A 72,089-nucleotide genomic window follows, 5' to 3' on the forward strand; every position below is an offset into this window, starting at 1 on the left:
GCCCATTGCCAGGAAGAAGCACTGTACAGTAGAGCTTGGAATAAACCCAAATAAAATTTCATCAAGAAGTCACACATAAAAAAAAAAAATTATGTCATTACTCTCTCCAAAATTATCAATTATCACATATTGATTCATAGTATAAATGCAATTTTCTACATTCAAATAAAAGTCTAGGGTGCAAGTTTACCATTTTACCAACTGGTCTCTTTTGGACTGGTATAATAAACCAGACCTCACAGAAATGTGATTCTTTTCAGTTGAAATTTCTGAAAAATTGAGCTTTTTATTTTTTAATTTGAATGCAAGAGCAATTTTACCTAGTGTAATAAAATCTAAAGGAAACATAAGACCACTCCAGTGCTGAGCTATTGAACCTGTTCCATACACAAACTATTAAATTAATTAAAGGCATCTGAAGAAATCAGTATAAGGAAAAACCCACTCTATTTTAAAAATATTTTCAAATATAGTAACTTCTAAATCCACTGAATCACGTCATCTCTTCATTGCTTTCTCTAAGTCTCGTATTTTAACTGCTTATGTTTTTGTATGAGCTCAGATCATTTTTCTTTAAGACAATGACTGATGCTGATTTCTGACCTCACTGACATCGGAATAGCTCAGTTTTCTTCAAGTTACTTTTGATCCACAGAGCTCATCCTTTAATATATTCTAGAAAGCACTCACAAAACTGCACTGATGGAATGACTGTTTTCATAATCATGTTCTTTTTTTTTTTAAAGTAACATTAGGGTTTTTCTTAACCTGTACTCTCCTATACTTCAGCTCAGATCATGCATTTAGGGCCATTTTATAAACGTCTGATCAGTGACAGATTGGTACTGGCACATATCAATACTGCCTGAAAAGGACATGGTAGCAGAAGCTTCAACAATGATTCTGCATTCTGCTCATTGTCAGGAGCTCAGCATCGCTCTGAACACCAGTCATAATCCCAGTCAGTAACAAACCCACCATAAAGATGGAGATCAAACAAGGAGCAACATCCCTCCTTGAGAAAAAGGGCATTCTTCTCTGGATAGGCAACACCAGCAACACTGAATGACAAAAATTAACTCAGCAGGGATGAAGCACCGGATGATTGTGTCACAGGAAGGAGAGTCAGAGAGCTGCGTCAGCGTCTTTATGTAGGTGTCGTAGGTGTTGTTACAGAGAGAGAAGTGAGGTCAGAGATGGCTGTGTCGTAGCTGAGGATGACTAAGATGAGTAGGGGAGGAGCTCCCCATTGCAGATGGCTCAGCAGAGAATAAGGACAGCAAGTTTTGATGTTTCTGTGGGGTGCTGCATCTTCTGCGGAAGAAAGAACCTAGCAACTCCTGGCAGAAGTCTCTAGGAAATGAATGGAGGGAGGTGTCTTTGGTGTGTGGGAGGTTATGTGAGGAGCTGTGAGGGAACAAGGAGAAAGGAGTCTGAGGCAAGCAACGTGAGTCACAGCACCCACCATGAAGAACGTGAAAAGGCAGTAAGCAAGCCTAAGACTACACATGAATATTCACAGAGAGGAGGTGGGAGAAAGAAGCTGAATGACTAAACTACAAGTGTTTAAGATTTGCCAAATGCAGTGTGGTGTGCCTCAGCCTGAGAATTTTATTTTTTCTCATGAGTTTCAACACCCAGTATCTTAATCTGCCAGCTACTTCACAGCTGCACGACACTCTCAGAAGGGCTGCCTGGAGCATGCCCATGGAAGCATTTCCCCATTTTACTCAGTGCAGAGCTCCTTTTGAGTGTTCTCCAACATTATTCCCATCTGGTGTGTCTGAGAACAGGCTTACTTACAACAGACATGCAGTGGTTGGATGGCAAAATGGTCATGTGAGAAAATACATCCCTTTTGGTAACATGGTCAGTGGACTGTGATTACTGTGTGTGTCTCCTCTCACCTGGCAAGAGGCCCTTAGTGGGCCAAACAGTTTTGAGGATCAAAAGTGGTTTTTATTGAAGTTTTGGGGCCTTTTACTGTCCTGCTGCTTATTAATCATCTTAACCAGATGGATGGAAGGTGAAAGCTGTTACAATCTGAATGTTACTGTTGAAGAGGGTTTTGTGAAATGAGCTGGGGCACTCAGCCAAGCTCCAAGTGAAAATGTGTCAGCAGTGCAATTGACACCTGAGCTGTTAATCTTAGTTGCCAGTGATTGCAGTGTATTTTGCATCATGGTGTTCTTTCTGCTGTAAAGAACTTTCTGCTGCACAGAAGATCTGTGTACAGAAATACACAGTTTTCACTGGCTTTATTCAAAATCAGAATTTAAATAATAAACATCTCTATAGGAATTTCATTTGTTGCAATATGTAGAACAGAAACTCAAAGTACCATTTGTTTTTACCAGCAAGTAGAGAGAGCCATGCCTCCATATTGGGTAACTTTGCTGAAGCATGCAATCATTATTCTTAAATCACTTATTTTAAAACTGGTACAAAAATCTTTAACAGAATTAGGTTTAATGCTACAGTCCCAGAATCAGCTGAATGCTTTTCTTTGTACAGGAGTCAGATGTACTCCACTGAGTTTACTGTGTGAATTGTTACTTAGAGCAGGAATGTGTCACAAGTAATTCGGCAGATACCATCCAGCACCTAAACCATGATGTATTGAAGAATCAGGCCAAATCTTTCTGGACAGACTAATTTTGTACAATTATTTTGAAATTTTCAGAAAGAAAAAAATAATATGTTTGGGACCAAAACCTGATGAGTTGTTAGAACACAAAATTCTGTTCATTATGCTAACATATTTCTGAGGGATTGTATCTCATATGTTCTATGTTGACATAATTTTAGCCAATTTTAAAGTATATTAGCTTGTCCAGTATTAATTTAAGGATTATCTCAAAACTATTAGGTGTTCATATTTATTTCATCTTATTTGTCAAGATTGGTTGAACTTACAAGCCTAATCAGTAAATTAAAATCACATATCTGTAACAAATGTAACTGGTATACAATGGAAATATTATAATCAAGGCAGCCAGCAGTATATCACTCCTTTATTGATATCTTTCTATTAATAGCTCTGTTAACAGCTCCAGCTGTCAGAGGCATTGAGGTTTCCATAAAGTGAATCCATTTGCAGATTTAGCAGCATTTATCTCAAATGCCATTCAGTTGGGTCAAGGCTACAGGCAGTGGGTCCCATACCTATTCTCCCCTTTTCATTCTGACTCTGCTTTGTGCATCCTTGACTGCCCTCATACAAGGGCTTCCCTCACATGGAAGCCAGAGTGTTGGAGAGAGCTGGTATGCACTCAAATCTTACTGTGACACAAATTTGGGATGCAGCCAAAGTGACCTCAGAGCTGGGACTCATTTACAATTTCTCAGTACAGGCACAGTCATTGTTAGTTTTCCCTTTGATTCTTTGGTTTAATCTTATTTTTCTCATTCTTCCACAGGTTTCCTGCTTCATTAAGACATTTTCCCAAATTGTTTCTGGCATATTCATTGTCCCTTGTGATAATCTACTCTAACACTTTATTTTTTCAACTGTTTGGACTTGATTGCATGTTGCCATTTGATACAAGAGGAGATATAGATGGGTTCTTTCTCCTATATGTGTGAGTTTAATAGTTGTTCATTCATGTGGATTCCTCTGAGAGTCACTCTGCTTTTTCAAGGGTAAATCACACTCTGCATAACGATCATAGCTGTCTATTTGGAGAATTTCTGCATGATTGAAAAATATGTGCATTTCTGAGTTCTCAGTCCTGCCATTCAGCTCCTCACCCTTCTTGGTCTCCCCTCAAATAGTCCTTCCTCTCCTGGAGCCATCCCCTTTTTTCACCTTACATTGTAGAACTTTGAAAATTCTTCTCAGAAGAGGAAATTTGAGAGTTGAGAATGTATTACTCTGTACCTTGTACAAAATACACACTGGTTCATTCACCAGGGGAACTAATTTGGAATGAGTTTTGTACCAGGATGGATCTTAGAATAGCATTCTTTTTCCAGTAGAAATCTCACAAGTGCATTTTACAGTAAAATCTTAGCCACTCTGTTTAGGTTCACCACAAATTTTAGTTAGGTTCCTTTTCATTTTCAGTGAAAACTGTGTCAATGTGATTTTCACATTCTCCAAGAAATGTTTTGCAGGAATGTGCAAGGTAGAAGTTAGGCAATATAATACCCAGTGTAATTTGCAAGGCACAAACACTGCAATTACACACACACACATCCCATACAAACATACCCACATTCACAGAGAGACAATAATTATGACTCCATAAACTCTGGGCTGAGAATAGTTAACATAGAAGGAAATGAGACATAAAAAGTTCTCTGGTAGTATTCCAGTACTGCAAAGATAGCTACTGCTGTCTCCCCTCTGAATTCCCAAAAGATACCTGCATTTTTCCAGATTATTTTAGTAAGTAGCACTAGCACACGCCTTGCTGGATTGCTGTTAGGCATTGGCTTTGTCACAGAGGTTATTCTCCCATATCAGGACTTGTTGAGGAAGTCTCTTGCCTGGTTTCATCAGAACTCCCTCCACAACTCCAGCTCTTCAAGGAAGACACTATTTGCAGATGTGTGGTCACAGGCCCTCAGACCCCACTGAAAGAAATTATACACAGTAGTAAACCACTAGTGACAGTGATATTGTGATAGCTAACTCATAGTGCAATGTGAAGACATAAGGAATACAAGATGGATGTCAGGTAGATAAGACCCTGCCATCTTCAGAGTATTTCAAGATTGAGAAAATATGAAGACACTCCTGAACACTCAAATAAAGATATTATGTTTGCTAACAAAAAAAAAAATACAGATAAAAATAAATTGTAATTTTCAGTCCATTCAAACAACAGACTCAGTCTTAGTCTAATACCTGTAAAATAGGTTTTGCATATCAAGGCCATATTGGACAAGGAATTAGGCAACCTGGTTTACTGGAAGGTGTCCCTGCCAATGGGAAGTTGGAACTGGGTGATCTTTAAGGCCCCTTCCAACCCAAACCATTCTATAGTCTATGAGTTTACAAATGTGAGAGGTTTTAAAAATTAAAAAAATAAGAAAACAGGAAAATTTTGTGGAATTTCTAAAGACTTTTGAAAAACATTACTGGATGACTCAGGTCAGAGAAAAATCTCTCCCAAGGATTAAGAGAAAGATGTTTTCATTAAAAGAAAGAATAAATAAAAAGAAATATGAAAATTAACTGCCAGGACATGGAAAAAAAAATAAAAAGGGTGAATGAGATCTTGAATTTTTCATTCCTTTCCTCCTTCCTCCAATAACATTTTACATACAGAGCAGGGAAATTGCCTGGCTAGAGCAAAATGGTTTCCAATAAGACCCTTGGGACCACCCTTAGGTCTCTCCAGACCTCATTGCTGACAATGTTTTACCATCCTGGTGTTCAAGTAGCCTAATGGGGAAATATGTTTGGTCACTGCAGCTCTGTACCATTTCTTGGTGGCAAGTTATTGAGTTAAATCTCCCTCATCCTTTAATTTAAACTCTTATTGTTTGCAGTTCTCACTGTTCTAAATGTTCTAAATGTTCTCAGTGTTTGCAGCTTTGGCACTGCTTGTACCAATTGCACCACAAGGACAATAAAGTCATGTTTTCTGAAATTACAAGGCACTTTTATTTTTGCCTATCAGCCAAAGTCCTGCTGTAGTATCCACAAACCACACAGAGCAAATATCTACCTGATGGCAAACCCTTCACTCCTGCAAACCCAGGTGCTGAAATAATCTGTGCCTTTCAATCCACAACATTCAGAATTTGTGACAGCACCAGGTAAAATGCCTGCTATAGACCTATACCTCTTCTACAGCCAAAAATATCTTCAGATCACAGCAAAAAACCAAAAATTCCCACTCTTCCTCAAAACAAGTGTAAAATACATTCTTCATGCTGAGTCCTGGCAGCAAAAACAACGTTCAGGATATCTTGATAGCTTCTATTCCCCTGCTTGCAGATTTTTGGCATACTTTTCTTCCCTTATTCTCACAGCTGTTGTGTAGAAAACAAACAGTAGTCATTTGAAAATGGCGTTATTCAGCTACCTCAAGGCTAAAGTCTGCCAGCTACTTCTAAGTTTCTCAAAGGTACACTTCAGTCTCATTCCACCTCTCCCTAGACTGCAGGAAGAAATTATTTCCTAGAAAAGCATCCTCAGTACAAAGTTCTTCACCTACAGTTATAGATGGCAAGAAGGGTTTCCCAGATAAAGTATAAAAAAATTATGACAACAATTATGTTCACATACTTAACCACACAAAGCAAATAATTTTGTTCTCACTGGATTCCTAGAAAGTCTGCTATCCTATTATTAGGAAGTTTTCTTGTGCATCCAGTGTTCACATTAGTAAGTCTATCTATCAAGAACAAAAGGGAATAAACCTTTTATCCCACACTGTGGAAAACAGAAATTAAGTCCTTGCATTTCCTTTCACACAGTGAAAAACACTAGTCATGCAAAGCCATCAAGAATTCCCTGAGGACATGTAGACCTCAGAACCTTTTTAATAATGCTGCACATGATCATCTGAACAGGCCCTTGATTACTATTGTGGGCTGCAAGCTTCCATGTGGAGAATTAGTCTCTTAATGGTGGAGATGTTACTACCAGGTAAAAGAGTTGAGAATGCACAGAGCTAACTAATGATTGTTGATTGTTTAGGGATATTAAATGTAAATAAATAAATAAATAAATAAATAAATAAATAAACTTGCTGCAGAAATTAACCACGAGCATGTGGGAGAACATTATGCAACTTTCTAAACAGTATTTCCATCCTGTTTTTGGCTAATTTCCCCTAATTTCTAATAGACCATATACCTTGGAAGCAATTCCACAGGATTGAGGGTGAGAAGTATATAATATATCTACTCCTAATTCTGAAATCATACTTTGAAAGAATTTGTAATATGAGGAAGCAGTGGCCTAAAGTGAACAAGAGCCAAGTACTTCTCTAAAACAACTGATTCATGACAGTTTGTTCAAAATTTTTACTTTTAAAAATCTCAGTAAGATAGAAATCTTTGTGCTGTCAATTTCGAGAACAGAATTTGAATTATATTTGAATGAATTAATCTACATCATTTCCAGATAATACCCACAGTGCATCTGATTTTTTACTTCTTTGGAACTTGTATAGACTTCTAGAATTAGATTTGGTGGTCTAAACACAAGTATCTGGTGGCACTTGAGATATCCAAGGTAGTCCTGCCTAGCCTTCTGCATGGTCTGCCAGATAAGATTGAGATGGGAAGTACCTAGGCCCTGTAGCTTCCATCCCCAAATGGAATATATCCTATGTTAGGACCTTGCCAGACTGCCAGGTTTAAAAAAAGAAGGTACAGAACACAAAAAAGTCATCTATTTTTATTTAGTCTTCTATTTGTAATTTCAATATAAATAGCTACATAAGAAAATAGAGTGGACAAGAAACACGTTCAGAGTCTGTATTGTATTTAATTTTTATGAAAAAGCACTAATACTCATCCTGCTTACCATTAAATAAAGAGCTGATAAGAGCAGAAGTTATTATGCCAGTAGGGTATCATCAAGCCTAAAGGCTATTTCTGGTGCTACTAAAGTGTCAAGAACCACCTTTGCCTCGAAAGGCCACCTGCTTTCAGTTTTAGATTGTTTTAATCCTTCTGGAACATGCCAGCATGGTACTCCATGGGAATAAAACATTTGCTTCATTTCTGCCTAAAGGTGAGATTGAAACCATTTGTTTTTAAACCTCATGCTGTCATTTATAATTAATGGTATGACCCTGACTACAGAGCTTGAAAGGAGTATATAAATTTTCAACTGCAGTTCTTGTTTTTTCATTTGGCAACTAGCCAGTTTCTTAAGCTTTTATCTTTGAATACAAAAGGTTATTTCTAGAGATTGAGTGCCTCATTTATTTTCAGTACTTTTCTTATTTTCATCTGCTAGGAACAGCAGTGGATAGACTTTGCTATTTCAACCTGTTTGTTAAGTCAGTGTCCCCCAAATCAGACTAGGGAGATCCGTTTTCTTTCAAGAAGAATACATACCAGCATTTTTTCTGCCATCTTAGATTTTTTCTTTTAAATAGTTGGTCTGGCAAAGAATTGCCGTTTTCCCAGAAACGTAAAGGGCCATTTCTTTCGTGGTAGATGTACTAGCACACCAAAACAATAGCCTTGTCACTCTGAAAGTCACAGATCTAAAGGAAATTAAGGCTCTGTACATACCGTAAATATGAGCTATGCAATTAAAGTAACACTTGGTGGTTGGAAGGAATTGCCCTGTAATTAGATTATTGTAATGTGTGTTTGAACATGCTGAACTGAGCTGAAAAAAAATACACATAGGGCACAAGCCTATGCTCCTGGAAATCACTGGAAGTTTAGCTACCCGCTTCCCTGGAAGGCAGAATTGATCCTTATTTTTTAAGTTTTGTTTACAAACATTATATTGTCCACAATATATATTGCATATATATTTCAACATCAGCATTCTCTCCAATGGAACAGGATTCCTCAATATTCCCAGATGGTAAGCTATTAACACAAGAAACTATTTTTTCCTGTATGGCTCATTCCTCTCTCTCCATAAATATAGATGTCACAAAGGGGAAAGACACGGATTTGTGTTTTAGAGCTGCATTGTTGTTCCCTGTGCCCAGCTGGTAGATCTGTGATTTAAAAGAACAGGAATGAGTTCAAATCACAATTACCTGACTGAAGCAACAGCATGTACAGTCAGGATCACATTGCCCTGAGCACAGCCTTTTCCCCCAACTCACAATGGCACCACCAGCTACAACCACTAGGATACAAGACAAAAGTTATGGGCAAAATTAGTATCTTGTATTAGTTTTCTTTTGGAGGACTCCATTAAAATTTTAAGGTACAATTAATTTCTAAGGAATATAATAAAATTACTGAAGACACCAGAAATTATTTTATTTTCCACATGGAAAAAACACACAGGAGATGAGTGTTTTGAACTAGACACCTGTATTAAACCCTTAGAACTGTAAATTAAGGCAAAATGCTGAGGCCTTTGTGAAAGACCTGTTTGTCTTTAGACTCATCTTGCGTGTAAAAAGGTGAAACAGACTGCAGAGAGGAAGGAAAAGTTTTGCGTTTTCATCTCTAAGCATGCTAATCACTGCATTTGTACAAGACGCCACACAGATCACAATGCGATAGCAGAAATTCTTCCACAGAGAGATTTTGCCATGTTGGCTTTGCTTCCTAAAGGCCTTCCAAACCAGCAATTTCCCTTTTTGTTCTGGAAACAGAGAACAATGGGATAACAGTTTCCTTCCGTAAAGAAGGATGTAATTGCTGTCGTGTCTTCACCAGCAAGGAAGGTCTTGTACCTGTTTCAATCAGAATTCAGTTGAGAATCATGAGCCTTGACAGATGTATTCCAGGAAATATACGACACAAGTAGAAGCTTTTAAAATTAATTTCATGAGAGGGGAAAAACTATATCCTCATTTATTAAAATAAAGATACAGTGAGGGTCATTTTAAATGTCATGCTCAGGTCTTTTCAAATGCTCTTAATTTGACAGAAATAAATTAATGTAAATCTCTAATTTTCACATAGCCCAAGGGCCTTCCAATTCACTACTTAACTTGGGAAAAAAACCCAAAAATTGCTATTATTAACTTGGTTGCCTTAGGGGAAAAAAAAGTAAAAGGGAGGTAATTAGTTATTATACATGTGTACATGTCATTAGATGTTTAGTGTGATATGTAAACTCTGCTAATTCCATTGGAGAACAAAACAGTATTCAAAGATAAACATGTAGGGCCAGAAGTCACACTTTTTTTTTTGTTTCTCTCTTAGAGACCAAAGTTTCAATGTGTTTTGAAAGTAAAGACTCCATATATTTCTCTAGAGTTTTATTCATATTACCCCAAAATATCACTTTTATTCAGTAGAGTCATATTTTCACAGGTTTATTAGCTATTTGATAAGGGACTCATATCTTCCTATGATTAGTATGACAAAAAGATAGAAAAAAAAATCAAATATGTTGTCCTATGAAACAGAAAACAAATTAGGTGGAATTTATTTTATCTCTCTTCTGTGGAAACCCAACAACTAAGTAGTGGAAGTCAAGCATGAATATGATCCAAACAATAGCATTGTTCAGTTACTTACACAGTCAGTTAAATCCAAAAGTTGAGAGAGGGTTCTTTTCAATTCTATAGTGGGGCAAAAAATCACGTAAGGGTGAAACTCTCATTTGAAGAAAAAGAAAGAAAATATAACGTGTTACCAACATCTATTTGCATTTCAAAACACTAGGATTTAGATGTCTGTTTATTAAACCAGTGTCGCACATTCATTTTGAGAAGTCCTTACAACACATTCATTATTTTAACTCACAGAAATCACTTAATGATTTCCTGGGTCTGTACAAGTTGTTGTAGAGAGGAACATCTAATCAATGAAACTACTTCATTTTGCCAAGTATTTGGTAGTCAACCTTGAAAACAAAGTGTTTAGTTTGATGCTCTCTTTGTAAGATGTCTTCTGATGGGTTCATTCTCAAATCAGGGCATACTTTGGTGTTCAAGGTTAACTTTCTCTTCACTTTCAGTTCATTGGCTTTGCTAGTTGTCAGTGCTCATAAAATCCTTTCTTTTCAACACAGGAAAGGGAGTTATACACAGCGTTATCCTAACAGAAGTCCTGTCTGACTTTCCAAGGACTGATGCTCTTGCTTTTTAGCAATGGGAGCCTTTTGCAGGCTTAAACATTCCAGATTCAAGCTCAGGGTCATTCTATTCAGAATATCCCCAGCTTTCTCGTTCTCTTCTCGGGATGATATTTTCTTGCTTTGTCTGAAGTTGTGAAGGGGGAACAAACAGGCAAGAGAGAAAGTTGTATCTTAAGGAGAAGGGCTAGAATGGCAGAATGAGGGAAGACAAAGAGATACGGGAGAAGAGATGGAGAAACAAAGCAAATAGCCTAAATTTAAAGTAATAAGAGTGTTTCTCATTGGGCTAGCTATATATTGACTTACCACTGTCAACTAAACAAGCAGCTGGCAAAATATCTCTATATATCCTCCTAAAAAATAATTAAACCTCTTGAATTTACTTCTGACACAGCCTAGTTATATTTCCTCTTTTTCTTTTATTTTCTCCTTTTTTTTTTTTTTTTTTTTTTTTTTTTTTCTAATTAGGCTGGAGGATGGGGTTTAAGAAAGCAGATTGTAATCACTCCACAGATTAATTTTCTTAAGATCAAGTCTTTTCTTAGCAGAATGAAATATAGTGATGAGATCTCATCACAGTCTCTATCCCTATCACAGGGAATAATCTCATTATATTCTGTACCCAATTTCCTTTCATGACAGCTTATGCTGCTTGGTATAATTCTGTGGAAGGACCAGACCTATGTCTATATTAGATTTGTAAGTGTCCTATAGAAGAAATAGCTACAGATTTATAGCATCTTGAAGTAGGTATTATGATTTTAAAGATTAAAAAATGTATCACATTTATTTGTAGTTTCCTATATATCACAGTAATGCAACTCCTATCACTTCATGTAAGTCCATTTTGATTAACATCAATACAAATTAAATGAAAATCAGACCAACACTCGTAGATATGTGGGACTTCAGCTGTATCGGTCATTTTACTGCCATGCTCAAACATGTTTTCACACACAGCACGTTGTACATTTATCTTTGAAGATCTCTGCACTTTATGAAGACTAATGGATGATACTTCACAACAAGTATATCAAGTAAGGATTACTGCTACTGTTATTTTTCATCTATTGAAGGTTACAGCAGATTTGGGTTTATTGATTGATGTGATATACGGCTCTTTGTGTTGAGCTCAGAAACACACTGGGTGCCTTTGTTGCCAGTTGATGTGGTTTAAGGGACAGCAAGAAGGCGTTCTGTATTTTCATTTCTCTTTTCTATATTTAAACAAGAAACATTGGTGACATTCTCCTTTACTATGCACATGAGAATACCATAGAAATACTAAGAATGGTTTTTTTATGTCTTTCTTTTATACGTAATTTCTATCAAACCTCCCATGATATCTGCTGTGGGGGTGCTGGAATAGTATCATAAGTTTCTTAGTTGTAGGTTTGATGTGATTTGGACTTTAACCCTAGCCAGGTAAAGTTACTGTCTTGGAATGTGCTTATCAGAGGTTGATAAGAGTTGCCAAGACAACTCTAATCCTCTGCCCTGGGTTTCGATCATCCTATTGTGTTTTCCCCCATCCCATTGTACTTCTCCCCCACATGTCCACCATCCCCCAGACCCCAGACCTTCAGGAGAGGTGTCTGACAGGGATTGGTGGGTCTCCCAGGGCCACATCCCAAATCCACCTGATTTGTTAATGTTGTGTATTGCATTTTGACCTTACCCACCTGGCTTTGTGTGATTGGTCTCTGTAACTTGTGTCCACCCCTGAGATTTTGGGGGAACAAAAACCCCCTGTAACCGAGGCCCGGGGTCACTCCCCAGAGGCACAGGCCTGGAACCAGGGACTGCCCCTGAGTTACCCGAATAAAACCTTTTCTCCCTGAGCCTCCGGAGTGTCCCCTCTTTCAAACCACGGCCGAGACAGCTAAGGCAAAGGGGCTGCGGAGCCAAAGACCCACGCAGAGGTACTGTTGGGCGTATCACAGCTAGCAGGGTGGCCCAGCTGATGCTGAGCTGACCTGAGAGACAGATACGCGAAGCAACAATCTGCATTCTTCCTCTGTTTTTCTGTTACTTCCCACACAGTATCCACAGCATCTGAACATGTCTTAGCAGCAGCACATGGCCATACCCCTCTCTGGCTACCAAAAATATCATTCACATAAGAGTTACAGTCCTTGTCAGCCTGAAAACATGAAAAAACAGACATTTTTTAGCCCAACTCCTCTATGGATTTTGTAGAGGTTTGACAATGAGGCATAAGTTTAGTAATATATCTGTATTAAATGGGCACTGACAGAAGTGCAAGACCAAGGCTTACAGTAATGGTAGTTGTGGAAACATCATCTGTCAGCTGTGAGCACAATTCCCAGTTTCCTCTTAAGCACAATGATTTCAGCTGGCCCGATGCACATGTCAAAGCCAGCAGCTTTTGAAAACGTGACACTATTTCCTTCACAGCTCTTTCCTTTGCAAATGAATAGGTTCAGCATGTCATAAAAAGCTATTGCTTCCACCAGGGAAGGGATGACAAGTCAGCTCAGGTTATATCAAAGCTTTAGCACAAGTGTTAGCCTGACCCTCTGCTCAGAGTCATCTTAAGGCATCAGCCAACTACCGAGGCCACACACTATGACTGATAATGCAACACATGCAAGGTATGATTGGACTTCATGTGGCAATTTCTTGCAATGGAGAGTGGCTATGGAGAGTGACTTCTCGTATCTGCATGGAGTTTGTAACAAATCCAGCACACTATGCATTTGAAAATGCAAAACCAGCACAGAAATGAATAGGAGAGATCTCTCCATTCAGGATCAAGTTTCTTCTTTAAGCTCAGTGTTGTATTGACCACAGCTGGCAGTAAAGCTCCACACAGCCACTTGTTTGCTCCTCCTTTTTCCCCGTGGGATGAGGAAGAGAACTGGAAAAACAAAAGCAGGAAAACTTCTGGGCTGAGATGAAGAAATAAATGGATAAAAGAGGGGTAGAAAAAAGTGATGCAAAGGAATTGCTCACTGTCTTCTTCAAACAGATCAATCCTCAGCCAGCTCTGAGCAGTGACTACAACACCAACCACTCTCCTGTCTCCTATTTTATGGCTGAGCACAAGGTTTTTTAGCACAGAGTATCCCTTTGGTCAATTCAGGTCAGCTGTCCTGGCTATCTTCCCAGTTTGTGCACATCCCCAGCTCCCTGCCGGGGCAGAATGGGAAAAAGCCGAGTTTTGATGCCATTCAAGTACTGCTCAGCAACAGCTAAAATGCTGGTGTGTTAGTAGTTTGGGATTTACTCACAAATCCCAGACACAGCACCATTTAGGCTGCTGTGAGGAAAACTAGCTCCACCTCAGACGGACCCTGCACATTAGACTATTGACAAAAAAAATCATGTGTGCAATAAATTATGGATAACAAAGAAAGATAATAATCTGAAATGTTGTCATTCTTGCCCAAGGTAATACAGGCCACCTACCTAATCACCATCTGCACTAGATCTCAAACTAGTAATAATTGTTCTGTAATAATACTAGCACCCAGCTAAACTGTTGATCCTCTCTTAATTTTCTGCCATGTTTGCCTTGAACTTTCATTGTCTTTTGAGAAAAAACCTGGAAAGCTCTTCATCCTTGTTTCAGTGGATATATCAGTCGCACTATTACAATGATGCTAGAAAAAATTGAATGCTAAGGGGAATGTGTAGTAAGCCAAACCCCATTTACTTCAGTAAAATTTTTCTCACTCTAATGCACTGCTGTCAGTCAGACACGACCCTGGCCTTACATAGTTAGCTTTTCTGGAGTTTTATAAGATAACAAATTGCTCACTGGTAATCAGGAATCCAATTTTTTTTTTTTTTTTATAAGAAAAGAGGGAATAAATATACTACTTCTGGTAACAAATACATAGGAGCAACGCTTAGCTTCTGATAGTTTAATCACATATATTAAAATAACATCCCAGTTTAGAGAATGAAACTTTAAATATTTTGACCATATTACAGATGTTCATTAGCATCTACATGCAGCAGTTAGGGACATTGGAGTAATTTACTAGGTGGTAAACAATGTTCCAACAACATCTCAAATGTTGGTCCAACATTATTTCTCAGTATCTCAAAATAATTTATCTGTATGATCCCATTGCCAATATCTGGACTTCTTAGGTTAAGGACTTCCTGAACACAATAATGCACTTCTATCTTATAGAGAGGGTATTTGTAAGTCAAGCTTGATGCATCATAAGAAAGAAGCACTGAAAATTTGACTTATCTTTCCAGGGTATTAGTTTGTCTTCAGATAAATAGGAAACTAAATTCCATAGAATTGTAAAGTTGGTAAATTCTACCACTAAAGTAACTGAATATTTCCTGAATCCATTTAAGTTTGAATATGATTCATTAATTCTTTTCCCAAGTCCTTCCATTTGCCATTTCCCTAGTTTTGTGGGAGTTAGAGGAGAAAAAACAAATGCTGCATTTGCAGTTCTATTAACCTTTCTATGTATTCCCTCAAAAGAAGCGCCCTTTATGAATTCACCAAAGGCTCCATGACCCCAGGGAAGGATGTACCTTATTTATGGAAGCCTAGAGAATTCATTAGATAATGTCATTTTCATGAGGTCTAACTCAAATATTCCTTTTCACAAGAGGAATTCAGAGACCAGCCAAGCAGCAGAAGACTTCTAAAAGTTTGTTTTTTCAAGGGCAAGAGACAATCTCAGGGAGCAGTCACTAGCATAATTTATGCCAAGAACTTCATTGTTCACACAGTCAACAGCAATGGAAAGCCACGAGGCTTGAGACAAGGAACTGCTTGTTTGAAAATGGAAGTTGGCTTCTGGATAGCCACCACCATCTTCACAAAATTTAATATGACATTCCAGGAAAGGGTGTTTTTTTAGTGCTTAGTGCTCCCCATACCTAGACAATGTGTCTGATGACAGTGACTTTTGTTTGACCATAGGATTGTTTCTACCACCCTAATTCAAGCCTTTACAAGGTAATAGAGACAGTTTTCTTAACAGTTCTGCATAATAGTGCTGTTATTATATGTTATAATTTGTACAATGCAGCTACAGTCCAAACAATGGTGCTCTGGACATGTAGATGAGTTCTCAAAATACCATAAAAAAGCTTGGTATTTTGACTTTTAGACCATTTGCAAGACTAAGATGATTCTTAGGCATTATATATTGGTGAGGATCCATGTCTGAATCATTTGAGTAAGATTCTTGAAAAAAACAAGTAGTCTAGTGTACTTTCTAACACTCCTGTTGACTACTATGGACTTTTTATGGCCATAAAAAATTCACCTCGGGAATCCTTATGGAAAGAACTTCTTTTTTGCTTTTTTTAAAGGGACATGGTTCCTTCACAGTTTTTACAATATGTAAGGAATCTAATCTTAGAAAGGAGTGATGGATTTTGAGTGCAATTTTCCAAATAGAATAGTTCCCAGGATATTCTATTGCAAGATTCATAATAAATAATTTTTTTCCAAAATTGCGGTTGCTGGAATGGAGACCTATAGAATGGCATAAGAATCTCAGCCTTCATTTAAAATAAGTGACTTCCTAGAAATCACTAGTACTGAAAAATTGTGAAACTGGAACCATTTTACTTCTCAAGACTTACAGAAACAGAAGAAAAATACAAAGAATAAGGTATTCACTTGTTTAAATTTTAAGCTATTTAATTCTCCCTATTACTTTTTTTCAAGAGTAACTCATCATTTTGAACTTGCATAATTAGTAACCCTTATTTTCAAAACTAGAGTTTTGAATATCAGAATTTATTTAGGTATCACATTTATAACCACATTTATACATATTCAGTATCAACTTTTTTTTTTTTTTTTCAGCTGGGTTACCTTGGCAAAATTCCTCCTTTTGCTATTAATTTACATGGAAGATTTCAGTCTGAGAACTAGTCTGAGAACACTGAAACCTTAGGACACTCCTGTGCTGTTTTGTCACTTTATTCATTTTTAACCTCTGAATCCTCCATCCAAGTACTTACCTATGGGAAGAGTCACAGATCAAAGGGTCATTGTACTTTGAGAAAATTGACACCCTTTGATCATTTGGCAGTTGTTTTTCTCAGGCAGTGAGGGCCATTCTCCCCCTCTCCTACATTCCTCCTCACACACATGCAGTTTATTCCAAGCAGATGTTAGCTAGTGCATCTGCCACTTTGATTCTCAAATGACTTTCTGAACCATATCTGCTCTGTATAAGCTAGCCACCTTTGAGGCTTTGTTCATGTTCACTTCTTCCTACTGTATGTTTTCATCCTTGTCCATTTCCTATATCCCACACGTCTCCATCTCGTCCTTTTGCTTTCCTTCTTTATCTTCCTGTCGTCTGTATCTTTTCTAAACTGCTGTCTTTTTTTCCACTCCCTATTTATTTTTATTTAAGAAAATGCTGAGCAAGAAAGCAGCTTAACATTTGGTAATTGTAGATAAGGACAGAGAGATTAGGTGATTTGCCCAAGGCCGCACAAAAATTCTGCAGCAGAAAGGTGAATTGATTTTAGGTCTCTATGACTCAACACACTCATAAAAGAAGTCTTATTTGAAGGATATATTTTAAACATCAAATCAAAATTTGAGTCCAAATGAAAACAGCTCCAATTACAGGGCTGCTTTTATCTGCAGTTTCATCTTAGCACACGGACTGTGTCTAGACTTCCCAGGTGGGGCATGCCTGTCTGACTCACAGGGCTGCCTTTTCTTTCCTGCGGTCTCATTTACAGCAGGGCTGAGGTACACACCCAGCCCCACCAGCTGAGGGCTGCAATAGAGATGTACACATATAGGGTGAGTGTCAAAGCTCATGTTGTCCAAGAACGGTCTCTGAAAGTACAAAGTTCTCAAGGATTTGGTCCCTGTTAATCTAGTTATTGAAACACAACATTTTTTTTCCTTTTTTTAACACAGAAATTAATTTTTTGAAATATAATCATTCGTTGGCGTTAGAGGCAAACCACCAGTTTACCCAAGGCTTCATAGGTATGGCTTCCAGGTAGAGAGTAGGTGTTTGCTTGTATCAAATTTCTTAATGGAGTGATAAACAAAGCTGTTTACTTATACGCTTCAAACCAGAGTATAATGTTGCTTTCTGCTCTACTCCAAGCTGTAATGTCATTATCCTTGGCACAGAGCTACTAGATAATTTTGTCAGCCTCTCTGCAAAAATTATCTCTGCAATAGTATTGAATTCTAAGGGCTAAGCCAGTGCTTTGGCCTGCCACAGGGTAACTCTGTTTGGCAGCCACCAGAGAACTTCCCTTAGAAAAACAAAAACAACACAAGTTTATGATTCACTTTCAGACTTTGTTCACCTAAATTACTTCTTTGTGCACTATGGAAGGAAAGCAAGAGACTCCAGAAACTCACACACACAGCATGGCCTTGTTTATGCCTTTTAATTATATAATATATGCACACATAAATATGTAAGGAAGGGCAAGGTGATCTTTCAGAGAGGCTTTTCAACTGTCTTTTACACTGAAGAAGCACAGCCTGCTGTAAATGAAGATTTAGTATCTGAATTTAGTTTTAAGCTGTGCAACAGAGGGAAAGTGTGCAGTATTTTGAATTTTCTTTTTTTATTTTTAATCCTGAAACCTGATCCAAACTGAAAGAATAACTACAAATGTGAGTTGTTCAGGGGAAAGAATAAGGGAATTCAAGACATTATTTTTTTCTCAGAGCTGTCTTGTACAATGAAACTGTACAGCTTACCAATGTTTAAAAAAATAGTTTAAGCATCTGTTTATCTTCAAATTCTTACCTAATATGTAAAGAAATCCTCAGGGTGGCATGAAGGAGTCCTAGAAATCTGTATATCCTTTTTAAATTCAGATCAATCTTGTGTTGTATTCATTCTCCCTCTGTCATGTCTATGTTCTCTTCCCTACTGTATGAGGTTTTAATGAGCAATATCCACGCACTCAAAGAAACTAGGTACAGGAAAAGATAATTGACAATGTAGAGAAGACTGAAATCTAGACTAGGAAATCAGAAACTTTGAACTCTACCAAATTGCAAATCCATTATGACACTTCCAGTGAAATCAATGAAATATTGATTGGAAAAAGAAAAATAGACTTTTCCTGGCAATGTTCCAGCTAGAGATGGGTGAAATTCACACAGTTGTTTATATTATGGTAGCATCCAAAAGTTTCAAATCACAAAGGAAATTGTTTCCTATTGTCAAACACTGATTATCTGAGATGAAGTAAAGTCCTATAACATGTTAAGGATGCATTAAGAACTCTTCAGGATCTTTTACAGAAATAAAATATAAGTGAAAAGAAGATGTAATTGAAGATCAGTATAAATAAATAGTAGAAGTACTAGTACACAGTTTTCATGGAAGACTTTACAGAAGCTGAGGGCACAAAAAGCAGCAGGAAACATGAGAGGCAAGGAAAAGGGCTCTGATTGGACCTTGAATAGACATCATTCCATTAATGGAGCAAGTGACAGCTAGCTTCACCCCTCATCAGAAGAAAAAAAAATTAATTAATGAAGGGAGGATAGGAGCAGAGGGTGGAACAGAGACATAACAGGCTACCAAATATACTGAATGTACTCATGTGGACAAACCCTATTGAAATGCACTCAAGAATGCAGAAGAAATGAGGTAAAGTGATTTCTGATCATTTAGAAAAGTCCTGAAGAACTCACAAGAGACAGAAGACACCTCAAAGAAGTGAAGAAAGGGAGGAAAATAATACATTGCTGAGGAGAAGTGAAAGGATTTTGAGGGAAATGGGTCGGTTACATTGCTTTAACATATCTGAAATATCAAAATACATTATTAAACAGCCTATTTGTATGGACTGAAAAATAATCAAGTGATAAACCATTTTTCAGTAATGCACTAGTATAATTTTCTTAACCTGGACAACTGACCTATTGAATAAGTGATTCAGAATTAATTAGAGAAGGCATTATATGTGATTTATCTTGTCTTGAACTTCAAACTACTCTACATGGAGAAAACTGGGGAATTTGGCTTTTACCTCCTCTATATATTCTAATCTTAAGTACTTACAATATTTTTAAAATACTGCTGTAGGCAGGTGTCTGAGTTTCTTCTGTCATCATATTTAGTGTCTAATAAAGTAGTTCTATTGTCTCACCAGAAAAAAAACAAAACTTCAGCTGCTTGAAAGATCTGAAGAACAAGATCATGGACAGGCACAGAGGGTCTTTTTCCAGATACTTTCAAAGGCAGCTCTTTCTCATCACTGGTTAATGAAAACATGGGCACTTAGGAGAATGACTTTTCTAAGTATCTAAATTGCAGATGCTTAAATCGGGAAAGCTGGATTCAATCCCTTGATAATGAAATTGAATACACTTCTAGATGTCTTAGTTATTCTCAAAAGTGAGAGTTACAAAGCAGTTAGAGGAATAGAAGTTGAATGATCTAAATTAATTACCAAAATTACTTCAAATTGGTAGATGATATGCAATAAATACAAGTGTACAGATTGCTCTGAGGAAACACAACTTGATTCTGCAAATAAAAAGTAAGAAATATGTATAATTGCCATGCTGCAAGTAGAAAAAAAAAGTGAATCATAAAGTGAATTTATTACTCCTTCAGAAAAAGACAGCCTTTATTCTGATTTTAATGACTATAAGCATTTAATAACTACTTAGACAAACATCTTTCAGGGAGTGTTTGGGTATTTGCTGCTCCATAGGGGGATGCTAAAAGACTTGTTGATATCATTTTGACTAATCCTTTGATACAGTAAAAACACTAGAAGAAATAGAGAATATGAACCAAAAGCCTTATTATTCACATTTGATAGATGGAAAATCAAGCTATATAAAAGGAAAGTAACCTACACGTGGCAATGTAGAATGTCTATGGCAGTGAGCCAGCGATGGGATGCAAATCTGTTAAGCCACAGTCTGGAATTTAACCACAAAACTATTTTTTCTCTAGCCTTTGTATTCAATTTAGACATAATCAAATGTCTGGATGTTTATCCAAAGCCTATCAAGAGTGATCTTTCCCCTCAGACTACATCACTTTGCACAACAGGCCTGGCTCCCCCTCCTGAGGGAAGACCTAGCAAGTCCTGTCTCTTCTCTCACATCCACCATCTCATTTCTAATGCTTGGTGCAGACTCTCACTGCCCTGCCAGGCCTGTCTCCCTCACAGGTTCCTGTGTGATATGGAGAAATCACTTTGCATTTCGGGTGGTGTCAGCCCCAGGGTGCATTTCGGGTCAGTTGGGAGCGTCGAGGGGGCAGCTCAGGGCACTGGCACGGGCAGGCAGAGACCCTGGTGTTCAGAACATGCTCTGCTCATGTTACAAGAAGGCTCTGTGAGATTTAAAATCTGCTTCTGTCAGAAACTTCCCGTTCAGACAAAAGCTAACCCAGTTATGTAAGAAGGTGTTAAATGTACATGGAAAAATGATGCTTTTCCAAGAAGCCAGGCAGTGATTACATTTTCTAAATCTGCAGTCATTTTCCAGTAACAAATAAATAATCAAAGACAGCACACTCTGTGAAAAAATAATAACGTTGAACTAAAGGAAGCAATTGCCATTTCAAATCAATAAAATGTAGTTCCTTGTATTTTCATGTTAAATAAAAACAAACACTTGCCCAAGGAAAGCAACAGCTAAGCTGTTTGTTTTTATATTCACTTGGATCCTCAGATCTCTTCCAGGCAGACTTGTGGATAAACAGGTTTGTTTACGAAAAATCTGCTCATTACTGCATCAGTTCTATCTATGGCGTCTTGGTTTCAGATGAAGCTGCTCTGAACACATTTGTTTGCTTAAAATTAGGGGGTGCACAGCCTAACAAAACCAGAGGGCTACAGTGTCACAAGTGGGGTTCTTCAGTAATTCTTTCAAACCTGTAAACTCATCTTGAGGCAATTCAACTTTAAAATCAACCCGACAATAAAAGTCAATAAACATTAAATATGTAAACCCTTTTTGTCTTTCTATTTCCTGTTGTGTTTGACATTATTCCAAATGAAGGTTGCTAACATTGTTTACACAGGGTTCCTGAGAACTGCTGAAGACTACGTCTAAATAACAAATCTACCTCCCACCTATTTTCAAAAAATTCATCTGTTCCAGGGCACACAATTCCTCTGTAATGCTGGCTTTCCTCTGTCTCACCTTTGTGTTTGACAGTGCTTAATTTAACTATTTTAATTCGTTTTTAGGACTGCATCTGAGAATCGAGGACTGAGAACCTGCTGCCTCAATGCTTCCAGGTAAATACTAAAACGTGTTTTGCATAATGATTCTGTATTTTTATTTCCGTCATCTCAATAAGGAAGTTAATTGGGCGGGAGGGGAGAGACTTGGCAGACAATAGTACACAGCCATCTTCACCCAACTGACAACTGTGTTAATAGGCTTTTTAAAAAAATGTGTTACACATCACCAACTTGACATAGAACAGCTGTGTCCAGACAGAGAACACTAAAAAACACCACCTGGTAAATGATATATTCTTTATGGATAACAACTCGTCTTTGGAAGACCAGAGATGTCACGTTTTCTGCTTTGTTAAAGATTGATGGCCACCTCTTGAATGAGAATGTACTTTTAAATTGGAAAGCATCTTATTCAACTACTGAATGCCTTTATCCTCATGTACAGCATAGGCAGAATTAGAAGTCAAATGGTGTTCTTCAGTTACTGGAGTTCTCTGCACTATCAGTACAGTTTGGGGGGATTGTTTTGGGGTATTCTTTTTCAGTGGGCTTCTTTTTGCCCCATCTGATAAGCTAACATTTCCTTTTTGCAAGTGGACTAATGCAAATTATCCTTTCTCTGTGGGGTATTGGTCATCAGTCATAGTGACAAGGGACAAAATGGTCAAAATATTGCTGAAAAGGAATGTGAAATTGATCAGAAACACAAAGAATCTGATGATTTCCAATGAATGTCCCCTCTTCATGACAGGACTCATACAGATTCAGGACAATTTGCTTTTGTAGACTGCAGTGAACGACCTCGATGCAAAAAGAGATTAAGCTGAACCCCCTTTTTATGAAACCAGCAGTCATGTGCTGACACTGAGCAGCAGCTAATCACAGCCAAATGTCCTTTGGTTGTGCAGCCTACACAAAATTCTCTTTTCTTATGCATAATATGGATCCTATTATTATTTTCCTCTTTCCTCTTGCATTCATATTTCCCCAGACTAGGGCAGCACTACCATTATTTCCCCCTTCTGCCATTGTCTGTACTGTTTCTATTGTATTGACTGCCTGGAGTGTCTTTCTTCTTCCGTTCCTTCAACATGGGCTGCAAAGCAGCACACTGCTTGGGCTTTCTTTTCATTATTCATTTGTGAATTTGCATGCTTTGTAGTGCAAACTTTAATTGGAAAGCACTGTCCTTTTTTTAAAATGGCAAGTGTGAAAGAGAATCCCTTTTCAATGCACTAGTCTCCCCTTTTTAGAGCCATGAGTGTTTTTCTAGTGACAGTGCATGGTCCAGTAAGCAGCTCATAAATGTTCCACTATTTATTTCACATTCTGAAAATGGAGGAAGGAAATAATACTCAGAAGAATAATTTTTCTTCCTAGAACTCCAGAATTTGCCACTTTCCCTAGGGCTATTTTTTTCTCTTGGGAATAAATATATTGCACGTTATAGAGCCTAGATCCTTAATAACTCTAATTAGCAATTCTTTTAATTAATTTTCAAGTAAAATCATATTTAGAAATATCCAGCTTGTAAAGGACAAGGCTGATGCTTAACTTAGGTTAGAGTCATACTATTAGCTAGTATAATGTCACAATGAAGTCACCACAGGCCTTGAAAGTATATTTCTATATTTGCATGCGAGAGACCATAAAAATAGAACATATTTAAGATTTAAGTTTGCAAAGACACCCATTCCAGTACTTATACTGACTTTGCATTTTCTAGTGAAATATTGTGGCCTTCTCTTAGGATGTACTGTATTTTTGGGTCTATATTAAAAGGGCCTTTTTGTCTGTCTGCTGATTAAGAGATGTGTAGTGCATAAAGTCTCCAGGTAGCAAACACAGCCTTGCATTTCAAGGCAATCAGAAAGATTGAGATCTAATAAAAAGCAATCCAAAAGTGACCTTATAACTTACCCGTGTTTTACTAGAAAATAGCAAAAAATAGTGTGGGAAATGTGGTTTTATGTAGAAAAGTGGGAAGACTCATAGATGATGGGATAATTCTCCACCTGGAGGCAATAGATTTTTTTGACTATAAACTGAGAACAAACAAAGCAAAACTTTATTTTAACCACATGTTGATGAGGTTAAGTAAAATGACCACCTTTACTGTGCCAGGCATAATCAGATTGTTATTACAAATTAGTAAATTCTAAAGAAACTTTTGAATCTTTGAATCAAAGTATTAGGAATCCTTGTGAAGTATATAGGGGCATCCAGGGAAAGCTGCCTGGAGATGTGACCAGTCAGGAAACTTTTGGTACCAGATATAGAGATACGTGTACAGAATTTCACCTGTGCCATGGTAGATACCTGTGTGTTGGTGTGGTATGGGTTTGGAGGAGATACAACAGTGGTCTTTGCTCCTGTGTTTGCTCCCCAGTGTGTGCTTGAGCCAAGATCAAGACAGATTCTGGCATTCATTTATTAAAAGGCCTCCAGGATCCACCCTGGGGAGGACAAGAGCCTGACCAAGGCTACACCCAAGGTGAACTAAGAATGATCACAAAAATGGCTGACCAGTAACGAGATCTTACATTTTTATAAGTTTTTGTCCATTTGCATATTGGGGCTTAATTGTCCAATTACAGCTTCAGGTTGTGAGGTCTCACCCTTCTTGTTCATCCCTTCACTCCACCATTGTTTATGCTGCTGGGCTGAAAGTTGTCCTTGGTTTTCAGCAGGAAAAGGATTTGTTTGCTGTAACTACTCTGTGAAGAGAGCTCACTAGCACTTAATATGAGGCTCAGAACTACATCCCTAGGCAGCACAGAATCTGAAAACATGAAAGCTAAAACTTAAGGAATCAATTACATGGTTGAATAAATGGTGCAGAATTGCTCATCCTTATTAGCTGCATGGAGGTTGAGGGCTTAGTTTTAGATGTGGGCAGGTGCAGAGGAAGCTGATGACCCAAGGCCAAGTATCTGGTTGTGGGTGAGAGAGTATAAGGCAAGATCATGATCTGAGCCTAGGTGTGGGCACAACCTGTGCAAAGAGATGAAGCTGCCACAGTGCTCAGATACCTTGCCCCAGACACTGCTCCTGGCAGCAGCACATTCTCCAAAAGCCATTCCCAACAACAGCCCCCATTCCACTGCCACTGCTCCTGACCTTGCTGGAATGCAGTCATGAGGCTTGCCCAGACCATGATTGGCAGGGCTATGTCAAACAATAATAGGAAATTTCTCTTCCAGTTTATTAATGATAATCTGAGATCTGTGATATCTAATCTAGTCTGCCAATACACGTGTGTATAATAGTTGAGGTACATCATCTTTCAATTCTAACTATTTCCTTTCCAAATTTTTTTTGTTTGCTTGTTTTTGGGTTTTTGTTGTTGTTGTTGGGGGTTGTTTTGTTTTGCTTTTTGGCTCTTGAGCTTCACTTAGCACAGGCCACTGAAGGTGGTCTGCCAACATTTGCAGTGGTTCATTTTCCTGCTCAGCTCTGCTCCGTAGAGAAAAGGCTGGATGCAGTATGTGTTGCCCATCAGCCGTGGGCCACACCTCTGGACACAGCCACTTCTCACCTATCTGTGCTCACCAGGTGTACTCGGAAGCAAAGATCATTCTTCCTGTGCAAACAAACCTGCAGGAGTAAACACCATATCCTTGGCTCATCGTGCTTGTGAGTCACTGCTTGTTGATGGGTGGTGGTTTCAAGTGTGGGATTGTAGCAAGGAAACTGCTTTGTTTCTGCTTGCTTTCGTTCCATGAAAAGAAAATAACTACCATACTTAGCATTCTCAAAGCTCTGTACAAGCTGATCCTTGCAACATTTCCATGTGGTAGGCAAGTATAACTAAACATATTTCAAAATATATGGAAGCCATGACATAAAAGGGTAAATCATCTACTCAGGACCTAAATGTAAGTAAGGATCTGAATTCAGAAGAAGTATCTTATGTCAGACAAATTGGTAATGGACTAGACAAACTACTTCTTAAGGCCTTTCTCAATCACCCAGTTACAAAAAATGAGACAGTTAAAATAGTAATGGGTGTGGATCCAACTGAAGCTTCAAAAACAATGCCTGCCCTCACATTAAAGGATGTTTGGGTCCAGAGCATAGAGCACAATATAGAGCTCAGCTTTAGGTCTTGCTCTGATTTTATGGTAAGATGCTGAAATTTACAGAGAATGAAATGTGAGGAAACTGCATCAAACAGCTTACAATTTTTTTCATTCTGCTCTTACTTCAATTGTCACACTGGTTAGATAGGACCATGATTGTCCTTTGCCTCTTGCCTCAGAACTCTTTCCCTGTTATTTCCTCCACTGTTAAAAAATTTCTCTCAGCTACTTAACCTTCTCCCTTCTCTAAGAAATCCTTTCTCAACATCACCCACTTTCTTTAAGTCACTTAACTGATCCCACATGTGCCTATTTGCTCCTCTCACCATTTTCCCACTAAGGAAACATTCAGCTTCTTCACTGCCCGAGGCATCTTGTCAGGGTATCTTTCCACTTGCATTCCTACAAATAAGGTCAAATTGTCTAGGGAAAGAAGGGGAAGGGGACTGTCAGTTTTGTCTGAAATTGTTATAAGAGGCAGCTGGGAAATGCAAAGCAGACCATAATGCATCCTAGGACAAACTGGTGTGGCTTTACTTTGGCCAGGAAAAAGGCAAGTGAATTTGACAGAAAAAAAAAAAAAAAAAAAAAAAAAAAAAAAAAAAAAAAAAACTTGGCTATCTTGACCCATTTTAAATTAAAATTGATCATACCTGGTTTTGCAGCATGATTCTGCATAAGGATGTCATTCCATTTTAGAATCAGAGGAGATAATTTTGACCTTACAACTATTTTGTGCAGTTTTGTTTACGTATTTATTGCCAAAGCAGATTCATTTAAATTTAGTATATGCAAGCACAGTTACATTCCTGAGTATTACAATCTTGAGAAATTGTAATACATAGGAAGCATAAGAAAATGTTAAAAGCTATTTAAAGATTTCATAGAATTTCACTGAACATTTTGGAGTTTCTCCCTTTTGTTATATACTTAAGAATGACTACTTCTTCCTTTAGGGGGCCAAAATATGTGATATATTAGTTATCTTTAAAAAAAAGCATGTACATATGTGCTTGCATGCATGATTGTGCATCTGCATGTGTATTTTTCTGTGTGGGGAGATAGATAGGCATGACATTTGTGGAAATCATTCTGTTTTCAAAGCCTACATTGTTGGTATTGAATAATTCATTCTAGAAACCTCTCCTTCACAAAGAGTGAAGTAATTTATCTTTCAGTAAAGATTTTTCAGCTTTCTCATTTAATTATGAAATTGAAACATCTCTCTTTCCAGATATTATCCTGGCAAGGAATATCTGACCACTAGTTCCCAGGCAAGCACCCTAAGCCTGAATCAACAAATGAGTTTGGAAGGAATGATGACTAAGGAAAGGTTGATGTATCTTTGGCAGCTGGATTACTGGTTTGTACCTACCTGACTGTGTCAGCCACTGAATGACATACTTAATTGCCAAAGCAGCAGTTTTCATTTGAACTAAATTTAATTTTCTTGAAACATTGCTTAGAAAAAACAAGATTCTGAGCACTGTCATAATTTACACTGTTTCAAGGAAACAGTACTAATGATCTTCACTTCCATTCTTTTCCATGTCTTCTCTCTGTTCCAGCAATCTACTAATTAGTAGTTCATTCGGCCTAGGTTTACAAGGCCTTTGCAAATGGAAAACCAAACATACTGAAGAAAATATTCTGAGAAGTTATAATACAGAAGAAACTAACTTCACAACTCCATCTGTGAACTGTTTCTTGTTAAAGAAAGAAAATGACATTCTAAATGTGAAAATCTCAGACTTCAGATATACATATCTGAACCTAAATAACAGACATTTGCTCCAGGAAGAGACCCAGGGGTGGACTGTGAATAGTCACTGTGAATAACTCAAACACATCAGTCCAAACATCCAATATACAGCTGGCCTGAGCTGCAGAATGCCTGGTTATTAACATCATAGTGTGGCCAGGGGGAGTGTCCATGGCTCAGGCACCTGTGGCAGCAGAAACAGGCAACACTGAGAGATAGGAGACTGAGACAGAGCAGAAAGTTCCAGAGAGATGATGGTTAGACACACACAGGCCCCAAAACTGGGGGAGCAGGGAGTGGAAAGGGAAGCAATCAGGAATGCCAGTGAGAAGCACAAAACTATGGCAATGAACCAGCTGTGAAAGCATGGAAGGGAGCTGGAAGCAAGCGAGACCGCTTTTATTTAAGTGATGAGAACTCAGAAAAGTTTGAAAAAATAAAAATAAGTGACTGGCCAAGTTTCAAGGCCAGTATCATTTTAAGCCCACTATCAGATGTAGGTTATTCAAATAGTTCAAAGTTTCTTGTTCTGCCCCTCAGGTCACTCCCTGGATCTGCAGGCTGCTCCATTCAGAGAGCTGCTTTTTATTCTCCAGATATGAAGTTTGTAGTGAACAGAAAAACCTTTTGCGTAGTAAGGGCTATTTAATTGCAACATATCAGTAACAGATAAGCACCTACACAGATATTGCCACGCTTACGACACTGTGCAAGAGGTAACTAATTGTGTTAAGTATTATTACCTCCATTTTGCACATGAGGGCATAGGGCAGAGACAGGAAATTCCACACCCAAGATGACAAAGTTCAAAGGGTTCAGAAGCCTTTTGACTGTACTACCTCTGCATTTTACAGATCTGTTTACTAAAAATACAGAACACTTTTATTTACAAAAGATGAGGATTAATAATTTACCTGGGCCATTAGACCCTTGGTACCTGGTGTACAGTAACATGCATGGTGAGTGTTTGGACGTTTTACAGAGAATTGACAAAGCTGGGATTGGCATGTGACGCCTTGGGCCACAACAGAGCCAAGAGTCCCAACTGGTAAAGGCACAGACTTGGTGGGGATACCTGCAGGGGGATGTTAAAGACAGACAGAAAACTCCAGAAGTGTGGTTTCTCTCCCAGGTAGCAATGGTGATTGCAGACTATGTCACTCGGTGATCTGTACCGTAAGAGGCTTAGCTGGGCCTGTCTGCTGGGTAAAGAGGATTATGAGTTTAAACATGTAACACCCTTTTGCTTTCTTCTTCCACCTTTTTACTGAAATGCATTCAGAAGCCAGTAAAAGTATCTGTTTCCAGTTATCTGTGTTAAAAGTGCATTTGCACTGTGCATTGACTGTATTGAAACAAACTTCTTTATTTCATTACCCCATGCTTCTCCATCAATAAATTACATCTTAGATCAAAAGAACAGGGTTGTCTTCTGTTTTCTAATTCATCTAGTTTGCTCAGGCTTTTCTTTTTCTGAAGTCTTAAAGGACTTCAATACTGTAAATGACTTGTATATTATTCAGTCTTCAAGAGGCCAATATAGTCTAGTCAAACAAGGACTTCTGATGTGAATATATATAACATTTTGTGCATATGTGGGACAAATGACACTTCAAAGGACCTTTTTGTTATGGAAAGTAAAACTCTAGGGTTTTTTTCTTCATTACTTCCTTTTTCATCGTATTGAAAGCCTGATTTCAGTAAATGTTTAGCTACTTCTCTTCAGAAGTTCCAGCTTCCTACAGCCTGAAATTTGCCACCTCACCTGAATTCAGTTCCTCCAAATCTGTTTGAAATTCTTCTTAAGTCCTAGGTACTTTCTAAAAAGCTTTTAACAGACCTTCTAAAGCTTTTAACAGACCTTCTTCAATATTCATGGTTATGTTCCTTGCCCTCTAAAGCCCAAAGAACAGATGCTGCAAAATTTTTTATTATATTGCATGTGGGCGATTTTCATCAGGCTCATTCTTACTTTATTCTTGATGTATTTTTTTTCTCTCTTCCTGATTATTTCTAAGGCTTATAAACATAGAGGTGAATGCTGACTCTTTGCATTCTAGCTTTAGTAAACCAGCACTGACATGTCTCTGAATCTGTCTTGTGATGAGTCTGATACCAGGATGGGGAGATAATCATTCAAATCATTATTTATGCATCACAAAATGGAAAGAGGTCCTAGTGGGTAGTGTAAGAAAATGGGTGGGAAGGAAAGCAAACATCTTCCAGGCTCCAAAATGTCTCAGCTATGACTTTGAAGAAGCACATGAGACTGTGCCTAACCTTTAGTTATGGCCCTTCTGCAGCAGCACTTGTCTGACAGGTCTCCATATTTCATCCTACACAGTAAACAGTGAGTTTGTGACTACAACTTACTAACATGTTGTGAGCTGCTGGGGGACTCTGGAGTTCTAAGCAGACGAGCCTCAGATGGAAGTGAAGTTCATACTGTGCTTTGGAAATTACAGGTGCTGGCTAGTATTAAGTTTAGGAGGCTGGTTCTCATGGGAGGTTTTTGATGTTTACATGTCTGCACATCCACACAAAGGGCACCTCTCAGTATAAAATCAGACTATTACGGGTTACAAACCAGCCATTTACAAGTGGAATTGGATGAATACTGAAGTAAATGTTTGTTTGCAGATTGTGAACAGATGGGGGAGAAAGAAAGGGTACAAAATTGCTACCTGAATCGTTATAAAAAGTCAAATAACAACTACACTAAGAAAATTGTGGTGCATGACCACCTCTGATGATAGACTGTCACAGTCATTTGGACTTTTAAAAGATTATTTCAGTGGAAATAATGGGAATGTGCCCAGGTTCATAATACTTTTCCTCTATACTTGATTTTTTAAACTTAATTCATACTGGCAGGAAATATGCTTCATTTAAAAAAAACACGTAATTAATTTCTCTTTTATTATAATGCAAAATTTATTGAAGTAATTCTATATTTTTCATCAGATACCCCTAATTACTTAATGTTCTGTATTTTAAAAATTTTACCCATCCCCTTTACCAGTTTTCTGCTTATGATACTCCAGCAAATATGAAAATATGAAAATATGTAAATCTCAGCTGGTTTAGTGTATATAAGAAATGAGTAAACTCTCTAATACCCAGACAGAGTAGTCGCTCTGGTTTTAATAAGCTATGTACATGATGGAAGGATGCTGTCTGAAAACAATGAAATTCTTAAGCCTTGGCAACAGCATATTGATGTCCTGTAGTAGTTACACATGCTTGCTGTTGTAGATGACAGGCTCCTTTCACCGTGGAAGAAAGTGATCTTAAATTGAGGGGAATTTTGTGCAAAAGGCAAAACACGTTAGTTTTTCATTTTTCCACCTACATATCTAGATAATTTAGTGGACTTGCACTGATCTTTGGGCAAATGTTTGCCTTCCAAAAGCAGCTGAAGAACTGGGTAATCTTTGCTCAAGAAATTGGTCTGATCAAATTCCCTAATAAGGGGATAGGGTGTTAAAGAAGAGCATTAATGGAGCTGTATCAAAATTTAAAAATTAATGGATGAGCGCCAAAAGATTTGGCTCCTAATTTTGACTTTTCAATTCAAGCTGATCAGATAAAAGTTAATTTTAGATCTTTTTTTAAAAAAGGTGGTATTTTCATTGAATACTTGAATGGCTTGAGCATACTATAATTTCTGTTTGACATCTCAGCAAACAATTTAATTTTTAGCAAAAAATATTTCCTGTTCTCAAGTAAGGTGGCTCAGGAGAGTAAGTGAAAACAGGAATTAACCAAGATTTAGGTGATTCTGGTGAATCCAAGTGTCCTTGCACATGAACATAAAAACATGAAGAAATGCTATGAATGAACCCTATTATAAGTCTCTATGAATGGTGTACATGCTGCAATTACCTCTAGATTTTTTCATCTGAATATTAATATAATTCAATTCACTCAAATTGGTCTATTTTAATGCAGAGATTATCAGTGTCAAATGTCCTTTTTATTTCAGAGAATTTTGGCCCAGGCAAATCTATCCAAATATAAAATCAGATTTTCAATACTAAGGTAACCTTTATCAAATTGGCCATTTTTCAGACAACAGCTTCTGTTCCAGCACTCACAGAGATTTAAAACATAAAACAAGAACCCCTCAATCTCTTGAATGTATATTTCAAGGCTTGGGCTGCAGGTTCCCAACCTCTGGTGTAACAGAGGATCTCAAGTGAGAAAAAGGCTGGAAACAAATGCAATTAGCATTTGCTGTTTGGATGGAAGTGTAGCTAAGTGAATGCAGCTTGTGGATGCTGAATTTCTGAGGAGCAGCAGTGAGAGCACAGGACTCTGAGGCCATAGAAGGAAATTAATTCCTCTGTCTTATTTAAGGATACTTGCCAATGAGAGAAAAAAAAATCCACATAGCAGACTACCATAGCCCAGCAAATCAAGACTTACTAAATATAATGCAAGGGTCCAGATAAATAACAGCCATAAGAAATGAAGGATTACTATAAAATATGCAAGAAATTATCCTGCTGCAGGTATTCTGTTCCCACATGTCTGCTGCATACCATAGTTACAAAATATGTCTCTCTATTTTCATGAACCCACTCATAAAGGTTTTTGCTTTGCTGATTTTTCAAGTTAATGATAGTCAAGGCACTTGGGAGAAAGATTTATGTCAGTGATACACAGGTTCAGCAAATTGTCAAGGAGTTCTGCTGTGCAATTAATCATCTTTTCTCCATTACAATTTGTAAGTGCCAAGCATATACACAAAACTGGTTTTATAATATAGTTATCATGGGTACATAAGTAGTATATGAATCATGTATTTAAAAAAATACAGAGTGCTAGCTACCACATGGATTTGTAAATCCTTCTCTGCATAAGACAGCCCCCCAAAAACTGTGGAGGCTGTCACATTTAACAGTCATCCTGTTTATGACACTACTTTAAGCAGATCTGCTTCTCTGTTATATCTGTGCTTCTCAGGCGGCTTCATGTACAATTATGCACATTAGATTTTTGGGGTTTTTAGAGAGAAGCATTCCTAGTTTAAAAAAAAAAAAAAAAAAAACAAACAAACAAAAAAAAACCAATCAACAACAACAAAAAACAAACAAAACCAACAACAACAACCCAAAGAAGATGCTAGGGCTACTGCATTCCCAGGAGCAGCCCTGAAAGATTCCTTGATACAGATGGAGCGCAGCGCAACCTTTCCTCATTGGTTTCTTTGAGGTACTTTGGCAACTCAAACTTGTTGTTTAAGAACCAAAACAAGCTTTTCTCCTCTTTTAGGGAGAGGTAATCTTATGGTCCAAGCCCCAAAAATAGACTTCTGAGTGATGTAGATTCTTGGGTCAACCTAAGCCACCTGCCTGCCTCTGTTTCTCTCTCTTTTGAATATTCTCAGAGTCAAGTTCCTTATTGTTCTACATCACTGTAGGCTCAGAATGCAGTTTCCTATGAAGTATATTAATAAGTAAAACTGCAGACTGGATATCCTAACAAAGGAATTCCAGGGGAAGCGGACTCATCTCCAAAGGTGTTGGTGCTGTGAATGTTCACATCTTACTCTCTTCCCATCAGTTCCCCTCTTCAAAGGTTTCTGTGAGAACTATGCTTATTTTAGAAGTCACACCCTCAATAACCTGTTGCAATTCTTACATGCAGTTTCTTTTTTGGAACTCAAGAAAAAATATCCAGATTATTAGTGTTTATTATGCCACTAACTTTTGGAAGCCAGTTTTATAATGTGTATACTACAACATTCCACTCAGATCAAAGAAAGCAAACTGCTCTAATTGGGTTTTGAGATCAAATGCTCCAAGCTTTACATTCACTGAGCTACATGTGGCCTAAATTATCAATATTGTACAATCCTGGACTGCATATTTTGTGCTATACAGTAAATAGAGAACATGTGGTTTGGAATGTGTCTACCGTATGCACTAGTGCTCATAGTAACCAACAGAATCACTGAAATGCACTGGCAAGAGCCTAATAAAAATCGATTGTGATTTCCAGACTCAGACCTCATGTGGACAGACAACTATTCGTTGAGGTCTATGGGTGCTAAAAGCAATGTTGAACCTTTTTTGTGAGGCTTCAAACCCAAGTAGACAAAGAATCAACATGGCACAGAGCAAATTCTTGCTTCTATCCTTAATCTATTAAATTACTCTGAAGTACACAGGCAGAGCAGGTATCAGAATATGTGCATGCAAGGATATTTAAAGTGCAGGATTCCACACCTCTTTGCTTTAGCCTTATTTTTGTACAAGAAATAAAGCGTTCACACCTAGATATACATGGTGTTTTATATTTATGCCAGTATAATGTATTAGCATTCCTTTTTTTTTTTTTTTTTTTTTTTTTTCAGATATTTCTGTTCCCTTGGAAACATATCAGTTTAGCCATAAATTTGCAAAGTCATTTTGAAATCCTCCAAATGAGTGATATTTCAAATAATACAGGAAATGTTTAATTATTAAAGTAAGACATAATGTAAAGCCTGACACAGGGGGAATATATGAGTGCATTTAACTGATCTTCTCACTTTTCAACACTTTTGGCACCAATAAACCTACAGGCACACTTGCTAGAGAGCTGTCACTAACTTGTCTCACAGTAACAACCTTCACAGCTGACTACAGTGAAATCTTTTATCAAAGCTTCCACTGACGTGTTTCTTGATACTGCACTGTTTAGAAAGAAGTGTAACAGCAACAGAAAGAATTGGGATGCTTTTGAAAAGGGAATGCAGTGGGAGATACACAGCTGTAACTGGACATCTGCTAGTGCAGCAGGGTAACATTAATGTGAGAGATGAATTCCCCATTTTCATGGTGCATTATGCAGGAATTAACCATATAACCAGCAATGAAAAAGGACAAAATAATATCCTAGGTCATGCTACCCATACTGTGACATTAAAATTAAAAATAAAAAAAACCAAGAGCAAACAAAAAACTACAAAAACAAAGAAAGACCAGAAAATTGTGAAATCTTTCCTGGAAAGAGCTTATTTTTCATGTATACTTATTTCTGAGCTAGCAAAAACCTGGCAAATAGCAATTTTCCAGTACTTTCTGTAATTTGAGTTGGAGGAGGATATTATGTAGGAGGTTGGTATGTTTAAAAGAACTGCAGACAAACTCACCAGCAAGAAGGCTTGATTTTCAGAATGATCACTCCCAATATCTGCTGGTTTCAGCAGTGATGGAGGTGAAACACCAAAGTATCGTGCAGTCAGCTGAACACTTTGTGCCCTTGGACCTGAACTGAGAGAGCACTTCAGCATTCCACCAGAGCCTGAGGGATTCACCTGGAGAGAACAGAACTGACCAAAGGAAATACTCAACCACTTTCAATAGTTAGGGATGTGCTGCTTGGTTGCCATATTAGTTTCACTTAATTCAACCTAGTGAGGCTTGTCCCCTCAGCTGATAAGACTTGGAGAAATTACCCTTTCAAGCCATGTGGACACACAAGAGTAAATAAAGGACTTCAGGATGGAAAGAAGAAAATGGTAGATGTTTTTTGTGACTGTGTCAGTGGTGCCAAATGGAGAGATCCACAGCACCAAAATCAAATGGCATGGGCTGACTCGTGCCCTTGCTGTATAAGGCTCTCTCTGCATATCAGACTGACTTCTTCCACACAGCACAGGGGCTGGCCCAGAACCCCTTCTGGCTCTTGACTGGTGTCTTTGGGACCTCAAGGCATAAACATTATTCTAAATGTGTCTATTGATTCCAAGGTTTCTAAAATGGTGTGAGGGCTCTGCTGCAGCCTGTCAGGGTGGCTGGAACTGATAGTTAGCTGACTCAGGGTGTGATAGGAGAGCATACACTTGCTAGAGACTTCTGGGATGCTGTTGAAGGACAGACTGGTCCATAAAGCTTTTCTTTGAGAAGCCTTAGAAGCACACTGTGACTGTTGCCTTGTGACAGGTTTCTGGAGTGGTCTAAACCAGGGCCAGAGGGTGAGTTGACACTTAAGCTACCTGAATGCTCACAAGGCCCATGCTCACACACTACTTCACCTGCTTTTATTCCATAAATTTTCTTCATCCAGTAAAGAGCTGAACTATCTCCCAAGTATTATTTAATGACTATAATGCTAAATTAGGAGGGCAGAAGGGCTCTTCAGTGGCAGGCAGGTGGAAGCATCTGTAACTCAAGAATGCACACAGACAGATATGGCTAAATGATGTAGCCTTTTTTCTGCCATTTTCTCACAAGGGATTTATTCTTGTTCCGGAAATGCTTACGTTAACGTATTGTTTTGTAATACATCATTGTATGTATTTTCCATACTTCCTCTCCTATTTTATTTTGTTACCAAAGGTTACTTACATGGAAACAGAAATATTTTGAGGGTTTCTATTTAAATATTTCTTTCTTCCTATGTCAGTTTTTTTTTTGCTTAAACTCTTTGGTTATCCAAGCTGAATTGCTTCTGAGCAAGAGCATTCCTCACAGACAACTGTCCGACAAAGAACAGGATAACTCAGCTGTGACAGGGACATTTACAGAGGAGAAGCTGAATGCTTGGCAACAGCAGCATCAATCCTCCTGCCTGCTTGGCACTTCTTGAAGCCTTAGAGCTCAAGGAGCACTTGAAATTGAGGAGAATTTGTCCAAATAATTTCAGCAGATCTGGACCTACTAGGCAGTCCAGAGCCATTTGCGAGTCCTTTGTTTCTTCTCCCTTCTGCTGCAGCTGGAGAGAGGCCAAAGCAACACATAGTCAGGTGGAGGGTGTGGGGGGAAGAAGATGAGAGAGAGAATCCACATGAGTGTCTGCATGTACCTGGTTGTGTTCTCCAGAGGGTTAATTTTGTTTTGCAATGTTAGGCTTTTCCAGCCTTGCTTCCTGCTTAGGTCGAACCTTTAGCAAAGGTAAAACCTTTGCTAAAGGACAATCTTTCTTTTTTCCTTTAGCAAAAGACAAGAGAAATGATAATGGTCTTTTCCTGATACCTGCCCCTTGGCTTGTATTGTGTTACAACCCCATATTAATATATGCATCTACTTTTCTTTGCTCTTTCCTGCAGCAAAGATTGAAAAGCACAAAGTGTACTAGGTCAAATGCAGTTGGGAGCAAACAGCAGTGCAGATATGGATGGCATCCAGAAAAGCTGCAGGAGTCACACTCAGACCACCTACCTACCGTATGCGTCAAAGCTGCTGCAGTATATAAATTCAAGGCAACAGTGTGCGGCTCCTGCCTGCTACCCAGAGCTGCCTGCTGTAGGTCACTCTAGGCTAGGCTTCATACAGCAAGGTTTCATACAGCCCTCTGAATTTTTACTGGCCTTGAATTTGTCTTAACTTTTATAAAAGATAAAATACACTAAGTCTTATCTTTTTTTTTACACTAAGTTTATCTTTTCATTTTATTGCTTTATTTCTTCTAAAAGTGAAGAAGTGAAAGCACCCCTTAGCTTGATTTGTTGTTGAGTTGTTGCAAAAAACCAATATATTATAGGGGTTTTTTTTTGTTAAAGTTAAATGTCTCTATAAATGTTTTCAATAGTAATTTTTTAATTAAACTCTTTTTTTTTTTTTTAAACTTTTGGAGGCTACTGCTACAGTTTTAGAAGTGTGACTGTTTCTACCAGTAGTTTATTTTAGGAAATCTGAAGCATGGGAATGCTTCAGTGAGTCCTGCTACCTTTGTAGCCAAATGGCTTATAAAAATCTTGATTTTTAGCTGTAGAAGAGCTCCTTTTACAGTCCATGGGAGGGGAAAAAAATAGAAAAGAAAGAAAAAGAAAAAAAAGCATGAAAGAAAGAAAATCAAGAAAATTCACACCTCTATCAATTACAGAAATAGAAGAATGGCTGCTAGAATATAAACAAAATTTTTAGTTGGCTAAAAGAGACCCATCACTTTAAAGAAACTGGGCAGAACAGCAGTTTTAGAAACAAAGATTAGGAAAAAAGGAGGTTGGTTACTGAAGAAAGGCTTTGATTTAAAACAGTTGCACAGGATCTGACTGCAGCTTTTAGATACATGCATATAATTTCCATTAGAAATAAGTGATTTTGTAGGAAGAAGGAATTCCAGGAAAGAGATACATGCAAAAGTCCCATGAAGCTCTCTCATACTTCTGAGATGTTTGACAACACAGAGTTATTTCTCCTCAAACATGTCCCTCATTTTTTGTTTCCTCACAGTACAAGGTAACAGTCCGAAACAGGATCATGGCTGTTGTGAATGTTGGAAGATTGACATGGGATGTTTCATGCAGCAGTCATCCTGAGATTTGGAGGTCATACCAGATGATCAGTTTTCTCTGTGTGTCCCTACCAAAAATATTTCAGATTTTCTAGAGCAGTTAATTGCTCCCATGAGCAGTACAATCAGACCAAGACATACTTTCCACAAAGTAGAAGGCTGTAGAGCAAGTGAAAGTTTATTTGCTGTTGTTATTATTGGATTGTTGTCTGTCTGGCTTTGACCCTACCTTCCTTCATACTCTTCCCTCTCCAATCTTCCCATAGATATTGGTTTGTTCTGTACAGAGAAAAAATCTGGGCTCTGTGGTGAGAGGACACCTCTGTGGCACATTCTGGCCCTTCCCATATCTGTTCTGTCTATGTTGTATCTTTCTATCCCCTTAAGCAGGGAAGTGCAAAGTAGAAATGACAAATTATGCTTCAGGAAAAACTCAGCACCCAAAAATGTGCCTGATTGTGTGTACTCGGTCTGGAGTTAATTCTTTAGCTATTTTTGCCTACCCCAATGAGGTGTCTTCTGACCTCAGAAGTCCCAAAGATACTGAAATACTGTTAATCCTTTCTATACCCAAATCTACCTAGTAGCAGCATGAGCCGTTCAAAAAATGTTATGGGTTCAACCTCATACACAACACTTTGCCTCACATACCACTTGAGCATAAATAAAGGACAGTGTGTTTGAATACCAGCTAGTGAATATTCTAGAGTCAAATAAACAGAATTTACCTAAAGAAATTGTATAAATGGTATGTACTTTCATATTTGAATGTTAATGGTTTCATTTCTAGACAAAGAATTGATTATGCAGATTTGATTTATTGTTAGTTCAGCTCAATAGTATTGATTTAGGTATTGAGCATAATATGTGCCACTGCAGTTATTGTTTCCCTGAAATAATTTGTTTTGATTGATTACATTTTTACTGTTTTAATAATACCAGTCATTATAGTACTGGCATAGCACATACAAGCATAATATACTGGACTTTATTTCCTGAGCCAGTGATATGTCATGACTCAGGGTTATCAGATGCTTCTTACTGTCCTCTACCCTGAGAGTCAGCAGTGAGTATCCACTGTTACACTAACTCCTTATTATTTTTGGAAATCAAATGAAAATCGTGCATTCATTACCAGTTAATAAGGCCAGTTATCACAACCTGATAGAGCAGGGAAAACAACTCACAAGTATCAAATAAGACAATGTTCTCCCCATATTGTGGGACATAGCAGGTAAATAACACTTCAAAATCCCAGGCCTCCTCTGGTCTTCTTCTGAAAATGATCCCCTCCCCAACCTGACTATTGCCAGGAATCTATCACCTGAACTTGCTCATGTTGGTTTTTAATGTCCCTTTTCCTCCTCAGAGGCTGGGAGGGAAATGTGATTTTTACAGACACTTGCACAGTGTTCTGGAGAGTAACAACAAGCAAATTGTGAACTTTGGTATCTTTTCATTGTCCTCTCCTTATCATATCTATGAAATGAGAGTACACAGCAGCTATGCCTACATTTGTGGGACAACTGAGAGAGGTATTATCTTAACAGACTGCCAGTTACTCTGTCTTTGAAAACTAGTATTGTTTGTACATGACCTAGAACTATTAGTTTCAGCACGAAGGGCAACAGCTTGACCAGATATTCCTTATCTTCTGACATCCTCACATCATCAACTTTTGCAGCCACTTTCCTCACAAGGTAGGGAATCCTCAGATATTTTTTCTTTTGATACAAGTCTCTGAAATGATGATCTTTGTGATATTCTGTGTATGGCTTTCTGGTAATTAGCTATGTCTTTTCCTTATTTAGATCAAGAGTACAAGGTTTGCTTAGGATTTGCTGGGTTTTTTTCTTGGCAAACTTTCAGGTTTTTTCAAAATGGAATCACTTCCTCTTGATTGTGTTATGCACCTGCCCTCAAATTTATTGCAAGCAGGTATTTGCCCTTGTTTCCTGACTCTCTGTGTGTTTTATCAGCTGCACCTTGCCTGTTCTTAAGCACTTTTACTTTAAGGAATACAATCTTCACTGCAAACCTTCACTTCTACCTGTTTTGAACAGCATTGTGTGCATTTCTTGCAGGCAATGCTTTGCTTTGATCTTTTTGCCAGTTCTAATGCTTTTAATTTGATCTGTAATTATTCCCTATAATAACTGTTTCAGTTCATGTGTCTCAGCTTTAATATAAGGGTGATTAAGTTCTCAGTGATCCTGCTTGGCAGCCACCCTCCAGTAACGAAGCATACCATTCCCTAACAACATTTTTACAGGAGTCCAAGTGCTCTTAAAGTCTTCAATGCTTTTAGGAATATATTTCCTTCTTTTTGTTACCAGAGTCTGAAGTATAGCACACCGCTGTGCTGACCCCTCCACAAACACCCATGTGAAACACTTCTGGGCTTTACAACCGGGCTTGCTTTGCAGTGCAACCACTTTTTCTTGATCTGCTTTTCTTAGTTTGTTTTTAAACACTAAACGAGTGATTGTGTAACACACGAGTGCTCATTTAGAGAGAACTATATGTCCTGTTTTACCCAGCTTTTGATGGACCATGATTGCTGAAGGATATGGACCTCTCGCATGACATTAAAAAACTCTACTGCCTTCTGTAACAGTACTAAATGCTATAGATAGAATATCATCATGAATTGAATTAATTATAGTTTTCTGACTTTGTCAGTGCACGTTTCTAGAGTTGTAGCTAATACTTTACTTTCAACATAGAATAAATATTTGTAAGTTTCAAATGGGAATTGAATTTATGCAGGTTTTAGAAGGCACAGAGGTATAATTTAGAGAAAAAATTATTCTTAATTTTCTTGCCTTTTTTTCTGAAAAGGGTTTCTTCTTTCAAGATCAGAGAGAGAAACACACTTTAAGGTTGCTTTCACTTTCAAGATTTGAGAAAATGTAAAATTATTTTACTTTATATTATAATTCAGAAACACATTTCAATCAAATATATATTTAAGTAACTCATAAATATCTTCATGCAGAGCTATGCAGAATGTATAGATAAAGGTATTGATATGCATACATATTTTTTAAAAAAATCATTTTGTATTCTAAGGCAGATCTCACTGGATTCACATTGACTTTATACTCGTTACAGAGAAATAATTTTTCCAAAAGCTGCAACTCTTTTTGTAAACATTTTCAAACACTGTCAAAGGAAAAAGCTACACAGTCTAACTTTGATACAGTCTTCCATATTTTTTTCCTCCACAGCTGCAGCTACTGATTCCCTCTGTTGATAAACCTTTTTTTCAGTGGAAATTAAAACAGATAATTATTTCAATATAGGTTTATGAAAGCATGATAGGTCAAGATGAATAGATGTTAATAAGAAATTATATTGGATTAATGGTACCTGTTCTCATAGATGAGTTCCATGTTTGCCTATCAGCAATCAAGAAAAATTAATCACTTCTTATGCATTCTAGACATTTTCTACTTGTTCTATTCAAAGGAAGACAAGTCAGCATTTATTGTTATTGATTTTTTTTTCATTGGTGCTGAGTATTTCCCTCTGTGAAGACTGTGGAGTGGGAGCATTGTAAGTACAGGACAAAGCAATTGCACGTGCTGCTTTGCCAAAATTCTTTATTACCTTTATTATTGGACTCAAGGAGAACAGACACTGCCTTTGTGGGGCTTCTCTCTATCATCCTTCTGCACAGCCAGATGATCTTCATGTAAAATCCTTTCCCATACCCTGCTGCACTCAGGAGACGGTCAGAGGTGTTGGAGTTGGCTGTGTATGTACTATTGACTCAAGGACATGGGGGGCTTTACAGGCTGTAGCAAATCAGAGGGAAGAGGGAAGTTACATCCCAAAGAACAAATATAGATTTCAGTCTTTTTATGGAAAGAGAAACACTGAAACTCAATCAGAGCCCACTTCAGCAATGGAGAAGAGACCACGGAGAGGGGATCTTATCACTGTGTTCAAATATCATAGGGGGGAATGTAAAGAGAATGTGGCCAGACTGTTTTCAGTGGTGCCCACTGACAGGACAAGGGGCAACAGGCACAAACCAAAACACAGGAAATTCCATCTGAAGATGAGGAAAAATTTTACTGTGAGGATAGCAGAGAACTGGAACAGGCTGGCCAGAGAGGTTGTGGAGTCTCCTTCTCTGGAGACATTCAAGACCTCACGTGGACACGATCCTGTGCAACTTGCTCTAGGTGGGCTTGCTCTAGCAGTGGGCATTGGACTGGGGGGCACTAGAGCTCCCTTCCTCCACCGGTCTGTGATTCTGTGTGTAATTGATGAAATGCTGGAATACACATTATTTTTTAAGAGGCAATTAGATGGTAACTGCTGTGCTTCAAGGCCATCTCTTTGTTGTGTGTTCATATGGTTCTTAGCACAGCAAAATTCCATAACAGGAGCTTGTAGAGATGTAGAGTCTGCCATGATGGACAGGTAATTATTCTCTGAATGACAAGTGCCTGAACTGTCCCATTGGTCTTCCTCTGAGTAAATACACAGATAATGTGCTGCTTCAGCCATTCAGAGGCATGGTATCAAGGGTAGTTAGCACTTGAGAAAGGATTCCAAAATGTCCAAGAGGAAAAAGGAGTGTGTTAAAGGAGACGCACAGGCCAATCAAAAGAGTGGGTAAAGATCACGTCTTTTTAGTTCTAGGGTTTTACAAGCTTCATATAAGAGCAGGCATGATGACCACAGAGTTAGCACAGTGTTGTAAAATAGTGGCACATATGAAAATGTTTCCTGAAAAGAACTCAAAGACTCAGCAGTGGCTGATGTTTAGAGGAATCCTCAGTTAATCTTCAAATTTTACTTTTGCGGTAGCTGACTGGAAATCTCATATCCATCTCTTTGGTGAACATCTGGATTTGCAAAAGCAAACTTTACCACTTTTTTGGGAACTTTCTGGTTGGGCAAACTTTCAGATCCATCAAGTATGGATATGTCTGATACTTTGACTAGTTTTGCCCTATGTGAAATTCTATCTCCTAATCTACCTTCAGCTATTTAAAAGCTTTATTAAGCACATCTTCTCTTCAATGGGAAAAAAAAAAAAAAAAAAGGAATTTCAGTTCTCTTTTACCACTTTTGTGCTTCTGCAATCATTTCGTCCCAAACTCTTGCACCTCACCTTCCCATTGGTGGCCTGTTGTTAAGAGTCACAGAGAAGCCTATTCAGATGTTTTCTTAATGCAAAGCTTCCTTTCCCCACTTTTTTATAACCTTCCTTCGTCCCACATTAGATTCAGGTTTCTTGCGTCTTTGAGTTCATATGATTCTGTCCTGTGGCCAACATGGTTTTAATTTTTTTCTCCATTTCCCACTTCTTCACTTCCTTAACCTCCTTGCAACCTGCTCTTCAGCTTGTTCATGTTATTTTCTCATGTGTTTCAAATTATTTAAAATTCAGATGGATAGGATTTTTTTCTTCCTACAGTTGTAAACTGCTACTTACAGATGGAAATATAAGAAATGTAAGTATTTCTAAATACTATTACCTATTCATCACCTGCATAAACCAAAGTCTTCTTGTATTAGCAATACCAGTAATTTTTGTTGCTCTTCCAAGCAGCAAATAAATGTAGATCATGAAAAAAAAAAAATTGTTCTACGAGCCTTGGAGATTTTAACTTCTGAATTTGTCCTGAAGTGACACCCTACCTTTTGATATCAGCTTTGCCAAGTTGAAACTGTAAATGCATTCATATACAACCTGAATCAAGTTTTATTTGTCATGAATTTTTTTATGTTCTGAAGTCATCCAAAGAATATTATTTTCTGACCAACCCAGACACAGGTATCTTTCAAGTGATCCTTAATTGCTATTCAAGCAAAAATTCCCAATTCCTTTTTTTACAGTAGCTGTCTAATGTCAATAGATTATATTTAAAATGGAGATGAGTATGAGAAATAGCTACTTCTGTATAAAAAGACAGTAATTTGCTTGTTTGAAATGGCTGGTTTTAGAAGTTTTTCCCAAGTTCAAGCCAGTCTCTCAGAGAAAACTGAGTACAAAGATATTTTCCAATAACATTTGTTTACCTTATATATGTGCATAAACAGGCAAGTTTGAGGTGAGCTTACAATGTGCCTGCAAGCATTCTTCTGAAATGTATGGACCCATTCTGGGATTGTCCAACAACAAGAGAAATGGTTTTGCAGCTAAAATGATATCCCTAGCATTTTACTAGCTGTCTTTCTAAATCTATATTTGGTTAATACCTATGCCCTCTTGAAACTGGCAGGGAGTTTTTTGAGTGGGCATAGTGCCACCCCAACAGATGGCCACAGGCAAAGGCATGCCAGAGAACCAGTATGTGCCTCATGTTTGAGAATTAAGCGATGGATTTCCATCCAAGAATGTCAAAATAGCAGTCAATGCAGAACATCTATGGGTAAGGGGATATGCTCACTATTCCTGCTCAAAGCTGGATTATTTTTCAAAAATCATGATTAAAAAGAGAAACAACCTTCTCCAGCTGAGAAATTTTGGCATTAACAAATAAGGAGTAGAAAGAAAGAGAAGTATTTAATGAAATATTTTAACAGCTTACTACACATTAAGCACCTGAAATGTCTCCAAGGTAAAAACAGCCTTCTGAGGCATGGCTCAGTTTCCAGGGAATAGTCTGACTGATGTCAGAAGTTGGACCTGCAGATTACCCATCATGGTAGCCTGTGTCTTTTTTGGTTAAACAGCCCAGTCCTATCCAGGGTATGTCACAAATCATGTCCATTTAAATTGGTACAAACTGGTGAAGAACATTGTGTTTGTGCCAAGAAGATTCTGTTCATTTCTTATACTGACCTATAATCGAAGTAAAGGCCTGAAAGGAAAGAAAAGAAAGGAACGTATTGGCAGTCGCTTCAGCTGGATCAGAGTTAACATTTATTTCATAGAACACACTAAGCAGGAATGGATCAGTGAGGATCATTGAGTCTACTCCTGGCCCTGCACAGAACAACCCCAAGACTCACACCATGTGCCTGAGAGCATGGTCCAAACTTACCCACAACTTTTTTCTGTGAACTCTCTCAGGCTTCATGCCATAACCACTTCCCTGGGGAGCCTGTTCAATGACTGATCATGTTCTGTGTGAAGAACATTTTTCCACTAAATAAAGACACTATTAATGAAAAAAATGTATGGTTCTAAGGAGTATATTGTGAAGGTAAAAGGTTATGCTGTTTAGGGACAGAAATACTAAGAAAGTTTGAAATAAATTTTAAAAATAACTTTTTTTTAAGTCCTAGAAGAAGAATATTCAAAGTCAAGTCAAATTTGTGGGTAAGCGAAGATGCAGAGTACCAGAATGAGAAGAAGCTGACATTACTTACTACAGAGACCTTCAGTCAATGGGGAAGGGTGAGTAACACTAATCCTCTCAAGTTACCAAACCTGCATCTTGCCTGGCCCATTTTGCCTGGCATCTCTGACATTTTAGTCTACATCTACACAGAAATGTCATGCTGATCTATTTATTTCAATCCAGTGGTGGCAGCTCAATTCTAATAAACTGGTCATAAAGTTTGCTCCCTAACTTGACCTAATTTCCTTGTTAACCACAGTGTCAATGAAGCTTTGTGATAAAGCTTCTTAAATGCAAGTCCTTTCCTGAAAAAACAACAGCAATACTATTTGGTTCTCACAAAAATCACTCTTTTGATATTTCTTGCCTTTAGCTGTACTGTAGGTACTAAAAATTATGCAATTTTTGAGGTAGTATCTTAACAAACTGCCTGGTTGCCATTATTTTTGCCAATATGATTTCTGAACCAATATATTTTTCACCAGGTGAATCATGGTGCACTGAATGTCATCATCAGTATAATCATTGGTAAGACCCAGATAGAGCATTTAGGGCTTCTGAGAGGATATATTCTTTTGATAACGAAAAGCAAAAGTAAAGTGTTGCTTTCTCAGCACTAGCCTAAACAATTAAACAAGAACAGAATTCAAGATTTAAAACAGGAGGAATATGGGGGGAAAGACAAAAGACCACTCAAAAGCTTCTGCCTTTAATATATCTTTCTCAATATCCACAGGTGTTTGGAGCTGATACTAAAATAAACATCCCGTGGGACAATTCTATAAGGTGTGCTCTCTGTATCATGCAGGTCAAAGTAAAATATACAGTAGGTTTTGTCCCATGCACAAAAAGGTGCTTCAAACCAACAGTTTATATAAGCCTTTTCTCTCTCCAGAGTGATGGAGGCATTTTTCACCTTTTCCAGATTCACTAGAAAAGTACCTCTTCACAACTCTGCTTTCACAGTTGTCTGCAAACGTGGACACCTAATTTTCTATAAAAACTTTTCAGCTGCTTCTCTTCCACGAATTTTTCTCTCCCCTACAGCTCATGATGTTATAGAAGTTCTCTACTTCTAAGGCTCCTCTTGCACTGGCTGACATATGGCAAGTGAAACTTCATCTCAGCAGTCAGTTCTAGCCAGAGTGCAATGAGATTTTCCTGCCATGGAGCACACTGAGCTGTGCCTGTTTTAGCCAGGTCACACCAACTGCTGCAGGGCACACATCTCCCTTGTCCCTTTGCTTTGATGACAGTTTTCATTTCTGTAGACTCCAGATGTGGCAATTTCCATATTAATTCTCCCAGGATAGATTAAGCACTTGGGAAATTCTGTTGATTTTAGCAGATGAAATAGTTGGGAAGCAGCAAGGCAGTAACTGCATACATAGACATGCAAGTTGTCTTTCTGCAGGGAGAAATTTGTTGCCAAGAAAATGTAAAAAGAGTCAAACAAGGCTTTCAGCTCTCCCCAAAATAGTCTGAATGCTTAAGAGAAGTAGTTTTCCTTGCAGTTTTACTGTGAAACAGCACATTAAGAAAAAATGTCCAAAGGTTTTCTTTTCCACAGTTTTTAGAGATATTGGAAAAATATATGAAAAATAGGGACCAGGTAGCCTTGTCCAGTGGTTTCCTGTTGAAGAGAAGGGTGAGAACTGCTGTACTATAAATGTCTTCTAGAAGAAGAGAACAAAAGGAGATGACTAAGAAGCCATGGAACTGAACTGCAAGGAGAAGTCTATTCTGGGTTGTGTGTGACTGCCTGTGTGCAATATTTCTGCATCTTTGTAGTTTCTGGGGATGTGGTTTTTAACTGTCAAGATAAATTCTCTCATTTTAGCTCCCCATATTGAATAACCAACATAGAGAAAGCTGAGGGCAGCTTTTTGAAGCCAGGCATTTTGCACGGGGTGCTGATTACAGCCCCTGTGTCCCTACCACAGCACTCTGCTTTGCAGATAGCAGCATCTGCTAAAAAAGTCTCCATTTCCCCATAACAGGCATGTTATCAGAGCTCCTGGTCATCCCTAATACTCATTTTGTCTTCTCTTCCTCTCTTTAGAAGCTGTGCCTAAATCCAGGGGTACTTCCATATCTAAATTTCCTTTAATATACCAGCATCCACAGCCTACAGACTCTGGCCCAGATAGGGCTGAATGAACAATTCTCAGAAGTCTGTGACTTTCAAAATACACTAAGTCAAAGTGCATAGGAATTCATTAATGCATTATATTAAAAAAAGAAAGGGTTTCTGGGAAGTAAGGGAAGTGGTTGGCAGCTGTACATCGTTATCTATGAGTCCTGAGTTCCTTTCTTTTTCACCAGTTAGTACGTTGTGCTTTTTTTCTTTTATTTTTTCCCATCTCTACTCAAAACTGAGCATTTTGCTGTAAAAAGACCCTTGCAAGAGCAAGTCTTGAAGGTTCAAGAACTGGTATTTACCTTCTGAAGCTCTTCCTAGAGATCTGACTTTTGATAAGGACATTGTCATCAAATCAGGTACCACTCTTCATTTTTCCAGTGTCCTAATGTGAAATAAACAAGTACTACTTCAGAGAAATGCGTCTTTCTGGAGAAAAAGTGTGAAAGAAGAAAAATGAAAATAAAAGAATATACTGAGCTGCAAAAGGATGATTTCAGAATGTGTGTTTATGTCCCAAGGAGGTCAGAAAACTAGGGAACAGGGTAACTGTGTAAATGTAAGTCCTATTTTAATTGGAAGAATGGTGGTTCATTTTTCCATAAAGAATAATAAGATCTCATATCATAGAAACACATATCTGTATACCTTACATGTTAGATCAAAAGTGAACCTAACTTCCTACTGCAGAGCTCCAGTTTTACAATATTATACCTACACCAATTTTTTTAGCACTTGATAACCACCTTGACTAAGACAGGTGCAGAACAGATCCAGAATATATATTGTTTATTATCCAGAAGGGACTGGAAATGTCAGTGTAGAAATCCTTGAGGAGAGTGGGGCTGTGTCAATATTTGAATAGTTTTCGTAACATTTTCCCAGATCTGTTTTTCACCTTTTGGAATTTTCATATTTGAGCAAACATTCACAAAACAGCAAACTGCCAGGAAATCCCTGCAAAGTCAAAAGATCAGTTATAATGATTTGACTTGGGAACTGACCTCCCTTCACTGGAAATTGTCCACCTTTTGAATGCAAACTATGCAAAAGTGAAATTCAATTGCAATGTTAGACAAATGCCAGTATTCTTGAGTTTTGAAATGGAATCAAAGCAAGTACTTGCCTGAAAAATAAGCTTTTGTTCCCTGATCAGACTGTTTACATGATTGCCCTACTCCTACACTGCACCTACCAACACTTTTTTCACTACGAAGATAAGGAAGAATATTGTATCTACCCTTGATTTGTAGGGAAAAAAAATAATAAACACAGTTGTGATCTCTACTGGCTACATTTTTTTTCTCCAAGACTTTTTGTTTGCTAATTTCTGAGCCATTTATAATGCAACTTCAGCACAGAATCACAATATCTAAATCCTGATAAGTGAAAAAAAAAAAAAAAAAATCACTTCTAAAGACTTAAAGTACCAGCAAGCTTGAGGGTGAGGAAAACAGTATGGGTCCAGTGATGTAAGTGATAAGAGAGTTTTTCTGGATTAATATGTAGTGTACTTTTTTTTTTTTTCTCCAGCATTATATGCCACTTGCCAGAACTGTTTGATGCTGTGAATTAGTTTGGAATTTTAATTTCATGAATAATTCACAATCACTGCAGTGATTCCAGAAAGCCATAACACCTTATCATACATTCACATCAGTGCTCAACACTGAAGGGAATATTGTTGTGTTTCTAGAAAGGGTTGTGATGTCCTGGAGAGTAAGTGTGGTTCAGCTAAATATTGATAAAAATTCTTGTGTGCTTCTGCACTTTTTCTTCCTTCTAATCTTCTGCATTACCCACAGGTAACTTTTTTTTAACCACAACACCCAATCTGAAGCTACTACGTGGCCTGTGCCCAGGATTTTGTCGCTTGCAGTGTATTTCAATGGCATCTCCTACATTTTTGTGAGCTATTGGAGTAGCTTAAAGTAGACTTTGCAGATCCCATCTGCAACTGAACTGAACTTCAAAAAATATTGCTGTCACCCTTCTTTGCAGGCACCAACAAAGAATAATAGATCTAATAAGAGGGCAGCGTAAGTAAGGAGAGAAAATAATTCTTAAGTGGAAGTTTTAACACTCAGATGGACAACATTTTATCCCTGACAATAATGGCTTGACTTGTTATGGCACAAGTCTTCAAATACTCAAACAACATTTCTAAGCCTTCCTTTGTGTCCAGAAAATCCATGCTTTTCCCAAGCAGCAGAAGATAAGGGTAGTGCAGGACATCATCAGAGAGCACATGTGAAATGCAAACTTGCTCAATCTAGTCACAAATCAGAGAGAAAACCATAGAAATGTGCACCTGCCTCTGCCCCCAATAGTTATTTGAACAGTATCTTGGACAACTCCCAGAGCAGGGAAGCAGAAACCTACTAACTCAGAGCAACTCCCAAGCTGATGGCTTCAGGGAGCACAGATGGGGCTTATCCTCATGTGTTGTGACAGATCAGTTCCCCACCACAGACTGCAAAGTTCACAGTAGGTCTCAGGAGTCTGAAAGTGAGAGAGTCAGCTTTCAGCATTCAAAGAAAGATTTGTTCTCAGCAGCACAGAGGAAGAAACATGGATCTGTCCTGCCACAGTACCTGCAAATTAGGGTCAATTGGAAAAGTACAGAGGCCAGATCATCTGCATTTTGCTGAATCATGTACAACTCAGCAAAAGAAAGCTAATATGCAACTAAATTGGAATTGAAGCATTTCAGGTCTTTTTTGCATTGGTGCCAAAACAAAGTTAAAAAAAAAAAAAAAAAAAAAAAAAAAAGTTTTGGACCAAAACATTTAGCTAAATACCTGAAATCCTTAGTACAGAGGCTCAGAACTTCTTAGTTATTTTTTACCCACTGTTATGCATAGCCTTTTGACTGCTTTCCATCAAGTTCCCTGTGTTCAATAGCCTTTGAGAAGCTAAAACAGTTTTCAAGTGGTATGATGTATACACAATAAAATAAGGAAAATTAGTGGAATTAAATTATTTGCTATCAACAGCTGTGAATAAATGATGTGCTATTTGGAGCAACAAATATCATATGGGTGTGTAAATATTAGTGAGTTTCGGAGTTCATGTAAGTTATTCAATCAGTAATCAGGAGTTGGATCATGTTTATAGTCAAACCAGACACAGATTTGCTCAAGAAATTCAGAAACCCTCAAAGAAATCTTCCTATAGGACTGCAAAACTGTTTATTTGAACTAACAAAATTGACTCAAACCAGCAGATAATTGAAGTATTATTTCTTTGAAAATAAAGGATTAGAAACCTGAGCACTCAGATGTGGTTTCAGATGAAACAGAGAGACAGAAGCTGGTTTGATAGACAGAGAAGGGAGTGCCCTCTGTTCCTGACTCTAAGAAGTTAAATAAGCCCCTTGAATAGCATTCGCAGCAGGTTTTCTCTGTGTCTAAGACAGTGATAATGATGAGAATAATGCATTTCCCTGGTAGGGTTCCACTTAGAACACAGCATTCTGTTCTTGTCTGTTCAGATTAAACAAGACATTACAGGATTTGAAAAGAATAGAGGGAGAGTGCAGCAAGCTATGAAGGCAGAATTGTACAAAAAACCAAGTAAATGTGTTTATTGTACAAAAAAACAAGTAAACAAGAAATGTCGGAGGCATTAACGGTTCAGGGAAAATAGACAACATGTACAATAAATCTGACAGGTGTGATGATACAGCTCCTGTAGCCACATGCAAATCATACCCATCCATAACAGTGCAAAACATACCCATCCATAACAGCGTTCTTTAAATATTATAGACAGAAACTGAATACTAATTAAGTCTAAGATTACCAAAATACCCATTACAAGATAATGTTTAGAGTGAATTACAAAATGAGTCATTCAGATATGAGTATAATGATTTTTATTTTTCAGATATACATGATACATTCGTCCCATGAAAGTATTGGGACACATTTCTGCTGAGGATTTGACAGTTTCCAAGAACAAAATCATGGAAACATACTTTTCCTTACTTAGAAAATATTTTTAAAGTAATTTTACTGTCAATCTTTAGTCTCTTTCATGTACTTCTGAGTAAAGGCTTGAAACACATTTGAGTTGAGTTGTTCTGATTTTTCTATAACCATGAAAACTTTCAGTGTCAAAAAAAAATTGGAAAATTTTGATTTTATGAAGATTGCTCTGAGCTGACAAGGATTCTGATAGAGTTCAGCAGCTTTGGATGGACTGAAGAGTCCATTTTCATTGAGTTTTTCACTACAGGTCTTCCAGATGATGAAACTGTTTGAACTTTTTCACAGAGCAATGTTACATCTGGGATCACTATGAGAGTTCCACCCACCAGGACTGTTGCTGCACTCAGCTGCAGGAGGCAGTCCCTGATGCAGGGGGAGCTCCCATCCATCCCATCCTCTCCTGGTGGCCTGCAAGCCTGGCAGGACGTGCTGCTGGATAAGAGGCAGATGAGCAGCAAGAGGGAGTCTCAGACCAGGCAAAGATCTGCACCTGGAGATGTGAGCCAGGGCTGGGAAGAGAGGCAGGGAGGAAGAGTTGCAGAAGGAAAGTGAGGTGGAGAACGGGAGCCACGGTAAATGATCGGTGGAGAGGAGAACAGGGACAGAGACATTCCGTTTGCATAGGGAGGATTGCCTATAGACTGCTCATTTTCAAAATGAGAAGCTGAGCCAAAGGACATGTCTGTGCAATGGATTGCAAAGCACATTGCCCCACTCCATGCTGGTCTAACCAGCTGCCTAAACAGACATTAAAGTTTTACAGTTGCTGCAGGCTCTTTTGTTAAATGATACAACCTAGAGAGCCAGCAGTCTGAACCCAGCTTAATAGATCCCAGATCAGAATTCAGTATTATTCTGGGAAAGGGTCTGCTTTTTCCCATGGGTATTTTATCTGTTCATTTTTAGGTTTAAAAAAGCCCTCATCCAACAGAAATATTAGACTTCTTAAAGAATATTAATTGTGCAAAATCTATTAAAAGGTTGAGAAAGACCAGAACATGACTTTTGCAGTCTGATTTTTGCAATATCTTTAATTACAGGATCACATATCATCTTCTACAGAGCCCTTGTCTCAGCCAGGATGGACATGATATGTGGACAAACTGAGCACTGTGGGGATTGAGTTATGATGCCATTAGTGTCCGAGTGTGGACTCAGGCTACGCTGATTGCAAAGCAAAGGACATGCATTCAAGATACTTGCTCTGGGACCTTAAATTCAGTGGTGAAGGCTAAAGGGTGAAGATTAAGCCAGCAATGCAAACTAGAAACCATTACTTAACAGCAAGCATTTCCATATTTGAATTAAATTAACAGTGTATGTTTCAGTTTTATCTACAGACTGTCTTCCTGACCATTAACTACCTCATTTCCAGAACCACGCCAGCAGCCGTTCCTGTGCAGAATTTTTAAGAGGATATCCCATTATACAAAGTAACAAATGTCATTAAGTCACTAATCAAGAAGAACTCTATCCAAATTGCTCATTTCTTTTAAATAAACTGTTTTACCTAACAGATCCAGAAACCTTTACCCAAGATAAAATGTGCATAAAACACATTTTCTTTTCATTAGAAATTGAATACTGAACTCCAGGAGTTAAGTTCAGGATTCAGTTATATTTTTTAAATTAAAAATAAAAAATCACAGATGAGAAGACTCAGCAAGAACAGAGAAATTAATTTTGCTTTTCTGATCCTTTCTTTCCACCCAGCTGTATTCACAGCTACAGCTGGTATAGAGCCCAAATAAAAGTTGCTGCAGGGAAATGTATCCATTTTAGTGGAGTAGCTTGTGTGATTTCTCATAAATGCTTTACAATAATGACAGTCACAGCTCGGAAGCTATCATGGTCTTTTTCCCTGGGGAGCAATATGTGAGCCATACTTGGTGTTTAACCTTTTCTGAGAGGGCAAATGAAGTAGGAGTCATAATCAAGAACTAGAGGGGGAAACTATATAATCAAACATTTAAAAAAAATTTTAAAAGGTCATTAAAATAGTTTGTTCTGATCCTTTTCTTTGTTTTGATGGGGGATTGGGGGGGTCAGAGAGACAAAGTGCTACAAGTGACATTGTAAAAGCACTTCATGACAGATCAAAGCAACCAAAGCTTTTCCACATTAATTTTCAAGTTGTCCAGACATTCAACTCATTTGACTGAATCAGAGACCTCCCTTTTGGCAGTTTTTCCCCCAGGTGGGGCAAACTGAGGATATCAATGTTGCACACTCACATGTCCACCTGCACATGTCCAGGGTGCCATAGCACACTGGGGATCTGCTCATGGGTTTGGCCTTGTAACAGTGGAATCTTCAGCAGCTCCTGAGACTGATCCCGGTGCATGCAAGATATTCCTAAGCAGGCAAAGCACGTGTGGATGCCTCTAAACTTGAAAGAAATAGCTCAGCCCCTGGAAAAGTGATCCTAGATCCATCTGTACTATCCTATAGCATATTACATTAATGGTAGTCTGTCTTTAATGCTGAAGAGCACACACAGGGCTCTAATCAGAATATAGACCCTTTATTAACTTACTAGTGAGCATGAGCCTTTTCATCTGGAATAAAGTGCTGCTGCAGCAGCCAGATACATAGGAAACACTTCTGTTCTATAATGGCTACTGCAAGTGTATTTTACCCTCTGAAAAAAAAATCAGAGGAATTACTGAATATTCAGCATGTTACAAATACCTATCTCACAACTAATTTGACATTAAAATTGTTGCAGTCTTTGTACTGGGGGGATTTTTTTTTTTTTCTTAAGTGCTAGGGAGGTAAATGAGAACATAATTACATTGTCAAAGTCAATAATAGCAAGCAGCCTCTGTCAGGTCTTGCTGTGCTCAGCACTGTTTCGCAGGAACTGCTGGGGAGTTCTTCCGCCACCAATCCATTTGGCTCCATTTAAGAACTGACTACAGGAAGGTAGTTATTGTACAAGATTAGTTTCCTGTATGCTGCAAACTGGCAGTAGCAGAAAAATACAGGATGAATTTATTAGCTTGCAAGGTCAGCTAATAAAAACAAAAATGATGTAACTCAGACCATTGTTTACTTTAAGTCGGATGACTTATTAGACTTCATTCAAAATTCAAACTAGTTAACTCCTGCATTTCAAGACTGAAAAATTGTCATAGCAAATTAAAAAAAATAAAAAAAGGCAAAAAAAAAAAGGCTGCATGTTCCTTCTTAAGGAATTTTGTAGGACTACTATGCCCTGGTCTTATAAAAAACAGAACTCTCTACTAAATGTATTGACCTTGATACCAGAGGTAACTGTACCAGTTATATTTTGTCATTATTACAGGAAAAATATGATACTAAAGATGAACCTAAAATGTTTAATCTGTGCAATAAGCACTAACATTAAGTTTTAAACTTAGGAGAGTCTGTTGCTAAATGAGATTGAGCTTTTGGTCTAAACACTGTTTTTATTGAAATTCAAAGAAAAAACCCCATAATTTTCAGACAAACTACAGTATTTGAAGATGATAATAGCATTTTGATGTCCCTCAAAAACAATATATGATGCAAATTTAATTTATTAATCCCTTTTCTAGCTATAGACTGTGAAGGGACTATGATAAAACTACAACACTGTTTCAAAAATTAGTAAATTTATGCTTCAAGCAGCAGATTATTTGGGTCAGTCTTGAGTTTTCTCTGGAGTCTGAGCAAGCATAGACACTCACACAAGTGAAAAACTGGATAAAAAGAGGAATTTTGAACTTTGTGTAATACCTGTACAACCTTGCTCCAGATCAGCAGTTAAAAATTCTGAGTACTTAAATTATTTAACTGGACTTTTTAAAGCTCCTAAATAAGTTGCAGGAACAGTACTCAACTTACTTTGAAGTACTTTGAAGCTGGCCATCCTTCCTTTCCTAAGGAAATGCCTTAGGCTGAAGCCTTTGGGACATGAACAGGGGCAAACCTTGGCAGCTCCACAAGCCTGACTGCGCTCCCCACCCAGCCCTTGCTTCACCTGCTCTTTGGACAGCAGGACACCAGAATCTCAAACTTTCCACACAGCCAAGGAAGGATCAGCAAGTGCTTCTGAGAAGCATCAAAGAGGGATTCAAACACTCATTGTTAACCACCAGCTTCTTGCTCCTGGTTGTAAGGTGGAACAACGGTGTTACCCCAGGCCTTTAGAGGGGCAACACGTTGTGACGTGGGAGTGGACCTTGACAGAGGACAGCAGGCAGCAGCTTGGTGAAATATGGAAAGCTCTTTATTATTTGACTCTAAAGGCTTATATACATTTTGTACAGAGGGCCAAGATTGGCCCAAGGAGGTTACAACCTCCTGACTCCATTGGTAAATATGACCATCAGTCAAGTTCTCTCTCAGAGAACAAGAATGCAAAACATAGAGATAAATTCTAAGAATACTTCTTGTTTACATGAAGCAGCGTGAGAAGCTGCTGCAAAGACTCAAACACTTTGAAACCAAGACATTCAGGGACGACACAACGGGACTTTTGAGTCCTTCTCAGAGATTAGCACTCAGATCTGTTCCCTTTAAAAAACAGGTCAGTGTATCTGCCTCCTCCCTAGTACAGACACATATCTCTCTGCATGTCATTCATGCAGCCCTAAAAAGAGCAGTGGTTAGAGTTTTGACAGGAAGAATTTGGGTTTTTTTTACTAAGAATTAACATAATACCCAAGATGTGAAGTTATTTAATGCATGTATATTTCACACACAGTTTAAATATACATGTAGTGGAGATGTAGAATCAGGATCACCAAGACACTGACTACAAAATCAGCATCTGATAACAACAGTTGTTAGAAATACTGGTTTGTAGTGACCAGCCTTGCAATTGCCAGAGGCATAAACTGCTTTCTCAATGAAAGGACAAAGAATGAGTACTTGAAGGCCTAAAATGTTGACTGGTAGAAGTCTTAAGAGCATGAGATCTGATTTGACATTGCCCTGGTGACATTGTTCAACTGATCTTACATCAGATGGTTATTTGAAAGGTCTCCTGAGCCACTACACCCATGACACCAAACACCCCAAGCCAGACTTCAAGAGTAAGAATTTCCTCTGCCTCTTTCTAAACAGAACCCTCCACATGCCTCAGAAGGTCACTGCTCATCAGATTTAATCAAGTCAGTGAAGGATGTAGGAGGGAAAAATCAGGTCACGATGACCATTAGCAAGTCAGAGTACTAAATGAGAGCAGTCGGTGGTAAGGGTTATTGTACTAGGCATGCTCTTCAGCACTGGGGCAGAATGAGATTTTCCCTTCCTGTGTGCCCAGGTTCCAGCAGGGTGTTATAACAGGACTCAGAGGACATTGATACTTCTTTGGGAATAGAAAGCTGGGCCACACTGTAACTGAGAAAGTGAGATCCAAGGCAGAATAGGCAAAGATGAGGCTGACTTCCAGCAGGAAAGGGTAAAACCAGACTATAAGCCTCTGCTTTCTGGACACTAACATGAAAACAGTGCAGAAAAACAAAAGCTGTAATTTTCCTGAGAGTAGGACACTTCCTTTCTTGCTGTGGAAAGCTGAGATTTCAGTTGCTTACGCTGTCTCCCATTCTGTAGGGTGCTTGCCTCTAGGAAATAAAAAAGTGTCATGAAATACAGGAACACAATGGCACAAATTCTGCTGTCCTGCTTAAACACACTCCTTTTAGGCTAACACTCTTTTACAGGGAGGGTGGTGAAGACTGGAACAGGTTTCCCAGAGAGATAATACAGGCTCCATTCCTGGAAATGTTCAAGGTCAGGATGGATCCTGCTCTGAGCAACCTGATCCAGCTGAAAATGTCCCCACTTATTGCAGAGGGCTTAGACTAGATTGTCTTTAAAGGTCCCTTCCAACCTAAACTATTGTATGATTCTATGACTTGCCACAGCTGATGAAGGTATATAGTCCTCCTCCAAGGTAAATGAGCAGCTCCATTGCTGAGGCAGCCTTATTCAGCTTTATTGTCCAGACAGAGACAGAGAAGCCTCTGTGACCCTAGAGGTAGGGGCATGCCTTGGCTATGCCCTGACCTTGCAACTGAATAATACCCAACTCACACTGACACCAGTCTGCTCTCAAGTGAAGGAAACCCAGGTGGGAACCACCTCATCAGGGAAACAGGATTTTGATATGCACTGTGGCAGGACGAAGCAAGTAAATCAAAACTTGTCTCCAGGATCTAAGCCTCCAGACATGCTTCTCACTCACTATCACTGAGGTTCAGTGCTGTGACCTCCCTGCCTCCCTTAGAGGTGCTCTGAACCACCTTCACACTTGAGCCAGATCTGGGATGGGATCTAGACCTCTTAAACTGGGATCTAGAACTGATTGCATCTTCTTTATGGCATTGCCCTGTATCCCACAGATTTCCCTGTCCCATGGAGGCAGGGCAAGAGGACAGTTATTTTCCATCCAGCCAGTCTAAGCCTGGGTATGCAGCAGAGAGAAAGAAAGGCCCAGCTGAGAAAGCAAAGGCATCACTGCCTTTCCCAGCACAGCTTGTGCATTTCTTAATGAAATGTCATCAGCTAAAAAGCATCAGGAGGAGCAATGAGAATCCAGGCAATCTCTTCTCCCAGAGAAGCAGTTTCATGGCTACTACAGTCTCAGACACCTTCTTGTTTATTAGTCTCTCCCTTCGGCACCTAAAGTCCCAAGTCTCTGAAACCCTGAATCCTCAGTCATGCCAAGCACTTTGTTTGCCCACTCTGTACAATTTTGTCATGAATACTTGGCTAGGAAAGATTTGCTGATATCCTGTAGCAAATAAATCAGAGCCAGAGTGGAATGTGAATCTGTGGAGATAAGTCACATAAAATGCAATTTTCTGGAAGGTCTCAAGCCACATCTAAAAAAAGCAAGTAAGATGAATGGTAACTCCTTTGAGACTAAGGAGAGTAATGTATAGCATTAGATAGGGGGGTTAGAGCAATTTTCAGCACATAAGACTTCTGTGCTGAGTCTCTATTAACTGTGGTTTGCAGAGTCAAATACTGTGCCCTTAGCACTAGCATGCTCTGGAAGCAGAGATTAAATGGAATAGTGCTAGAACCAAGCACTGACCTGGGGTTTCAAACTGTTTAGCAGACCAAAAGCACCAGCCACCCAGGGCTTCTCATGGGGAATCAGCAACTGCCTTAATTCAGGGACCAAAGATAAGTCTTGAACAAAATGCAACTTTTCCTTGTCCAAGTCGTGTTTAGGGAAGACAAAAAAGAAAAGAAAAAGAGGAAAGAAATGCAATTTGGTGGGACTTGGTTATCATAGATCAGATGACCTAATAAGATTATTCACTGATGCCCATCCAAAATATATGATGCTACTCTGAGAAACCTGGTCTGGTGGAAGATGTCCCTGCCCACAGGAGGGCCTTGGAACCAGATGATCTTTAAAGCCCTTCCAAACCATATCATTTTATGATTCTGTGATCTGGACTGGGTTGCTGGCTTGTCCAATCCCTTCTAGAAGTCTTGAGAGAATCACAATGTGTCAAGAAGATTCCATCTAAGGGGGTTTTGAGGGTTACACTTTTATGTAAACTAAGCAGATTTAGTGGCTTTGGTAAGTGAAAGCAGTTGTGAATTCAGAGATAACTTTCATATGTGTCACATGAAAATCTGAAACATGTCACTTCAAACACTGAAGTGTGTTTTGAAAATGGTTGTTCTGGGGCAGGTAAGTTTTACCTATATCATAAACCTGCTCACTGAAGCTACCCATCAAAACATATGAAAATATCCATTTGAGAGTTCCCTCTCAGAATGAGAGTTCCCCACAGCCCCCTGTCTGCCAGGGTGGTGGGCAAGGCAGAAGGCTTTGGAAGGCTTGAGGGCAGGTGTTTCTGCCTCCTTCTTGCAATCCCACAAAGTGAGAGCCTTGGAGTGGGAAAGGGGAGAGCAAGTGTGCCCTTCCTCGCCCCATTGTCTCCCACAGGGAAGTGAGGTTTCATCCTGAAACCTTGCCTTAGTGGCCCCTGGAACATTCAGGATTTTAATCAGTAATTTAATCTGGGGTGCAGGGTTTAGCAGTGTAGCCAAGCTGGTCTATGGCAGGAAGTAGGATGGGTCTGCCTTGAGCCAAGATGTACAACAAAGCAATTCCTGGTTTAGGTGAGAGGAATTGTTTTTATGATTCCTTCATCAGATAGAAGAAAGAAACGCTCTTGCCTGGTGCCCAGGATGGTCAAGTAACTGTGAGCAAGCCACGACATGATGCTGAGCAAATAAGATAAGTAGGAACAGGTTTGTGTTCACCTAAATGAGGATTGCAAAGAGCTTCATTTCTCCTGTTCAGTTATCTTGGTTCTTGCAACTAACGGAAGTGGAAGCACAAAATCTGAGGGAGCCTGAACTTGGTTCAGTTTTTAATCCTAACAGAAACTACCTTTTAAATTACAAACTAAATCCATGTTTTATCAATCCCTGCCTCACAGTCTTTCTGAGATTTTTCACATTCCTTTGCTACCCAGTATAATTAGAATTTTAATGCTTTCATGTTGGAGATGCGCACTTTAAGCCAATGGGGCCAGCAGAGTTCAAAGGAGAGGTGAAAAACTTCCAAAGTCTCAAACAGAAACAAACCCCAAGCCTTATCCCAGTTTCACAAACACTGAGAAAGTTTGGATTTGGAGGCAGAGATTGCAGTTTGAGATGGGAGAGTTATGCCACCATCGGGCATTCCCAGATGTTGTGAAACTGATCAACCTTCCCACAATTCCTGAGCCAAAAGAGCTACTCCAGAAATACTTAGGCTGGGAAAAAAAGTATACCACTTCTCTTGCTTGCTTAGGCCACCACTAGTCTAAAGACTTACATCTGGAGAACTGTTAGCACTATTGAGGCACAAAGATTTATGAGGTCACATCAGGCACCATATGTGAGAAATGTTAGTGCTATCTCTTTTTGGAATTATAACTTTCCATAATTCTCAACGAAAAAAAAAAACAAAAAACCCTCTTAGAAGTCATTGATAAATAGAATACAAATTAAAAATTGCCTTCTACAATGTAGTGTAGAATGTAGTGTAGAACTAGCATGTATATGTGTATCTGCACATATATATCCAAATTGTTACAAATTGCATGTCTGGATTTGAAATTTCCAATGTTTATAGAATAACAAGGGACATGATAAAATCGGGTGACAGGATTTCTAGTATTATTCAAAGAATAGAATATAAAGAATTATTCCTACCCACCAGTGCAGAAACACAGAGTTAAATTAATAAAAAAATGAATACACACTCTGAAAAATCATTCTTCCCTCCAGGCAAGATTAGATGTCTGATTAAACTGTTCTGCATGAAATCCGTCATGCATAGCCATGCACATTCTGCATAGAAAGACAACAGTCTCCCTGTCCCAGCAAAGATGGGGCTGAATCCTATCAACAGGGTCACCACACAAGACAGTCAAGTTTGGGAGTTTTTACCCATTCCCAATTTACAATTCCCTGCCAGCTATGAGGGGATAAACCTTGTAATTACCCTGAACCAAGGTAGAAGCAGATGTTACAGTGGAAGGGTACACTTCAGGCCTGGAGCAAGTCTAGCCAGGATCATTGTACAGATGCTCAGTCTTTTTGACTTTTCCTGGTAGAGCTGTATCTGTCAGATACTGCTGTCACAGGTGGTTTTATGGCTGTTACCTTGCTTAAAACAGGAGAGTAGCTGTATTAATGCCTTCTATCTGGAGGTGGAGAGCTTCAGTACAATTAATGTCATCCCAGGTTTCCTCACCAAAGGCTGTATAAACGCTTCTGGTTTGTGGGAAGAAGGATGCTCAAAGGAATGCATCTCTTGGCTCTGAAAACACACACAGCAGTCAAAGCCCAAGGAAAGCAATCAAAATGCTAAGGAAAGATGTTGACTGAAAGAGATACTGAAGAATATTTAGAACAGTGCAATACTGGCAGAAGAGAAAGTAGAAAAACTCTCGACACACTCCAGATTATAGAATCACAGAATGATAGAATCATTTAGGTTGAAAAAGAACTTTAAGATCAAGTCCAGCCACAAACCCAGTACTGTCAAGGCCCCAGTGAACCATGTCCCTAAGTACCATATCTACACAACTTTTAGATAACTCCAAGAATGGTGACTTCATCACTTCTCTGGGCAACCTGTTCCAGAGGTTTTGACAAACCTTTTAAGTGAAAAAAAATTTCCTAATGGGCAATCTAAACCTCCCTGAGTGCAACTTGAGGCCATTTCTTTTTGTTTTCAATTGCTTGTTTCATGTGAGAAAATACCAACCCACACATTGCTACAGCCTCCTTTCAGGCACATGTAAAGAGTGATATGGTCTCCCCTGAGCCTTCTTTTGTCCAGACTAGGCAACCTAAGCTCCCTCAGTTGCTCCTCATAGGACTTGTGCTCCAGACCCTTCACCAGCTCCACTGCCCTTCTCTGCACAAACTCCACCACCTTCTCTTTCTTGTAGGGAGGCAACCCAGAACTTAACACAGGATTTGAGATGTGGCCTCACCAGAGCTGAGTCCAGCGGGACAATCCCTGCCCTGCTCCTGCTGGCCACACTATTGCTGATCCAGGCCAGGATGACATTGGCTTTCTTGAGCACCTGACATTCTTGGCCACACTGACAGCTCATGTCCACCCCCAGGTTCTTTTCTGCCAGGAAGCTTTCCAGCCACTTTTCCTCAAGGTTGTAATGATGCATGAGATTGACGTGACCCAAATGCAGGACCCTGCACTTGGCCATATAGAACCAGGAAAAGGAACAGATGTAAATGGTATGGGGGAAATTACTGTGGTTTTCTCCCTTTAAATCTATTATTCTCTTTCTCCTGCCCCCTATGACCCTTTTTTTCCCCTTTTTTCTCAACAGAGTAATGTTGGGGTATATTGACACAGATGTAAATTTAAATAAAATGTCAAATCAAAACAAAGTTGCAGTAACTGTAGAGCTGGTCTATCCTGTCCTATGGAGAAGGCCATGGTAATCTGGCCCCTAAAAGTATTACCAAGAGCTAATTCACTCTCACAAGCATTGGCTGATCAATGGAAATTTTGAGAAGTCTTTTGTAGGTATTTGTGTATGAGAACATGAACATAAGAGAGATAAAGAACAGGAATGTCTTGCTATTAGATACCTCACTGTGTCCTGATAAACCCAACGTATGAAGGTTGCACTTACTCTGCACTCTAGAAGGCATGGTGTGTTGTTCCCCTACTACAATTGTTTTGGTCCTCTTATCAGAGTGTACATTAAAAGCTTTATGCTACTCACATTGAGAGCTGGAAACTGCTAAGAATTTCAAGGTTCTATCAGGGAGGAAATAAGAATGGTAGAAGCCCCAGAAACACCCTACAGAGAGATTTAGCTCCTGGCTGCATTTTCACCTTTAGTTTGTTTTTTTCAGGCAGTTACTATTTTTCTTTAACCTGCAGAGACACCTATTTTCAGCAACTTCACTTGGTGCAGGAAAAAAATTATATTCATGTTCACCTACATTAATTAACTGAGAATTAAATCTGCTTCTGAAATCACATCAAATTTGTAGAGCAGAATAGCAGATTAGCCTGAACACATCAAAGTGCTGAATGAAGTTGCTCAGCTTCTGTAGCAAAGCAACTTATACGCCTGCTTTGTAAATCACAATAAAGAAAAAAGTGATCTGTTCATTTCTTTTGGCAGCTTTTGTGTTTTCTCTCATATATTTCACCTCTTGATTCCTTAGTCACAGAATACTCATATTATTCAGTTCTAAAGGCTTCAATAATGTTCATATTATTGAAGCCTTTAGAATAATGAAATATGTATCAGGAAATATCAGTAAATATAATTAAAAACTACTCAGTTGAATTTCTCCATTTCTTGGAGAATGAATGCAGTAGTGGGATCTGCAATGGCATATTTCTTTCTGCCTTTTCAGTATTTCATGCTTTTTGATACACTGCAAAAATCAACCCCAGAAAGAAAAGAAAAAGCTCCTTCCAAAGCTCGTGACTTTGCGAGGCTCAGAGATTTCACAGACACTTTTAGAAACACAGTACCATCTAACAGTGTCAGACTATGTGATATGGGAAAAAAAATCACTTAATAATCCCAGTTCTGCCAGGTTTTCAAAAAAACCCAAAAAACTGGGACCCATATGAATTCTGTGCATTAGATAAAAATTAGATAAAATTAGATAAAAATCCTTCACATGCAGCTTCCTTGCATTGATTACCTCTACTCAGTGCAGGGCAGACTTCACTATATCAGGACCAGCTAGCCCAAAGTCTGTTCCCTTAGCTGTCCTTCATAAGCTACTGCTTTGGCTTTGTTTTTGAGGGCATGGGGGAGAAAAAAATCCATCCTGTTGGAAGGCAAAAAATAGGGTGAATTGCCATCTCTGCTGAGTTCATGTTATTTTACCAGAAATCTTTGACCAGGGTCAGCAGCAAGAGCAGTTTGTCCTCCTTTAGGAAATGTCAGCACAGACTATCAAATGAACCCTACTGGGGCCAGATCCAGACAGCTGTGTCTTTGATTTGTTGTCTACGTTATTTGACACAAGAAAAAAAAGGCCACGTCAGAAAGTGCTACAGCAGATGGATGGGTAGTGAGTGAAAAGAAAGGGGTTGCAGACATATCATCAGGTAAATTTGCTCCTGAATATTAATCCCCACCTATGAAAAATCCCTGTGTCCTCCATACTCAATAGCATAAATCCATTACTTCACTGCATTTTGGAAGTTCCATGCAATTCCAAGCCATCTTTCTGAAAAATGACAAAGTAACCCAGGAAAAGTTGGTAGAATGAAGACAGGGACTGGCAAGGATGTGGAAAGGCTGCTCTACAACAGGGAAATAAGTTATCATTGACCTCTCATTCTGGGAAGAGAGCAGAAGAGTATGACAGGAGCATTAGGAGACAAGAGTGTCAGGGAGGCTTGAAGAGTTGTTGTATGAGTTGCTATATTGTTGTGATACAGAATCTATTTTTTCTTCCAAACAAGTGAGGGGGGTTTGGGGTTTTTTTGGATTTCTTTCATGTGGCACATAATTAAATTATGGGGCTTTTGGCTCTTGCAGAATGGTAGAAAGCCAAAAATATACATATCTTTAAAGCTAACTTTGCAGCCTTGCAGAAGGAAAATCTTTTGTAAGTTACCAAGAGGCAAGCCAGCACCTTTGGGCCTGGTAGATCTGAGCCCACTGCATAAGGTGTAAAACGAAGGATCATTCATCACACTCTGTTTGTTCTCATACCCTCCCCTCATCACCAGGTCTCACCATGCCAGAAACAGGGTAAGGAACCTCTCAGACCCCAAGGCCTGTCCCAGCACAGCTTGTTCCTTACATCCTTACATGAGATATCTTCATAGTGCATGAGCTAAGACCCAGCAGGAACCTATATCAGTAAACACAGTAAATGACCAAGAGGAATGGCTATATTAAAAAAAAAAAAAAACAAAAAAAAAAAAAACAAACAAAAAAAAAAAACCAAACAGTTCTTGGCTCCCACAGACAGTCTGTGAAGTAGTCACAGCAATGCAAGGGGAAGGATATATGTAGGAGCTATCAAACGCCATTATGAGGAGGGCAGATTTCAATGAGAGTTTGGAGTAGAGGGAGCTGCATCTTGTAACTTGTAAATAATTTCTTTAACTATTCCCTTTTTATGAGTTGGAGAGTTTAGTTTGTTGCATTGGTATATTTTCCATCAGTATTGATACTACTATCACTAAGAAAACAGGACCAAACCCTGAGAACATGGAATTCATCGCCAACACATTGGCTAATTTAAGTGCCCTTAACACCTATCTTCATCAATTACCCCCTCTGCAAAAATGAAAGAATTATGATATCTCACTGTAACACTTCTAAGTGGTTTAAGTAATTTTGAGATTTATTATGTTTATCAGCATTGAAAAGAGCTTCATATTTATTCTCCTATTAAATACTTTGATAGATTTCACATAAAAAATACCTTAGTAATCTCCCTGTTCAGTTCAATTTTCTCCAAAATTAAAAAGCATCAGAATACAGCTGAGAAAATAAGCTCTGTCTAGTTGTACTTTGTTTACATTTTATTTATGTGGATCAGCTGCAAAACAGAGTGTTAATGCTATCCCTCTTTAATGAACCTTTGTACTAAGGACAGGCAGTTTATGAAGACTAAACCCTGTGAATAATATTGGACTTCATAACTAAGTCAGCACAGTAGGACTAAAATGCTTTATTGGATCTTATTCACAAGAGGTTTATACTATACTGCTGATATCTTCCATTCCACTTAATCACTTTTATGAACACAAGCCAAGCCCCTACTGCAAATCACCACCAGAGAGCTTAAGAGTCTAAATGAAGCTCCAGAAAGTCTTTGTTCTGGAGAAAATACATACTAAATCATAGCAACCTAACCCTCTTGGTTTCTTATTTGCTTTAGAAGGTATTTGTCTCCACTCTTCTTTGGTGGGATCATATGCATGAACAAAGTCATTATTGAAATGCATCTGCCATTTATCTGGATTGCCACAGCCTGCACTGTCTGTAGGTAACTCAGTCAGCAGAAGGACATTTATTTGCATTTCCTCAGGGCAAGAAATTTAGTTACAAGGTTTTGTAGCCTAGGTGACTTTGTATGAGCAGTTTTACTACATTACTTTTATATTGTGTAGACACCATCATGGTACAAGTGTCAGTAGTTATTTCCCAATTCATGACAGCAGTTACACCTTTAAACTAGTTTTTACTTACCCAAGCACTCCTTTACATCAGTAGCAACCTGAATCTTTGTGTGAGCAGAGGTCTGAAGGATGGGACAAGACACTATGTCTGTAGTAAGGAACTGAACATGCCATGAGCTGTACTCTGGCATCCAGACCAAGTGGCTACAACGGGTTGTGTTCATAAAGCTCCCAAGCTGTTCCCAGCTGATTTAGGCCAGGACCAGGGCAGGAAGCACCCCAGCAAATCAGTAGGACACGCTTACAGACAGACATGCACTTTGGCTGTTGGAGCTTGTGCTTCAGTTCTCTGTTGGGGATGGTGGCACTTTGCTGGAGTGTTTTGAACCTCCAAATACTGAAGATCATAAGATACTTAGATAGATACAAAACTAACGAAAAAAGGCAGCAGTAGCATAGAGGTACCAAAAAGTAAGATTTTTTTTCCATGCTGACAATAGAAGCACTAAGCATAGTAAAAGTACTTGAGAATATCAATACTGTCAGCTTAGAGCTTCTTGGTAGTACAATGAAACCATCAGCATGTTTTCACTTGCAAGAGGATGCAGGAATGCATCTCTAAGAAGCTACAGTGCATTCAGATCACAAAGGGAATGCCCCATGCAGTGCACCACTAAAGAGATTTCATTCTCTATGGAAAGGCAAGGCAGAAAATAAGGCTACACTCTCAGGAAGAGAACCTTCTTCACAAAAGTATACATTTTAGTTGGCTTTTTTGTAGTCATCTTCAAACAAAACTGGAAGTGTCTTCTGACAGTAGCAAAACTGCTCCTGCCTTTATTAATTGATGAGAGTAAAACAGAAAGTAATTTAAAATTCCATGAAGCCATTCATTCTGACTGTCCCATGTGTAGCAAGACATTCTGTCCCACTGTGCTAAAATTAACTGTTTCAGAGAAACATATAAACAATATGAACTACAATCAATAACATCTGTCAGCAGCGTTGCAGAGTGACAATGAATCTTGCCAGCACTGGGACTGACCGCCCAGATTATTTTCAGTTCTGGTGATCAATACAAATATTTAACACACAGGTCCTGCTTTGCTCAAGCACTAAAAGGGCAGACTGGAATCACTTTGGTGCACAGGACTCTCTCATCACTGGATTTATTTGGTGATGAGCATACATTAATAACAAGAACTTCCCAAGTTTGATCCCCACATTCCTCAGATTTTACAGGGAAATAGTTGGTGAATTTTCTAAAACAATAATCTGTGTGGTGAGTGCTCTTATCATATATTCCCAAAGCCTGATGTCTTTTATGGGCCATGTGAATAACTTCCTTTACCTTTTTTTGCTCTTTCATTCTTTCTTTTTCTTTCTTTCATTACTTATTTATTTCTTTTAAGAGCAATCCCATTACCTTTTCTACTGATCAGGTCAGTCTGAGTCTGCCCAGATGATTAGCTATTATTATGTCAAAATACTGAGTAATCCTCTCTGATCTCTTCTTAGCAGTGCTTCCAGGGCTGCAATACTCTCATTTGAATATGCTCAAACATGCAGAACGAACAGCATGCTTACCAGTTTTTTATTTTAATTTCTTTATGTCCAGAGCCACAGGCAAGTCTAGAAGATATTATTTGCTGCTTCTGAACTTCTGCAGGGGCAAGGCAGACAGTAAGGCTGCTCCAGATCTACCTAGGGTGGGAGGAGAAGGCCCTTAATGCTCCCCAAGTCTCTGATCCTCAGCTGCCCATAGTTCTTTTCCTAGTAACAAATGGGAGATGACTCTCATTCATATGTTCCCTTGGGGTTGAATGGGGATCCTGGTCTTGGATCTTGGATGTGGGAGGCAATCTCTGATTCCCTAATCCTCAGTGTTTATATTTCTTGTGCTTCTGTGCCTCAGACTAAGTAAAATAGCAGCTGTCTTCCCTGGAAGTTTCTGATGGGTAAATGCTTTCTGGGTTTTATCCACAACAGAAGATCTAAGAAAAGGGGAAGAAAACAAACAAAAATTAATATTACATCTAGGAATACAAAAACACTGCAGCACCAAATTCTCATTTGGTAACCCAGTAGAGATTCATTGTTTACATCAGCTAAGCAGAGGAATGGAAACTGCTGACAGAATGGGAGCTCAGGGCATGTGAGTCACCACTCATTGGATTTCCATACTTTCTTGACCTAGTAATGTTGTTGGAACATTCAAAACAAGATGCTACTTAAGATGCTTTTAAGACCCAATAAATTAATTTCAGCATTCAGGCTGCATAAAGGAGATTTCCAGAAAGAATTTAAATAATGAAGAAACAATTCAGAGTATCAGGTTGATATCAGTCAGCTCAGATCTCAGGCAATAACCACTGGCCAGGGAGACTGGCTGGAGTAAAAGTCTCCTAAGGGAAGCAATGGAAATTCCATATCTGGACACATCACAAGCTACCCTGCATAAAGCACTAATTCATGCACGAGAAGAAGCAATCCTGCTTCCCTGCTTTTCACAGAGAGATAAGTTCAAAGATTGAGCTGCTGAGATACTTTAGAAACAAGTGTGATGTGAGGTCTAAAATAAACAGAGCACTTCATTGCACTATCAGTAATGAACTGTAGAGAACTATCCTGATTGTTGTATTTTGCCAAGAGTGCTCTATCCTATAAAACACTAAACACCATAAATTCTTGTTAAAGAGAACATACAGTTTTTTCTAGGGGAAAAGGAGAAATAACTCTGCAATTAAATTTTAAAAAAATATATAACAAAGCAAAACAAAACCAAAAAACAACAACAAGCAAAAACTAAAAACAAACAAAAAATTAATTTACTTATGTATTCTCACTCTGGAAAGATAACTAAAGAGCAAATACATGAATGAAAAATCCACCACCTAAACAGTGTCTGATTCTAAAAGACATTTTTCTTTAGCGTACACTGCAGTCGCCTCCATATATTGCAATGCAGTTACCCTTGCTTTCAGCATGTTACTTCAAATGGGAATTATGGAAAGTACAAATTTGTTTCAATAGCTCACTTTAATTAATTAATAAAATCTTTTCTGTGTGAAAAAATTTGGTCTACATTTGGTTTAGCATTCACCATTTTTAGTAGGACTAACTCTAAATACCTCAATAAAAACTTTTTCTGACGTAGAAGTTGGAATAAACATTCCAGCCATTTCAGAAAACTAAGTGAATAGAATTCGAAGGTAGAATATTGGACTGGTTCCTGAAGTACTTACCCACAGTTTGCATAATTTGTGACTGTAAAACATTTATCTTAAAAATCCAGAAATCCATACCACGTCATCTTATTTTCTAATCCTTCGGTAATACTTGTGGTTGCCCGAAATACCTTTCAGGGGACATGGGAAAGACAAAACAACATAACTTCTGCTGTAGTTAAATGGGAAATCAGGAAATTTTGTGCTAATATACACATGGGAGAGAAATCCCTTTCCGTTTGTTCTGCTTAGTCAAGAGTTTTCTTCATATAAGTACAACATTTCTTACCAAAAAATCTATCCACAGGTCTTTATTTAAACTTATACTTTGTCTCATAGACTTAGCCATATATAAAGCATATTTTTTCACTTTAAAGTTATGATAACTTTGGGCTAAATCTCATCATTCCCCTGGTTGTGACTGCACAACTTTTTTTTGTGATGACATGGTGCTGCAGTTGCATCAGTAGCATATGGACAAGAACTACCAGTAGCAGCCCTATGCTGGGAAAGATGAGGCAGGAAAAACTTACAAATATGATTGCCTGGCAAGAAATACTAAAGATATAAAACCTGTGAGTGAAATTGCAATGAAAGCCAGCTTTGAGATGTGATCATGGCAGACAGGAAGACAGTGATTAGCTGGGGATAGGTTGAGGGATAGAAAACAAAAAGACTCAAGGGAGTAGCCCTGCCAAAATATCAGGGAAAAGGTAGATAAAAAAAGTAGTCTTTAGAGTTTAGAATACAGAGTGATATGGTAATATAGTAGTTCCTATAGGCTGCATACGAAGTCTGTAGGTTTTGTATCTCGTGCGGGTTGGTCACTGTAAATTAGAATATTCAACACAAAAGGAGATATAATGGATTGTAACAAGGATGTCACTCTCTTGTCTCCCTTACCCCTGCAAACTCTCTTACCTCATGCTCTCTCTCTCCCTCTCTCTTTGGGGCTTCCCTTCAGCCGAGGCTGGTGGCTGAAGGCAAAGCCCTTTCTATCCACGTCCCTTGCAATAAAACCACGTGTTTCTAGAATGTCTGAGGTCTGCAGAGTTCCTTCTCCCTGCCGTCCTCGAATGTTCCAATACTCCTGTATTTACATGGCTCTGAAGCATCCTTGGCACAGAAAAAAAAACAAACAAACAAAAAAAAAAAAACAACCAAGAGCACCCAACCAACTGAATAAACAAACCAAAAAAGAAACCCCAAATAAACAAATTTAAAAATCCACAACATAAAAACCAAAACAAGAAACTTTCAAGGAAGTTTTTACTTCTTTACAAAAGAACACTAATATAGTGTTTGCAGTCCATAAAGCCTTGTCACAAAAAGATACATAATTCTACCTGTACACAAAACTGGAAAACTAGTCCTTATTTCCCATCACAATCGAGAGTTCCATTGGCATGACAGTGGATGAAAATATTTTTGTTGTCTTTGCAGGAATAAAAATGTTATTGACTGTATTTTCATGTTTCTTACTCTAAACTTTTCCCTCAATATTTTTTTTGGAATCACATAAATCTTATTTTTATGGTCTGCTCCATTTGTATGCAGGCCTTGATCTGACAGACTGCTGTAACTGACAGACACATCTCTGTATATGTTGTGATGTGTTTTATGGTAATCACTACTATCTGATCCATGCAAAATCATTTCTCTCCACCTTCCACAAAGTCCCAACTTCTACCTTTTAGTGAGTATACCCCACCTCTCTTCAAAATATGGCCACTGAGTCTGTGGTCAGTCACAGTCCAAAAGAGACTGTGATAAATCAGCCAGCTGAAAATACAGAAATTGTGCCTCAGTCCAGCCTCAGATCCCTGACACTTTTATCTGTTTTGCATTGCACAGGACCAGTTTGTCTCAGATAATGCACATACAGCATGCAGGGGAGTGTTGTTCCCATACAGCGTTTTAGTTTGTGTTAGACATAGAAAAAGTGGCAAACTCCACAGACCAAAAACTGAGATTAGAGGGGAATCTAGTCACAATTCTCCTGGGTATTAAATTTCTAGTTGAGCTTTTCATACTTCAGCAATTATTTGATCATTTCTGTATACAGTCTGTAAAGAAATATAACAGGTTTTGGGTTTAGAGGAGTTATGTAAAATCCAAACTGCTTCTGGCTGTTATTAAAATATAGACCTTGTTTTCAAGCTATAATGTGGCTTTGATAAGTGACATGTCATTCAGCAAAGGTAACTTAGATCAAATCACTCAAATGTTGCCCTGAGTAAGCAAGCAATCCTGATGTGTCCCTGACTTACTCTCTGTTCCCCACCCTGCAGTAGCCAGACCCTTCAGCCTGTGAGCACCATGTCAGCCTGGAAAGTGGGAGACTCTGACCACATAATTTTATGCCTGACCTCTGCCCCCTCTATGACGCTGCCTGGAGCTGCAGGGGAGCTTGCAGCCTGTTTCTCTACCTAGAGCTCCAGACTCAGCAAGGAGCTGCAGTTCTGCTGTAGCCATAAACTACTGAACCAGTCGAAGGATTCCAGAGAGCTCCAGCAAAGATCCATTCTTAAAATATCTCAGCTCGGACAGAAGAATCTGTCTGGACTCCACTTGTCAAAGCTGTACCTTCTACTCAGTACTTGCTGACCCTCACCTACATGAGAGTGTCACACATTTCTTCTTTTTATAGCAATAAACTTTTTCCATATGCTTCCTTGTTTGCATGATTTCTTGTGTATGGATTGCAAAGCAAAACTGTGAAGAAATACTGTGTTTTAAGCAGCAATATCGAACAGGGAGCTAATTCCATTATTATTATTTTCTTCAAAGTATTCAATTCAGTGTAATCTTCAGACAACACAAAAAAAAAGAGCCTAATTTCTCCCAGGCTTGGC

The sequence above is a fragment of the Zosterops lateralis genome (assembly GCF_965231275.1).
Source record: "Zosterops lateralis genome assembly, chromosome: 2".
Lineage (NCBI taxonomy): Eukaryota > Metazoa > Chordata > Aves > Passeriformes > Zosteropidae > Zosterops > Zosterops lateralis.